Source organism: Rhipicephalus microplus, chromosome 5 (genome assembly GCF_043290135.1).
Source record: "Rhipicephalus microplus isolate Deutch F79 chromosome 5, USDA_Rmic, whole genome shotgun sequence".
In the NCBI taxonomy this organism is placed as follows: Eukaryota; Metazoa; Arthropoda; class Arachnida; order Ixodida; family Ixodidae; genus Rhipicephalus; species Rhipicephalus microplus.
The window spans coordinates 163354214-163407236 of record NC_134704.1 but is presented as its reverse complement, the minus strand read 5'-3'; the positions used below and the strand labels follow the sequence as shown (position 1 = coordinate 163407236).

At 46.5% G+C, this 53023-nt stretch overlaps 14 non-coding genes across 14 annotated transcripts; all 14 read left to right on the top strand.

Moving 5' to 3' along the window:
• Nucleotides 1-12746: 12746 nt before the first annotated feature.
• Nucleotides 12747-12818, top strand: TRNAW-CCA (transfer RNA tryptophan (anticodon CCA)). Its single transcript has one exon. It is a non-coding gene; the product is annotated as a tRNA-Trp (tRNA).
• Nucleotides 12819-13598: 780 nt separating this feature from the next.
• On the top strand, nucleotides 13599-13670 carry TRNAG-CCC (transfer RNA glycine (anticodon CCC)). Its single transcript has one exon. It is a non-coding gene; the product is annotated as a tRNA-Gly (tRNA).
• Nucleotides 13671-14451: 781 nt separating this feature from the next.
• TRNAW-CCA (transfer RNA tryptophan (anticodon CCA)) lies at nucleotides 14452-14523 on the top strand. The gene has a single exon. It is a non-coding gene; the product is annotated as a tRNA-Trp (tRNA).
• A 571-nt stretch (nucleotides 14524-15094) lies between these two features.
• Nucleotides 15095-15166, top strand: TRNAW-CCA (transfer RNA tryptophan (anticodon CCA)). The gene has a single exon. It is a non-coding gene; the product is annotated as a tRNA-Trp (tRNA).
• Nucleotides 15167-16371: 1205 nt separating this feature from the next.
• On the top strand, nucleotides 16372-16443 carry TRNAW-CCA (transfer RNA tryptophan (anticodon CCA)). Its single transcript has one exon. It is a non-coding gene; the product is annotated as a tRNA-Trp (tRNA).
• Nucleotides 16444-24486: 8043 nt separating this feature from the next.
• Nucleotides 24487-24558, top strand: TRNAW-CCA (transfer RNA tryptophan (anticodon CCA)). Its single transcript has one exon. It is a non-coding gene; the product is annotated as a tRNA-Trp (tRNA).
• Nucleotides 24559-26191: 1633 nt separating this feature from the next.
• Nucleotides 26192-26263, top strand: TRNAW-CCA (transfer RNA tryptophan (anticodon CCA)). Its single transcript has one exon. It is a non-coding gene; the product is annotated as a tRNA-Trp (tRNA).
• Nucleotides 26264-26834: 571 nt separating this feature from the next.
• Nucleotides 26835-26906, top strand: TRNAW-CCA (transfer RNA tryptophan (anticodon CCA)). The gene has a single exon. It is a non-coding gene; the product is annotated as a tRNA-Trp (tRNA).
• A 1205-nt stretch (nucleotides 26907-28111) lies between these two features.
• Nucleotides 28112-28183, top strand: TRNAW-CCA (transfer RNA tryptophan (anticodon CCA)). The gene has a single exon. It is a non-coding gene; the product is annotated as a tRNA-Trp (tRNA).
• A 1848-nt stretch (nucleotides 28184-30031) lies between these two features.
• Nucleotides 30032-30103, top strand: TRNAW-CCA (transfer RNA tryptophan (anticodon CCA)). Its single transcript has one exon. It is a non-coding gene; the product is annotated as a tRNA-Trp (tRNA).
• A 7297-nt stretch (nucleotides 30104-37400) lies between these two features.
• On the top strand, nucleotides 37401-37472 carry TRNAW-CCA (transfer RNA tryptophan (anticodon CCA)). Its single transcript has one exon. It is a non-coding gene; the product is annotated as a tRNA-Trp (tRNA).
• A 2056-nt stretch (nucleotides 37473-39528) lies between these two features.
• Nucleotides 39529-39600, top strand: TRNAW-CCA (transfer RNA tryptophan (anticodon CCA)). The gene has a single exon. It is a non-coding gene; the product is annotated as a tRNA-Trp (tRNA).
• Nucleotides 39601-41013: 1413 nt separating this feature from the next.
• Nucleotides 41014-41085, top strand: TRNAW-CCA (transfer RNA tryptophan (anticodon CCA)). The gene has a single exon. It is a non-coding gene; the product is annotated as a tRNA-Trp (tRNA).
• A 2053-nt stretch (nucleotides 41086-43138) lies between these two features.
• Nucleotides 43139-43210, top strand: TRNAW-CCA (transfer RNA tryptophan (anticodon CCA)). Its single transcript has one exon. It is a non-coding gene; the product is annotated as a tRNA-Trp (tRNA).
• Nucleotides 43211-53023: the final 9813 nt, after the last annotated feature.

Sequence of the window (53023 nt, the reverse complement as noted above, 5' to 3'; positions counted from 1 at the left end):
GTGTCAAATTCGCTTTTTATTATTTTCATCTATCTGTTTATCTACTTATTTGTCCTTCTACAATGATTTGTTCCTTTACCTGTGCTTCGTCGAGAGAAGGCCGTGCAAAGCCTGCTACCGCATGTGTGCGAACGGCCACCCTAAATGGACTCGGTGGCGCAACGGTAGCACGTCTGACTCCAGATCAGAAGGTTGCGAGTTCGAATTACGTTCGGGTCAAAATTTCCTATAATATGTTCATCTATCTGTTTATCTACCTATATGTCTGTCTACATTGACTTGTCTCTTCACGTGTGCTTCATCGACTCAAGGCCAAGCAAAACATGCTACCGCGTGTGTGCGAAGGGCTACCCTATAAACGGACTCGGTGGTGCAACGGTACCATGGCTGACTCCAGATCAGAAGGTTGTGTGTTCGAATCACGTCCGGGTCAAATTCTCCTTTTATTATTTTCATCTATCTGTCTATCTACTCTTTTGTCTGTCTACAATGACTTGTCTCTTTACCTGGGATTCATCGACAGAAGGCCGAGAAAAACATGCTACCACGTGTGTACGAATGGCTACACTAAGCGGACTCGGTGGCAAAACGGTAGCGCGTCTGACTCTAGATCAGAGGGTTAAGTGTTCGAGTCACGTCCAAGTCAAATTCTCTTTTTTATTATTTTCATCTATCTGTCTAGCTACTCTTTTGTCTGTCTAGAGTGACTTGTCTCTTTACCTTTGCTTCATCGATAGAAGGCCGACCAAAACATGCTACCGCGTGTGTGCGAAAGGCAACCCCATAAGCGGACTTGGTGGCGCAACGGTAGCGCGTCTGACTCCAGATCTGAAGGATGCGTGTTAGAATCGCGTCTGGGTCCAATCCTCTCTTTTATAATTTTCAACTATCTGTCTATCTACTTATTTGTCTGTCTACAATGACTTGTCTCTTTACCTGTGTTTTATCGACAGAAGGCCGAGCAAAACATGCTACCGCGTGTGTGCGAACGGCTACCCTAAGCGGACTCAGTGGCGCAACTTTAGCGCGTCATACTCCAGGTCAGAAGGTTGCGTGTTCGAACCATGTGCGGGTCAAATTCTCTTTTTAATATTTTCATCTATCTGGCTATCTACTTATTTGTCCTTCTACAATGATTTGTTCCTTTACCTGTGCTTCATCGTTAGAAGGCCGACCAAAATATTCTACCACGAGTGTGCGAACGGCAACCCTAAGCGGACTCTGTGGCGAACCGGTAGCGCGTCTGACACCAGATCAGAAAGTTGCGTGTTCGAATGACGTCCGGGTCAAATTTTTCCTTTTATTATTTTCATCTGTCTAGCTACTCTTTTGTCTGTCTACAATGACTTGTGTCTTTACCTGTGCTTCATCGACAGAAGGCCAAGCAAAACATGCTAAACGTGTGTGCGAACGGCTACCCTAAGCGGACTCTGAGGCGCAACGATAGCGCGTCAGACTCCAGATCAGAAGGTTGCGTGTTCGAATCACGTCTGGGTGAAATTCTTTCTTTTATACTTTTCAACTATCTGTCTATCTACTTATTCGTCTGTCGACATTGACTTGTCTCTTTACCTGTGCTTCCTCGACTGAAGGCCGTGCAAAACATGCTACCGCGTGTGTGCGAACGGCTACCCTAAACGGACTCGGTGGCGCAACAGTAGCGCATCTGACTCCAGATCGGAAGGTTGCGTCTTCGAATCACGTTCGGGTCAAATTCTCTTTTTTATTATTTTCATCTATCTGTCTATCTACTTTTTTGTCTGTCTACAACGACTTGTCCCTTTACCTGTGCTTCACCGACACAAGGCCGATCAAAACATGCTACCGCGTGTGTGAAAACGGCTACACTAAGTGGACTCGGTGGCGACACGGTAGCACGTCTGACTCCATATCAGAAGGTTGCGTGTTCGAATCACGTCCGGGTCAAGTTCTCTTCTTTATTATTTTCATCAATATGGATATCTACTTATTTGTCTGTCTACAATGACTTGTCCCTTTACTTGGGATTCATCGACAGAAGGCCGAGCAAAATATGCTACCACGTTAGTGCGAACGGCTACCCTAAGCGGACTCAGTGGCACAATGGTAGCGCGTCTGACTCCAGATCTGAAGGTTGCGTGTTCGAATCGCGTCTGGGTGAAATCCTCTTTTTTATTATTTTCAACTATCTGTCTATCTACTCATTCGTCATTCTACAATGACTTGTCTCTTTACCTGTGCTTCATCGACAGAAGGCCGAGCAAAACATGCTACCGCGTGTGTTCGAGCGGCTGCGCTAAGCGGACTCTGAGGCGCAACTTTAGCACGTCTGACTCCAGAGCAGAAGGTTGCTTGTTCTAATCACATCTGGGTCAAATTCTCTTTTTATTATTTTCATCTATCTGCCTATCTACTTATTTGTCTGTCTGCAATGACTTGTCCCTTTACCTGTGCTTCATCGACAGAAGGCCGCGCAAAACATGCTACCGCGTGTTTGCGAACGGCTACCCTAAGCGGACTCGGTGGCGCAACGTTAGCACGTCTGACTCCAGATCAGAAGGTTGCGTGTTCTCATCATATCCGTGTCAAATTCGCTTTTTATTATTTTCATCTATCTGTTTATCTACTTATTTGTCCTTCTACAATGATTTGTTCCTTTACCTGTGCTTCGTCGAGAGAAGGCCGTGCAAAGCCTGCTACCGCATGTGTGCGAACGGCCACCCTAAATGGACTCGGTGGCGCAACGGTAGCACGTCTGACTCCAGATCAGAAGGTTGCGAGTTCGAATTACGTTCGGGTCAAAATTTCCTATATTATTTTCATCTATCTGTTTATCTACCTATATGTCTGTCTACATTGACTTGTCTCTTCACGTGTGCTTCATCGACTCAAGGCCAAGCAAAACATGCTACCGCGTGTGTGCGAAGGGCTACCCTATAAACGGACTCGGTGGTGCAACGGTACCATGGCTGACTCCAGATCAGAAGGTTGTGTGTTGGAATCACGTCCGGGTCAAATTCTCCTTTTATTATTTTCATCTATCTGTCTATCTACTCTTTTGTCTGTCTACAATGACTTGTCTCTTTACCTGGGATTGATCGACAGAAGGCCGAGAAAAACATGCTACCACGTGTGTACGAATGGCTACACTAAGCGGACTCGGTGGCAAAACGGTAGCGCGTCTGACTCTAGATCAGAGGGTTAAGTGTTCGAGTCACGTCCAAGTCAAATTCTCTTTTTTATTATTTTCATCTATCTGTCTAGCTACTCTTTTGTCTGTCTAGAGTGACTTGTCTCTTTACCTTTGCTTCATCGATAGAAGGCCGACCAAAACATGCTACCGCGTGTGTGCGAAAGGCAACCCCATAAGCGGACTTGGTGGCGCAACGGTAGCGCGTCTGACTCCAGATCTGAAGGTTGCGTGTTAGAATCGCGTCTGGGTCCAATCCTCTCTTTTATAATTTTCAACTATCTGTCTATCTACTTATTTGTCTGTCTACAATGACTTGTCTCTTTACCTGTGTTTTATCGACAGAAGGCCGAGCAAAACATGCTACCGCGTGTGTGCGAACGGCTACCCTAAGCGGACTCTGAGGCGCAACGATAGCGCGTCAGACTCCAGATCAGAAGGTTGCGTGTTCGAATCACGTCTGGGTGAAATTCTTTCTTTTATACTTTTCAACTATCTGTCTATCTACTTATTCGTCTGTCGACATTGACTTGTCTCTTTACCTGTGCTTCCTCGACTGAAGGCCGTGCAAAACATGCTACCGCGTGTGTGCGAACGGCTACCCTAAACGGACTCGGTGGCGCAACAGTAGCGCATCTGACTCCAGATCGGAAGGTTGCGTCTTCCAATCACGTTCGGGTCAAATTCTCTTTTTTATTATTTTCATCTATCTGTCTATCTACTTTTTTGTCTGTCTACAACGACTTGTCCCTTTACCTGTGCTTCACCGACACAAGGCCGATCAAAACCTGCTACCGCGTGTGTGAAAACGGCTACACTAAGTGGACTCGGTGGCGACACGGTAGCACGTCTGACTCCATATCAGAAGGTTGCGAGTTTGAATCACGTCCGGGTCAAATTCGCTTTTTGATTATTTTCATCTATCTGTCTGTGTACCTATTTGTCTGTCTACAATGAATTGCCTTTTTCCTGTGCTTCATCAACAGAAGGGCGAGCAAAACATGCTACCGCGTGTGTGCGAATGGCTACTATAAGTGGAGTCGGTGGCGACCCGGTAGCACGTCTGACTCCAGTTTAGAAAGTTGCATGTTCGAATCACGTCAAGGTCGAGTTCTCTTTTCTATTATTTTCATCTATCTGTCTACCTACTTATTTGCCTGTCCACAATGACTTGTCTCTTTACCTGTGCTTCATCGACAGAAGGCCGTGCAAAACATGCTACCACGTGTGTGCGAACGTCTGCCCAAAGCACACTCGGTGGTGCAACTGTAGCGCGTCTGACTCCCGATCAGAAGGGTCCGTGTTCTAATCACGTCTGGGTCAAATTCTCTTTTTATTATTTTCATCTATCTGTCTGTCTACTTATTTGTCTGCCTACAATGACTTGTCTCTTTACCTGTGCTTCATCGACATAAGGTCGTGCAAAACATGCTACCACGTTTGTGCGAACGGCTACCCTAACCGGACTCGCTGGCGCAACTTTAGCACGTCTGACTCCAGAGCAGAAGGTTGCTTGTTCTAATCACATCTGGGTCAAATTCTCTTTTTATTATTTTCATCTATCTGCCTATCTACTTATTTGTCTGTCTGCAATGACTTGTCCCTTTACCTGTGCTTCATCGACAGAAGGCCGCGCAAAACATGCTACCGCGTGTTTGCGAACGGCTACCCTAAGCGGACTCGGTGGCGCAACGTTAGCACGTCTGACTCCAGATCAGAAGGTTGCGTGTTCTCATCATATCCGTGTCAAATTCGCTTTTTATTATTTTCATCTATCTGTTTATCTACTTATTTGTCCTTCTACAATGATTTGTTCCTTTACCTGTGCTTCGTCGAGAGAAGGCCGTGCAAAGCCTGCTACCGCATGTGTGCGAACGGCCACCCTAAATGGACTCGGTGGCGCAACGGTAGCACGTCTGACTCCAGATCAGAAGGTTGCGAGTTCGAATTACGTTCGGGTCAAAATTTCCTATATTATTTTCATCTATCTGTTTATCTACCTATATGTCTGTCTACATTGACTTGTCTCTTTACGTGTGCTTCATCGACTCAAGGCCAAGCAAAACATGCTACCGCGTGTGTGCGAAGGGCTACCCTATAAACGGACTCGGTGGTGCAACGGTACCATGGCTGACTCCAGATCAGAAGGTTGTGTGTTCGAATCACGTCCGGGTCAAATTCTCCTTTTATTATTTTCATCTATCTGTCTATCTACTCTTTTGTCTGTCTACAATGACTTGTCTCTTTACCTGGGATTCATCGACAGAAGGCCGAGAAAAACATGCTACCACGTGTGTACGAATGGCTACACTAAGCGGACTCGGTGGCAAAACGGTAGCGCGTCTGACTCTAGATCAGAGGGTTAAGTGTTCGAGTCACGTCCAAGTCAAATTCTCTTTTTTATTATTTTCATCTATCTGTCTAGCTACTCTTTTGTCTGTCTAGAGTGACTTGTCTCTTTACCTTTGCTTCATCGATAGAAGGCCGACCAAAACATGCTACCGCGTGTGTGCGAAAGGCAACCCCATAAGAGGACTTGGTGGCGCAACGGTAGCGCGTCTGACTCCAGATCTGAAGGTTGCGTGTTAGAATCGCGTCTGGGTCCAATCCTCTCTTTTATAATTTTCAACTATCTGTCTATCTACTTATTTGTCTGTCTACAATGACTTGTCTCTTTACCTGTGTTTTATCGACAGAAGGCCGAGCAAAACATGCTACCGCGTGTGTGCGAACGGCTACCCTAAGCGGACTCAGTGGCGCAACTTTAGCGCGTCATACTCCAGGTCAGAAGGTTGCGTGTTCGAACCATGTGCGGGTCAAATTCTCTTTTTAATATTTTCATCTATCTGGCTATCTACTTATTTGTCCTTCTACAATGATTTGTTCCTTTACCTGTGCTTCATCGTTAGAAGGCCGACCAAAATATTCTACCACGAGTGTGCGAACGGCAACCCTAAGCGGACTCTGTGGCGAACCGGTAGCGCGTCTGACACCAGATCAGAAAGTTGCGTGTTCGAATGACGTCCGGGTCAAATTTTTCCTTTTATTATTTTCATCTGTCTAGCTACTCTTTTGTCTGTCTACAATGACTTGTGTCTTTACCTGTGCTTCATCGACAGAAGGCCAAGCAAAACATGCTAAACGTGTGTGCGAACGGCTACCCTAAGCGGACTCTGAGGCGCAACGATAGCGCGTCAGACTCCAGATCAGAAGGTTGCGTGTTCGAATCACGTCTGGGTGAAATTCTTTCTTTTATACTATTCAACTATCTGTCTATCTACTTATTCGTCTGTCGACATTGACTTGTCTCTTTACCTGTGCTTCCTCGACTGAAGGCCGTGCAAAACATGCTACCGCGTGTGTGCGAACGGCTACCCTAAACGGACTCGGTGGCGCAACAGTAGCGCATCTGACTCCAGATCGGAAGGTTGCGTCTTCGAATCACGTTCGGGTCAAATTCTCTTTTTTATTATTTTCATCTATCTGTCTATCTACTTTTTTGTCTGTCTACAACGACTTGTCCCTTTACCTGTGCTTCACCGACACAAGGCCGATCAAAACATGCTACCGCGTGTGTGAAAACGGCTACACTAAGTGGACTCGGTGGCGACACGGTAGCACGTCTGACTCCATATCAGAAGGTTGCGTGTTCGAACCACGTCCGGGTCAAGTTCTCTTCTTTATTATTTTCATCAATATGGATATCTACTTATTTGTCTGTCTACAATGACTTGTCCCTTTACTTGGGATTCATCGACAGAAGGCCGAGCAAAATATGCTACCACGTTAGTGCGAACGGCTACCCTAAGCGGACTCAGTGGCACAATGGTAGCGCGTCTGACTCCAGATCTGAAGGTTGCGTGTTCGAATCGCGTCTGGGTGAAATCCTCTTTTTTATTATTTTCAACTATCTGTCTATCTACTCATTCGTCATTCTACAATGACTTGTCTCTTTACCTGTGCTTCATCGACAGAAGGCCGAGCAAAACATGCTACCGCGTGTGTTCGAGCGGCTGCGCTAAGCGGACTCTGAGGCGCAACTTTAGCACGTCTGACTCCAGAGCAGAAGGTTGCTTGTTCTAATCACATCTGGGTCAAATTCTCTTTTTATTATTTTCATCTATCTGCCTATCTACTTATTTGTCTGTCTGCAATGACTTGTCCCTTTACCTGTGCTTCATCGACAGAAGGCCGCGCAAAACATGCTACCGCGTGTTTGCGAACGGCTACCCTAAGCGGACTCGGTGGCGCAACGTTAGCACGTCTGACTCCAGATCAGAAGGTTGCGTGTTCTCATCATATCCGTGTCAAATTCGCTTTTTATTATTTTCATCTATCTGTTTATCTACTTATTTGTCCTTCTACAATGATTTGTTCCTTTACCTGTGCTTCGTCGAGAGAAGGCCGTGCAAAGCCTGCTACCGCATGTGTGCGAACGGCCACCCTAAATGGACTCGGTGGCGCAACGGTAGCACGTCTGACTCCAGATCAGAAGGTTGCGAGTTCGAATTACGTTCGGGTCAAAATTTCCTATATTATTTTCATCTATCTGTTTATCTACCTATATGTCTGTCTACATTGACTTGTCTCTTCACGTGTGCTTCATCGACTCAAGGCCAAGCAAAACATGCTACCGCGTGTGTGCGAAGGGCTACCCTATAAACGGACTCGGTGGTGCAACGGTACCATGGCTGACTCCAGATCAGAAGGTTGTGTGTTCGAATCACGTCCGGGTCAAATTCTCCTTTTATTATTTTCATCTATCTGTCTATCTACTCTTTTGTCTGTCTACAATGACTTGTCTCTTTACCTGGGATTGATCGACAGAAGGCCGAGAAAAACATGCTACCACGTGTGTACGAATGGCTACACTAAGCGGACTCGGTGGCAAAACGGTAGCGCGTCTGACTCTAGATCAGAGGGTTAAGTGTTCGAGTCACGTCCAAGTCAAATTCTCTTTTTTATTATTTTCATCTATCTGTCTAGCTACTCTTTTGTCTGTCTAGAGTGACTTGTCTCTTTACCTTTGCTTCATCGATAGAAGGCCGACCAAAACATGCTACCGCGTGTGTGCGAAAGGCAACCCCATAAGCGGACTTGGTGGCGCAACGGTAGCGCGTCTGACTCCAGATCTGAAGGTTGCGTGTTAGAATCGCGTCTGGGTCCAATCCTCTCTTTTATAATTTTCAACTATCTGTCTATCTACTTATTTGTCTGTCTACAATGACTTGTCTCTTTACCTGTGTTTTATCGACAGAAGGCCGAGCAAAACATGCTACCGCGTGTGTGCGAACGGCTACCCTAAGCGGACTCTGAGGCGCAACGATAGCGCGTCAGACTCCAGATCAGAAGGTTGCGTGTTCGAATCACGTCTGGGTGAAATTCTTTCTTTTATACTTTTCAACTATCTGTCTATCTACTTATTCGTCTGTCGACATTGACTTGTCTCTTTACCTGTGCTTCCTCGACTGAAGGCCGTGCAAAACATGCTACCGCGTGTGTGCGAACGGCTACCCTAAACGGACTCGGTGGCGCAACAGTAGCGCATCTGACTCCAGATCGGAAGGTTGCGTCTTCCAATCACGTTCGGGTCAAATTCTCTTTTTTATTATTTTCATCTATCTGTCTATCTACTTTTTTGTCTGTCTACAACGACTTGTCCCTTTACCTGTGCTTCACCGACACAAGGCCGATCAAAACCTGCTACCGCGTGTGTGAAAACGGCTACACTAAGTGGACTCGGTGGCGACACGGTAGCACGTCTGACTCCATATCAGAAGGTTGCGAGTTTGAATCACGTCCGGGTCAAATTCGCTTTTTGATTATTTTCATCTATCTGTCTGTGTACCTATTTGTCTGTCTACAATGAATTGCCTTTTTCCTGTGCTTCATCAACAGAAGGGCGAGCAAAACATGCTACCGCGTGTGTGCGAATGGCTACTATAAGTGGAGTCGGTGGCGACCCGGTAGCACGTCTGACTCCAGTTTAGAAAGTTGCATGTTCGAATCACGTCAAGGTCGAGTTCTCTTTTCTATTATTTTCATCTATCTGTCTACCTACTTATTTGCCTGTCCACAATGACTTGTCTCTTTACCTGTGCTTCATCGACAGAAGGCCGTGCAAAACATGCTACCACGTGTGTGCGAACGTCTGCCCAAAGCACACTCGGTGGTGCAACTGTAGCGCGTCTGACTCCCGATCAGAAGGGTCCGTGTTCTAATCACGTCTGGGTCAAATTCTCTTTTTATTATTTTCATCTATCTGTCTGTCTACTTATTTGTCTGCCTACAATGACTTGTCTCTTTACCTGTGCTTCATCGACATAAGGTCGTGCAAAACATGCTACCACGTTTGTGCGAACGGCTACCCTAACCGGACTCGCTGGCGCAACTTTAGCACGTCTGACTCCAGAGCAGAAGGTTGCTTGTTCTAATCACATCTGGGTCAAATTCTCTTTTTATTATTTTCATCTATCTGCCTATCTACTTATTTGTCTGTCTGCAATGACTTGTCCCTTTACCTGCGCTTCATCGACAGAAGGCCGCGCAAAACATGCTACCGCGTGTTTGCGAACGGCTACCCTAAGCGGACTCGGTGGCGCAACGTTAGCACGTCTGACTCCAGATCAGAAGGTTGCGTGTTCTCATCATATCCGTGTCAAATTCGCTTTTTATTATTTTCATCTATCTGTTTATCTACTTATTTGTCCTTCTACAATGATTTGTTCCTTTACCTGTGCTTCGTCGAGAGAAGGCCGTGCAAAGCCTGCTACCGCATGTGTGCGAACGGCCACCCTAAATGGACTCGGTGGCGCAACGGTAGCACGTCTGACTCCAGATCAGAAGGTTGCGAGTTCGAATTACGTTCGGGTCAAAATTTCCTATATTATTTTCATCTATCTGTTTATCTACCTATATGTCTGTCTACATTGACTTGTCTCTTTACGTGTGCTTCACCGACTCAAGGCCAAGCAAAACATGCTACCGCGTGTGTGCGAAGGGCTACCCTATAAACGGACTCGGTGGTGCAACGGTACCATGGCTGACTCCAGATCAGAAGGTTGTGTGTTCGAATCACGTCCGGGTCAAATTCTCCTTTTATTATTTTCATCTATCTGTCTATCTACTCTTTTGTCTGTCTACAATGACTTGTCTCTTTACCTGGGATTCATCGACAGAAGGCCGAGAAAAACATGCTACCACGTGTGTACGAATGGCTACACTAAGCGGACTCGGTGGCAAAACGGTAGCGCGTCTGACTCTAGATCAGAGGGCTAAGTGTTCGAGTCACGTCCAAGTCAAATTCTCTTTTTTATTATTTTCATCTATCTGTCTAGCTACTCTTTTGTCTGTCTAGAGTGACTTGTCTCTTTACCTTTGCTTCATCGATAGAAGGCCGACCAAAACATGCTACCACGTGTGTGCGAAGGGCAACCCCATAAGCGGACTTGGTGGCGCAACGCTAGCGCGTCTGACTCCAGATCTGAAGGTTGCGTGTTCGAATCGCGTCTGGGTCCAATCCTCTCTTTTATAATTTTCAACTATCTGTCTATCTACTTATTTGTCTGTCTACAATGACTTGTCTCTTTACCTGTGTTTTATCGACAAAAGGCCGAGCAAAACATGCTACCGCGTGTGTGCGAACGGCTACCCTAAGCGGACTCAGTGGCGCAACTTTAGCGCGTCATACTCCAGGTCAGAAGGTTGCGTGTTCGAACCATGTGCGGGTCAAATTCTATTTTTAATATTTTCATCTATCTGGCTATCTACTTATTTGTCCTTCTACAATGATTTGTTCCTTTACCTGTGCTTCATCGTTAGAAGGCCGACCAAAATATTCTACCACGAGTGTGCGAACGGCAACCCTAAGCGGACTCTGTGGCGAACCGGTAGCGCGTCTGACACCAGATCAGAAAGTTGCGTGTTCGAATGACGTCCGAGTCAAATTTTTTCTTTTATTATTTTCATCTGTCTAGCTACTCTTTTGTCTGTCTACAATGACGTGTGTCTTTACCTGTGCTTCATCGACAGAAGGCCAAGCAAAACATGCTAAACGTGTGTGCGAACGGCTACCCTAAGCGGACTCTGAGGCGCAACGATAGCGCGTCAGACTCCAGATCAGAAGGTTGCGTGTTCGAATCACGTCTGGGTGAAATTCTTTCTTTTATACTTTTCAACTATCTGTCTATCTACTCATTCGTCTGTCGACATTGACTTGTCTCTTTACCTGTGCTTCCTCGACTGAAGGCCGTGCAAAACATGCTACCGCGTGTGTGCGAACGGCTACCCTAAACGGACTCGGTGGCGCAACAGTAGCGCATCTGACTCCAGATCGGAAGGTTGCGTCTTCGAATCACGTTCGGGTCAAATTCTCTTTTTTATTATTTTCATCTATCTGTCTATCTACTTTTTTGTCTGTCTACAACGACTTGTCCCTTTACCTGTGCTTCACCGACACAAGGCCGATCAAAACATGCTACCGCGTGTGTGAAAACGGCTACACTAAGTGGACTCGGTGGCGACACGGTAGCACGTCTGACTCCATATCAGAAGGTTGCGTGTTCGAACCACGTCCGGGTCAAGTTCTCTTCTTTATTATTTTCATCAATATGGATATCTACTTATTTGTCTGTCTACAATGACTTGTCCCTTTACTTGGGATTCATCGACAGAAGGCCGAGCAAAATATGCTACCACGTTAGTGCGAACGGCTACCCTAAGCGGACTCAGTGGCACAATGGTAGCGCGTCTGACTCCAGATCTGAAGGTTGCGTGTTCGAATCGCGTCTGGGTGAAATCCTCTTTTTTATTATTTTCAACTATCTGTCTATCTGCTCATTCGTCATTCTACAATGACTTGTCTCTTTACCTGTGCTTCATCGACAGAAGGCCGAGCAAAACATGCTACCGCGTGTGTTCGAGCGGCTGCGCTAAGCGGACTCTGAGGCGCAACGGTAGCGCGTCAGACTCCAGATCAGAAGGTTGCGTGTTCGAATCACGTCTGGGTGAAATTCTTTCTTTTATTATTTTCCACTATCTGTCTATCTACTTTTTGTCTGTCTACAATGACTTGTCTCTTTACCTGTGCTTCCTCGACTGAAGGCCGTGCAAAACATGCTACCGCGTGTGTGTGAATGGCTACCCTAAACGGACTCGGTGGCGCAACGGTAGCGCGTCTGACTCCAGATCAGAAGGTTGCGTGTTCGAATCACGTTACGGTCAAATTCTCTTTTTTATTATTTTCATCTATCTGTCTATCTACTTATTTGTCTGTCTAAAATGACTTGTCCCTTTACCTGTGCTTCATCGACACAAGGCCGATCGAAACATGCTACCGCGTGTGTGAAAACGGTTACAATAATTGGACTCGGTGGCGACACGGTAGCACGTCTGACTCCACATCAGAAGGTTGTGTGTTCGAATCACGTTTGGGTCAAATTCTCTATTTATTATTTTTATCTATCTGGATATCTACTTATTTGTTTGTCTACAATGACTTGTCCCTTTACTTGGGATTCATCGACAGGAGGCCGAGCAAAACATGCTACCACGTTTGTGCGAACGGCTACCCTAAGCGGACTCGGTGGCGCAACGGTAGCGCGTCTGACTCCAGATCTGAAGGTTGCGTGTTCGAATCGCGTCTGGGTCAAATCCTCTTTTTTATTATTTTGAACTATCTGTCTATCTATTTATTTGTCTGTCTACAATGACTTGTCTCTTTACCTGTGTTTCATCGACAGAAGGCCGAGCAAAACATGCTACCACGTGTGTGCGAACGGCTACCCTAAGCGGACTCTGTGGCGAACCGGTAGCGCGTCTGACACCAGATCAGAAAGTTGCGTTTTCGAATGACGTCCGGGTCAAATTCTCTCTTTTATTATTTTCATCTATCTCTCTACTTACTTGTCTGTCTACAATGACTTGTCTCTTTACCTGTGCTTCATCGACAGAAGGCCGAGCAAAACATGCTCCCGCGTGTGTGCGAACGGCTACCTTAAGCGGACTCGGTGGTGCAACTTTAGCACGTCTGACTCCAAATCACAAGGTTGCGTGTTCTAATCACGTCCGGGTCAAATTCTCTTTTTATGAATTTCATTTATCTGTTTATATACTTATTTGTCCTTATACAATGACTGGTCTCTTCACCTGTGCTTCATCGGCAGATGGCCGAGCAAAACATGTTACCGCATGTGTGCGAAGGGCAACCCTATAAGCGGACTTGGTGGCGCAACGGTACCACGTCTGAGACCAGATCAGAAGTTTGTGTGTTCGAATCACGTTTGGGTCAAATTCTCTTTTTATTATTTTCATCTATCTGTCTATCTACTTATTTGTCTGTCTACAATGACTTGTCTCTTTACCTGTGCTTCATTGACAGAAGGCCAAGCAAAACATGCTAACACGTGTGTACGAACGGCTACTCTAAGCGGACTCGGTGGCACAACGGTAGCGCGTCTGACTCCCGATCTGAAGGTTGCGTGTTCAAATCGCGTCTGGGTCAAATCCTCTTTTTTATTATTTTCAACTATCTGTATATCTACTTATTTGTCTGTCTACAATGACTTGTCCCTTTACTTGGGATTCATCGACAGAAGGCCGAGCAAAACATGCTACCGCGTGTGGGCGAATGGCTACCCTAAGCGGACTCAGTGGCGCAACTTTAGCGCGTCATACTCCAGGTCAGAAGGTTGCGTGTTCGAATCATGTGCGGGTCAAGTTCTTTTTTTTGTTATTTTTATCTGCCTATCAACTCATTCGTCATTCTACAATGACTTGTCTCTTTACCTGTGCTTCATCGACAGAAGGCCGAGCAAAACATGCTTCCGCGTGTGTGCGAACGGCTACCCTAAGCGGACTCGGTGGCGCAATGGTAGCCGTCTGACTCCAGATCAGAAGGTTAAGTGTTCGAATCACGTCCAAGTCAAATGCTCTTTTTTATTATTTTCATCTATCTGTCTATCTACCTATTTGTCTGTCTACAATGACTTGTCCCTTTACCTGTGCTTCATCGACACAAGGCCGATCAAAACATGCTAGCGCGTGTGTGAAAACGGCTACACTAAGTGGACTCGGTGGCGACACAGTAGCACGTCTGACTCCACATCAGAAGGTTGCGTGTTCGAACCACGTCCGGGTCAAGTTCTCTTGTTTATTATTTTCATCTATCTGTCTATCTACTTATTTGTCTGTCTACAATGACTTGTCTCTTCACCTGTGCTTCATCGACAGAAGGCCGAGCAAAACATACTACCGCGTGTGTGCGAAGGGCAACCCTATAAGCGGACTTGGTGGCGCAACGGTAGCGCGTCTGACTCCAGATCAGAAGGTTGCGTGTTCGAATCACGTTCGGGTCAAATTCTCTTTTTTACTATTTTCATCTATCTGTCTATCTACTTATTTGTCTGTCTACAATGACTTGTCCCTTTACCTGTGCTTCATCGACACAAGGCCGATCAAAACATGCTAGCGCGTGTGTGAAAACGGCTACACTAAGTGGACTCGGTGGCGACACGGTAGCACGTCTGACTCCACATCAGAAGGTTGCGTGTTCTAACCACGTCCGGGTCAAGTTCTCTTCTTTATTATTTTCATCTGTCTGTCTATTTACTTATATGTCTGTCTACAATGACTTGTCTCTTCACCTGTGCTTCATCGACAGAAGGCCGAGCAAAACATGCTACTTTATGTGTGCGAAGGGCAACCCTATAAGCGGACTTGGTGGCGCAACGGTACCACGTCTGACTCCAGATCAGAAGGTTGTGTGTTCGAATCACGTTTGGGTCAAATTCTCTATTTATTATTTTTATCTATCTGGATATCTACTTATTTGTTTGTCTACAATGACTTGTCCCTTTACTTGGGATTCATCGACAGGAGGCCGAGCAAAACATGCTACCACGTTTGTGCGAACGGCTACCCTAAGCGGACTCGGTGGCGCAACGGTAGCGCGTCTGACTCCAGATTTGAAGGTTGCGTGTTCGAATCGCGTCTGGGTCAAATCCTCTTTTTTATTATTTTGAACTATCTGTCTATCTATTTATTTGTCTGTCTACAATGACTTGTCTCTTTACCTGTGTTTCATCGACAGAAGGCCGAGCAAAACATGCTACCACGTGTGTGCGAACGGCTACCCTAAGCGGACTCAGTGGCGCAACTTTAGCGCGTCATGCTCCAGGTCAGAAGGTTGCGTGTTCAAACCAAGTGCGGGTCAAGTTCTTTTTTTTGTTATTTTTATCTGTCTATCTACTTATTCGTCATTCTACAATGACTTGTCTCTTTACCTGTGCTTCATCGACAGAAGGCTGTGCAAAACATGCTACCGCGTGTGTGCGAACGGCTACCCTAAACGGACTCGGTGGCGCAACAGCAGCGCCTCTGACTCCAGATCGGAAGGTTGCGTCTTCGAATCATGTTCGGGTCGAATTCTCTTTTTTATTATTTTCATCTATCTGTCTATCCACTTATTTTTCTGTCTACAATGACTTGTCTCTTTACCTTTGCTTCATCGATAGAAGGCCGACCAAAACATTCTACCACGTGTGTGCGAACGGCAACCCTAAGCGGACTCTGCGGCGAACCGGTAGCGCGTCTGACACCAGATCAGAAAGTTGCGTGTTCGAATGACGTCCGGGTCAAATTCTCTCTTCTATTATTTTCATCTGTCTCTCTACTTATTTGTCTGTCTACAATGACTTGTCTCTTTACCTGTGCTTCATCGAGAGAAGGCCGAGCAAAACATGCTTCCGCGTGTGTGCGAACGGCTACCCTAAGCGGACTCGGTGGCGCAATGGTAGCCGTCTGACTCCAGATCAGAAGGTTAAGTGTTCGAATCACGTCCAAGTCAAATGCTCTTTTTTAGTATTTTCATCTATCTGTCTATCTACCTATTTGTCTGTCTACAATGACTTGTCCTTTTACCTGTGCTTCATCGACACAAGGCCGATCAAAACATGCTAGCGCGTGTGTGAAAACGGCTACACTAAGTGGACTCGGTGGCGACACAGTAGCACGTCTGACTCCACATCAGAAGGTTGCGTGTTCGAACCACGTCCGGGTCAAGTTCTCTTGTTTATTATTTTCATCTATCTGTCTATCTACTTATTTGTCTGTCTACAATGACTTGTCTCTTCACCTGTGCTTCATCGACAGAAGGCCGAGCAAAACATACTACCGCGTGTGTGCGAAGGGCAACCCTATAAGCGGACTTGGTGGCGCAACGGTAGCGCGTCTGACTCCAGATCAGAAGGTTGCGTGTTCGAATCACGTTCGGGTCAAATTCTCTTTTTTACTATTTTCATCTATCTGTCTATCTACTTATTTGTCTGTCTACAATGACTTGTCCCTTTACCTGTGCTTCATCGACACAAGGCCGATCAAAACATGCTAGCGCGTGTGTGAAAACAGCTACACTAAGTGGACTCGGTGGCGACACGGTAGCACGTCTGACTCCACATCAGAAGGTTGCGTGTTCGAACCACGTCCGGGTCAAGTTCTCTTGTTTATTATTTTCATCTATCTGTCTATCTACTTATTTGTCTGTCTACAATGACTTGTCTCTTCACCTGTGCTTCATCGACAGAAGGCCGAGCAAAACATGCTACCGCGTGTGTGCGAAGGGCAACCCTATAAGCGGACTCGGTGGTGCAACGGTACCATGGCTGACTCCAGATCAGAAGGTTGTGTGTTCGAATCACGTCCGGGTCAAATTCTCCTTTTATTATTTTCATCTATCTGTCTATCTACTCTTTTGTCTGTCTACAATGACTTGTCTCTTTACCTGGGATTGATCGACAGAAGGCCGAGAAAAACATGCTACCACGTGTGTACGAATGGCTACACTAAGCGGACTCGGTGGCAAAACGGTAGCGCGTCTGACTCTAGATCAGAGGGTTAAGTGTTCGAGTCACGTCCAAGTCAAATTCTCTTTTTTATTATTTTCATCTATCTGTCTAGCTACTCTTTTGTCTGTCTAGAGTGACTTGTCTCTTTACCTTTGCTTCATCGATAGAAGGCCGACCAAAACATGCTACCGCGTGTGTGCGAAAGGCAACCCCATAAGCGGACTTGGTGGCGCAACGGTAGCGCGTCTGACTCCAGATCTGAAGGTTGCGTGTTAGAATCGCGTCTGGGTCCAATCCTCTCTTTTATAATTTTCAACTATCTGTCTATCTACTTATTTGTCTGTCTACAATGACTTGTCTCTTTACCTGTGTTTTATCGACAGAAGGCCGAGCAAAACATGCTACCGCGTGTGTGCGAACGGCTACCCTAAGCGGACTCTGAGGCGCAACGATAGCGCGTCAGACTCCAGATCAGAAGGTTGCGTGTTCGAATCACGTCTGGGTGAAATTCTTTCTTTTATACTTTTCAACTATCTGTCTATCTACTTATTCGTCTGTCGACATTGACTTGTCTCTTTACCTGTGCTTCCTCGACTGAAGGCCGTGCAAAACATGCTACCGCGTGTGTGCGAACGGCTACCCTAAACGGACTCGGTGGCGCAACAGTAGCGCATCTGACTCCAGATCGGAAGGTTGCGTCTTCCAATCACGTTCGGGTCAAATTCTCTTTTTTATTATTTTCATCTATCTGTCTATCTAGTTTTTTGTCTGTCTACAACGACTTGTCCCTTTACCTGTGCTTCACCGACACAAGGCCGATCAAAACCTGCTACCGCGTGTGTGAAAACGGCTACACTAAGTGGACTCGGTGGCGACACGGTAGCACGTCTGACTCCATATCAGAAGGTTGCGAGTTTGAATCACGTCCGGGTCAAATTCGCTTTTTGATTATTTTCATCTATCTGTCTGTGTACCTATTTGTCTGTCTACAATGAATTGCCTTTTTCCTGTGCTTCATCGACAGAAGGGCGAGCAAAACATGCTACCGCGTGTGTGCGAATGGCTACTATAAGTGGAGTCGGTGGCGACCCGGTAGCACGTCTGACTCCAGTTTAGAAAGTTGCATGTTCGAATCACGTCAAGCTCGAGTTCTCTTTTCTATTATTTTCATCTATCTGTCTACCTACTTATTTGCCTGTCCACAATGACTTGTCTCTTTACCTGTGCTTCATCGACAGAAGGCCGTGCAAAACATGCTACCACGTGTGTGCGAACGTCTGCCCAAAGCACACTCGGTGGTGCAACTGTAGCGCGTCTGACTCCCGATCAGAAGGGTCCGTGTTCTAATCACGTCTGGGTCAAATTCTCTTTTTATTATTTTCATCTATCTGTCTGTCTACTTATTTGTCTGCCTACAATGACTTGTCTCTTTACCTGTGCTTCATCGACATAAGGTCGTGCAAAACATGCTACCACGTTTGTGCGAACGGCTACCCTAACCGGACTCGCTGGCGCAACTTTAGCACGTCTGACTCCAGAGCAGAAGGTTGCTTGTTCTAATCACATCTGGGTCAAATTCTCTTTTTATTATTTTCATCTATCTGCCTATCTACTTATTTGTCTGTCTGCAATGACTTGTCCCTTTACCTGTGCTTCATCGACAGAAGGCCGCGCAAAACATGCTACCGCGTGTTTGCGAACGGCTACCCTAAGCGGACTCGGTGGCGCAACGTTAGCACGTCTGACTCCAGATCAGAAGGTTGCGTGTTCTCATCATATCCGTGTCAAATTCGCTTTTTATTATTTTCATCTATCTGTTTATCTACTTATTTGTCCTTCTACAATGATTTGTTCCTTTACCTGTGCTTCGTCGAGAGAAGGCCGTGCAAAGCCTGCTACCGCATGTGTGCGAACGGCCACCCTAAATGGACTCGGTGGCGCAACGGTAGCACGTCTGACTCCAGATCAGAAGGTTGCGAGTTCGAATTACGTTCGGGTCAAAATTTCCTATATTATTTTCATCTATCTGTTTATCTACCTATATGTCTGTCTACATTGACTTGTCTCTTTACGTGTGCTTCATCGACTCAAGGCCAAGCAAAACATGCTACCGCGTGTGTGCGAAGGGCTACCCTATAAACGGACTCGGTGGTGCAACGGTACCATGGCTGACTCCAGATCAGAAGGTTGTGTGTTCGAATCACGTCCGGGTCAAATTCTCCTTTTATTATTTTCATCTATCTGTCTATCTACTCTTTTGTCTGTCTACAATGACTTGTCTCTTTACCTGGGATTCATCGACAGAAGGCCGAGAAAAACATGCTACCACGTGTGTACGAATGGCTACACTAAGCGGACTCGGTGGCAAAACGGTAGCGCGTCTGACTCTAGATCAGAGGGCTAAGTGTTCGAGTCACGTCCAAGTCAAATTCTCTTTTTTATTATTTTCATCTATCTGTCTAGCTACTCTTTTGTCTGTCTAGAGTGACTTGTCTCTTTACCTTTGCTTCATCGATAGAAGGCCGACCAAAACATGCTACCACGTGTGTGCGAAGGGCAACCCCATAAGCGGACTTGGTGGCGCAACGGTAGCGCGTCTGACTCCAGATCTGAATGTTGCGTGTTCGAATCGCGTCTGGGTCCAATCCTCTCTTTTATAATTTTCAACTATCTGTCTATCTACTTATTTGTCTGTCTACAATGACTTGTCTCTTTACCTGTGTTTTATCGACAAAAGGCCGAGCAAAACATGCTACCGCGTGTGTGCGAACGGCTACCCTAAGCGGACTCAGTGGCGCAACTTTAGCGCGTCATACTCCAGGTCAGAAGGTTGCGTGTTCGAACCATGTGCGGGTCAAATTCTATTTTTAATATTTTCATCTATCTGGCTATCTACCTATTTGTCCTTCTACAATGATTTGTTCCTTTACCTGTGCTTCATCGTTAGAAGGCCGACCAAAATATTCTACCACGAGTGTGCGAACGGCAACCCTAAGCGGACTCTGTGGCGAACCGGTAGCGCGTCTGACACCAGATCAGAAAGTTGCGTGTTCGAATGACGTCCGGGTCAAATTTTTTCTTTTATTATTTTCATCTGTCTAGCTGCTCTTTTGTCTGTCTACAATGACGTGTGTCTTTACCTGTGCTTCATCGACAGAAGGCCAAGCAAAACATGCTAAACGTGTGTGCGAACGGCTACCCTAAGCGGACTCTGAGGCGCAACGATAGCGCGTCAGACTCCAGATCAGAAGGTTGCGTGTTCGAATCACGTCTGTGTGAAATTCTTTCTTTTATACTTTTCAACTATCTGTCTATCTACTCATTCGTCTGTCGACATTGACTTGTCTCTTTACCTGTGCTTCCTCGACTGAAGGCCGTGCAAAACATGCTACCGCGTGTGTGCGAACGGCTACCCTAAACGGACTCGGTGGCGCAACAGTAGCGCATCTGACTCCAGATCGGAAGGTTGCGTCTTCGAATCACGTTCGGGTCAAATTCTCTTTTTTATTATTTTCATCTATCTGTCTATCTAGTTTTTTGTCTGTCTACAACGACTTGTCCCTTTACCTGTGCTTCACCGACACAAGGCCGATCAAAACCTGCTACCGCGTGTGTGAAAACGGCTACACTAAGTGGACTCGGTGGCGACACGGTAGCACGTCTGACTCCATATCAGAAGGTTGCGAGTTTGAATCACGTCCGGGTCAAATTCGCTTTTTGATTATTTTCATCTATCTGTCTGTGTACCTATTTGTCTGTCTACAATGAATTGCCTTTTTCCTGTGCTTCATCGACAGAAGGGCGAGCAAAACATGCTACCGCGTGTGTGCGAATGGCTACTATAAGTGGAGTCGGTGGCGACCCGGTAGCACGTCTGACTCCAGTTTAGAAAGTTGCATGTTCGAATCACGTCAAGCTCGAGTTCTCTTTTCTATTATTTTCATCTATCTGTCTACCTACTTATTTGCCTGTCCACAATGACTTGTCTCTTTACCTGTGCTTCATCGACAGAAGGCCGTGCAAAACATGCTACCACGTGTGTGCGAACGTCTGCCCAAAGCACACTCGGTGGTGCAACTGTAGCGCGTCTGACTCCCGATCAGAAGGGTCCGTGTTCTAATCACGTCTGGGTCAACTTCTCTTTTTATTATTTTCATCTATCTGTCTGTCTACTTATTTGTCTGCCTACAATGACTTGTCTCTTTACCTGTGCTTCATCGACATAAGGTCGTGCAAAACATGCTACCACGTTTGTGCGAACGGCTACCCTAACCGGACTCGCTGGCGCAACTTTAGCACGTCTGACTCCAGAGCAGAAGGTTGCTTGTTCTAATCACATCTGGGTCAAATTCTCTTTTTATTATTTTCATCTATCTGCCTATCTACTTATTTGTCTGTCTGCAATGACTTGTCCCTTTACCTGTGCTTCATCGACAGAAGGCCGCGCAAAACATGCTACCGCGTGTTTGCGAACGGCTACCCTAAGCGGACTCGGTGGCGCAACGTTAGCACGTCTGACTCCAGATCAGAAGGTTGCGTGTTCTCATCATATCCGTGTCAAATTCGCTTTTTATTATTTTCATCTATCTGTTTATCTACTTATTTGTCCTTCTACAATGATTTGTTCCTTTACCTGTGCTTCGTCGAGAGAAGGCCGTGCAAAGCCTGCTACCGCATGTGTGCGAACGGCCACCCTAAATGGACTCGGTGGCGCAACGGTAGCACGTCTGACTCCAGATCAGAAGGTTGCGAGTTCGAATTACGTTCGGGTCAAAATTTCCTATATTATTTTCATCTATCTGTTTATCTACCTATATGTCTGTCTACATTGACTTGTCTCTTTACGTGTGCTTCATCGACTCAAGGCCAAGCAAAACATGCTACCGCGTGTGTGCGAAGGGCTACCCTATAAACGGACTCGGTGGTGCAACGGTACCATGGCTGACTCCAGATCAGAAGGTTGTGTGTTCGAATCACGTCCGGGTCAAATTCTCCTTTTATTATTTTCATCTATCTGTCTATCTACTCTTTTGTCTGTCTACAATGACTTGTCTCTTTACCTGGGATTCATCGACAGAAGGCCGAGAAAAACATGCTACCACGTGTGTACGAATGGCTACACTAAGCGGACTCGGTGGCAAAACGGTAGCGCGTCTGACTCTAGATCAGAGGGCTAAGTGTTCGAGTCACGTCCAAGTCAAATTCTCTTTTTTATTATTTTCATCTATCTGTCTAGCTACTCTTTTGTCTGTCTAGAGTGACTTGTCTCTTTACCTTTGCTTCATCGATAGAAGGCCGACCAAAACATGCTACCACGTGTGTGCGAAGGGCAACCCCATAAGCGGACTTGGTGGCGCAACGGTAGCGCGTCTGACTCCAGATCTGAATGTTGCGTGTTCGAATCGCGTCTGGGTCCAATCCTCTCTTTTATAATTTTCAACTATCTGTCTATCTACTTATTTGTCTGTCTACAATGACTTGTCTCTTTACCTGTGTTTTATCGACAAAAGGCCGAGCAAAACATGCTACCGCGTGTGTGCGAACGGCTACCCTAAGCGGACTCAGTGGCGCAACTTTAGCGCGTCATACTCCAGGTGAGAAGGTTGCGTGTTCGAACCATGTGCGGGTCAAATTCTATTTTTAATATTTTCATCTATCTGGCTATCTACCTATTTGTCCTTCTACAATGATTTGTTCCTTTACCTGTGCTTCATCGTTAGAAGGCCGACCAAAATATTCTACCACGAGTGTGCGAACGGCAACCCTAAGCGGACTCTGTGGCGAACCGGTAGCGCGTCTGACACCAGATCAGAAAGTTGCGTGTTCGAATGACGTCCGGGTCAAATTTTTTCTTTTATTATTTTCATCTGTCTAGCTGCTCTTTTGTCTGTCTACAATGACGTGTGTCTTTACCTGTGCTTCATCGACAGAAGGCCAAGCAAAACATGCTAAACGTGTGTGCGAACGGCTACCCTAAGCGGACTCTGAGGCGCAACGATAGCGCGTCAGACTCCAGATCAGAAGGTTGCGTGTTCGAATCACGTCTGGGTGAAATTCTTTCTTTTATACTTTTCAACTATCTGTCTATCTACTCATTCGTCTGTCGACATTGACTTGTCTCTTTACCTGTGCTTCCTCGACTGAAGGCCGTGCAAAACATGCTACCGCGTGTGTGCGAACGGCTACCCTAAACGGACTCGGTGGCGCAACAGTAGCGCATCTGACTCCAGATCGGAAGGTTGCGTCTTCGAATCACGTTCGGGTCAAATTCTCTTTTTTATTATTTTCATCTATCTGTCTATCTACTTTTTTGTCTGTCTACAACGACTTGTCCCTTTACCTGTGCTTCACCGACACAAGGCCGATCAAAACATGCTACCGCGTGTGTGAAAACGGCTACACTAAGTGGACTCGGTGGCGACACGGTAGCACGTCTGACTCCATATCAGAAGGTTGCGTGTTCGAACCACGTCCGGGTCAAGTTCTCTTCTTTATTATTTTCATCAATATGGATATCTACTTATTTGTCTGTCTACAATGACTTGTCCCTTTACTTGGGATTCATCGACAGAAGGCCGAGCAAAATATGCTACCACGTTAGTGCGAACGGCTACCCTAAGCGGACTCATTGGCACAATGGTAGCGCGTCTGACTCCAGATCTGAAGGTTGCGTGTTCGAATCGCGTCTGGGTGAAATCCTCTTTTTTATTATTTTCAACTATCTGTCTATCTGCTCATTCGTCAATCTACAATGACTTGTCTCTTTACCTGTGCTTCATCGACAGAAGGCCGAGCAAAACATGCTACCGCGTGTGTTCGAGCGGCTGCGCTAAGCGGACTCTGAGGCGCAACGGTAGCGCGTCAGACTCCAGATCAGAAGGTTGCGTGTTCGAATCACGTCTGGGTGAAATTCTTTCTTTTATTATTTTCCACTATCTGTCTATCTACTTTTTGTCTGTCTACAATGACTTGTCTCTTTACCTGTGCTTCCTCGACTGAAGGCCGTGCAAAACATGCTACCGCGTGTGTGTGAATGGCTACCCTAAACGGACTCGGTGGCGCAACGGTAGCGCGTCTGACTCCAGATCAGAAGGTTGCGTGTTCGAATCACGTTACGGTCAAATTCTCTTTTTTATTATTTTCATCTATCTGTCTATCTACTTATTTGTCTGTCTAAAATGACTTGTCCCTTTACCTGTGCTTCATCGACACAAGGCCGATCGAAACATGCTACCGCGTGTGTGAAAACGGTTACAATAATTGGACTCGGTGGCGACACGGTAGCACGTCTGACTCCACATCAGAAGGTTGTGTGTTCGAATCACGTTTGGGTCAAATTCTCTATTTATTATTTTTATCTATCTGGATATCTACTTATTTGTTTGTCTACAATGACTTGTCCCTTTACTTGGGATTCATCGACAGGAGGCCGAGCAAAACATGCTACCACGTTTGTGCGAACGGCTACCCTAAGCGGACTCGGTGGCGCAACGGTAGCGCGTCTGACTCCAGATCTGAAGGTTGCGTGTTCGAATCGCGTCTGGGTCAAATCCTCTTTTTTATTATTTTGAACTATCTGTCTATCTATTTATTTGTCTGTCTACAATGACTTGTCTCTTTACCTGTGTTTCATCAACAGAAGGCCGAGCAAAACATGCTACCACGTGTGTGCGAACGGCTACCCTAAGCGGACTCTGTGGCGAACCGGTAGCGCGTCTGACACCAGATCAGAAAGTTGCGTTTTCGAATGACGTCCGGGTCAAATTCTCTCTTTTATTATTTTCATCTATCTCTCTACTTACTTGTCTGTCTACAATGACTTGTCTCTTTACCTGTGCTTCATCGACAGAAGGCCGAGCAAAACATGCTCCCGCGTGTGTGCGAACGGCTACCTTAAGCGGACTCGGTGGTGCAACTTTAGCACGTCTGACTCCAAATCACAAGGTTGCGTGTTCTAATCACGTCCGGGTCAAATTCTCTTTTTATGAATTTCATTTATCTGTTTATATACTTATTTGTCCTTATACAATGACTGGTCTCTTCACCTGTGCTTCATCGGCAGATGGCCGAGCAAAACATGTTACCGCATGTGTGCGAAGGGCAACCCTATAAGCGGACTTGGTGGCGCAACGGTACCACGTCTGAGACCAGATCAGAAGTTTGTGTGTTCGAATCACGTTTGGGTCAAATTCTCTTTTTATTATTTTCATCAATCTGTCTATCTACTTATTTGTCTGTCTACAATGACTTGTCTCTTTACCTGTGCTTCATTGACAGAAGGCCAAGCAAAACATGCTAACACGTGTGTACGAACGGCTACTCTAAGCGGACTCGGTGGCACAACGGTAGCGCGTCTGACTCCCGATCTGAAGGTTGCGTGTTCAAATCGCGTCTGGGGCAAATCCTCTTTTTTATTATTTTCAACTATCTGTATATCTACTTATTTGTCTGTCTACAATGACTTGTCCCTTTACTTGGGATTCATCGACAGAAGGCCGAGCAAAACATGCTACCGCGTGTGGGCGAATGGCTACCCTAAGCGGACTCAGTGGCGCAACTTTAGCGCGTCATACTCCAGGTCAGAAGGTTGCGTGTTCGAATCATGTGCGGGTCAAGTTCTTTTTTTTGTTATTTTTATCTGCCTATCAACTCATTCGTCATTCTACAATGACTTGTCTCTTTACCTGTGCTTCATCGACAGAAGGCCGAGCAAAACATGCTTCAGCGTGTGTGCGAACGGCTACCCTAAGCGGACTCGGTGGCGCAATGGTAGCCGTCTGACTCCAGATCAGAAGGTTAAGTGTTCGAATCACGTCCAAGTCAAATGCTCTTTTTTATTATTTTCATCTATCTGTCTATCTACCTATTTGTCTGTCTACAATGACTTGTCCCTTTACCTGTGCTTCATCGACACAAGGCCGATCAAAACATGCTAGCGCGTGTGTGAAAACGACTACACTAAGTGGACTCGGTGGCGACACAGTAGCACGTCTGACTCCACATCAGAAGGTTGCGTGTTCGAACCACGTCCGGGTCAAGTTCTCTTGTTTATTATTTTCATCTATCTGTCTATCTACTTATTTGTCTGTCTACAATGACTTGTCTCTTCACCTGTGCTTCATCGACAGAAGGCCGAGCAAAACATACTACCGCGTGTGTGCGAAGGGCAACCCTATAAGCGGACTTGGTGGCGCAACGGTAGCGCGTCTGACTCCAGATCAGAAGGTTGCGTGTTCGAATCACGTTCGGGTCAAATTCTCTTTTTTACTATTTTCATCTATCTGTCTATCTACTTATTTGTCTGTCTACAATGACTTGTCCCTTTACCTGTGCTTCATCGACACAAGGCCGATCAAAACATGCTAGCGCGTGTGTGAAAACGGCTACACTAAGTGGACTCGGTGGCGACACGGTAGCACGTCTGACTCCACATCAGAAGGTTGCGTGTTCGAACCACGTCCGGGTCAAGTTCTCTTCTTTATTATTTTCATCTGTCTGTCTATTTACTTATATGTCTGTCTACAATGACTTGTCTCTTCACCTGTGCTTCATCGACAGAAGGCCGAGCAAAACATGCTACTTTATGTGTGCGAAGGGCAACCCTATAAGCGGACTTGGTGGCGCAACGGTACCACGTCTGACTCCAGATCAGAAGGTTGTGTGTTCGAATCACGTTTGGGTCAAATTCTCTATTTATTATTTTTATCTATCTGGATATCTACTTATTTGTTTGTCTACAATGACTTGTCCCTTTACTTGGGATTCATCGACAGGAGGCCGAGCAAAACATGCTACCACGTTTGTGCGAACGGCTACCCTAAGCGGACTCGGTGGCGCAACGGTAGCGCGTCTGACTCCAGATTTGAAGGTTGCGTGTTCGAATCGCGTCTGGGTCAAATCCTCTTTTTTATTATTTTGAACTATCTGTCTATCTATTTATTTGTCTGTCTACAATGACTTGTCTCTTTACCTGTGTTTCATCGACAGAAGGCCGAGCAAAACATGCTACCACGTGTGTGCGAACGGCTACCCTAAGCGGACTCAGTGGCGCAACTTTAGCGCGTCATGCTCCAGGTCAGAAGGTTGCGTGTTCAAACCAAGTGCGGGTCAAGTTCTTTTTTTTGTTATTTTTATCTGTCTATCTACTTATTCGTCATTCTACAATGACTTGTCTCTTTACCTGTGCTTCATCGACAGAAGGCTGTGCAAAACATGCTACCGCATGTGTGCGAACGGCTACCCTAAACGGACTCGGTGGCGCAACAGCAGCGCCTCTGACTCCAGATCGGAAGGTTGCGTCTTCGAATCATGTTCGGGTCGAATTCTCTTTTTTATTATTTTCATCTATCTGTCTATCCACTTATTTTTCTGTCTACAATGACTTGTCTCTTTACCTTTGCTTCATCGATAGAAGGCCGACCAAAACATTCTACCACGTGTGTGCGAACGGCAACCCTAAGCGGACTCTGCGGCGAACCGGTAGCGCGTCTGACACCAGATCAGAAAGTTGCGTGTTCGAATGACGTCCGGGTCAAATTCTCTCTTCTATTATTTTCATCTGTCTCTCTACTTATTTGTCTGTCTACAATGACTTGTCTCTTTACCTGTGCTTCATTGAGAGAAGGCCGAGCAAAACATGCTTCCGCGTGTGTGCGAACGGCTACCCTAAGCGGACTCGGTGGCGCAATGGTAGCCGTCTGACTCCAGATCAGAAGGTTAAGTGTTCGAATCACGTCCAAGTCAAATGCTCTTTTTTAGTATTTTCATCTATCTGTCTATCTACCTATTTGTCTGTCTACAATGACTTGTCCCTTTACCTGTGCTTCATCGACACAAGGCCGATCAAAACATGCTAGCGCGTGTGTGAAAACGGCTACACTAAGTGGACTCGGTGGCGACACAGTAGCACGTCTGACTCCACATCAGAAGGTTGCGTGTTCGAACCACGTCCGGGTCAAGTTCTCTTGTTTATTATTTTCATCTATCTGTCTATCTACTTATTTGTCTGTCTACAATGACTTGTCTCTTCACCTGTGCTTCATCGACAGAAGGCCGAGCAAAACATACTACCGCGTGTGTGCGAAGGGCAACCCTATAAGCGGACTTGGTGGCGCAACGGTAGCGCGTCTGACTCCAGATCAGAAGCTTGCGTGTTCGAATCACGTTCGGGTCAAATTCTCTTTTTTACTATTTTCATCTATCTGTCTATCTACTTATTTGTCTGTCTACAATGACTTGTCCTTTACCTGTGCTTCATCGACACAAGGCCGATCAAAACATGCTAGCGCGTGTGTGAAAACGGCTACACTAAGTGGACTCGGTGGCGACACGGTAGCACGTCTGACTCCACATCAGAAGGTTGCGTGGTCGAACCACGTCCGGGTCAAGTTCTCTTGTTTATTATTTTCATCTATCTGTCTATCTACTTATTTGTCTGTCTACAATGACTTGTCTCTTCACCTGTGCTTCATCGACAGAAGGCCGAGCAAAACATGCTACCGCGTGTGTGCGAAGGGCAACCCTATAAGCGGACTTGGTGGCGCAACGGTACCACGTCTGACTCTAGATCAGAAGGTTGTGTGTTCGAATCACGTTTGGGTCAAATTCTCTTTATATTATTTTTATCTATCTGGATATCTACTTATTTGTCTCTCTACAATGACTTGTCTCTTTACTTGAGATTCATCGACAAAAGGCCGAGCAAAACATGCTACCATGTTTGTGCGAACGGCTACCCTAAGCGGACTCGGTGGTGCAACGGTAGCGCGTCTGACTCCAGATCTGAAGTTTGCGTGTTCGAATCGCGTCTGGGTCAAATCCCCTTTTTTATTATTTTGAACTATCTGTCTATCTACCTATTTGTCTGTCTATAATGACTTGTCTCTTTACCTCTGTTTCATCGACAGAAGGCCGCGCAAAATATGCTACCGCGTGTGTGCGAATGGCTACCCTAAGCGGACTCAGTGGCGCAACTTTAGCGCGTCATACTCCAGGTCAGAAGGTTGCGTGTTCGAACCATGTGCGGGTCAAGTTCTTTTTTGGTTATTTTTATCTGTCTATCTACTTATTCGTCATTCTACAATGACTTGTCTCTTTACCTGTGCTTCATCGACAGAAGGCCGAGCAAAACATGCTTCCGCGTGTGTGCGAACGGCTACCCTAAGCGGACTCGGTGGCGCAACGGTAGCCGTCTGACTCCAGATCAGAAGGTTAAGTGTTCGAATCACGTCCAAGTCAAATGCTCTTTTTTATTATTTTTATCTATCTGTCTATCTACTCTTTTGTCTGTCTACAATGACTTGTCTCTTTACCTGTGCTTCATCGACAGCAGGCAAAGCAAAACATGCTAACACGTGTGTACGAACGGCTACCCTAAGCGGACTCTGAGGCGCAACGGTAGCGCGTCAGACTCCAGATCAGAAGGTTGCGTGTTCGAATCAAGTCTGGGTGAAATTCTTTCTTTTATTATTTTCCGCTATCTGTCTATCTACTTATTTGTCTGTCTACAATGACTTGTCTCTTTACCTGTGCTTCCTCGACTGAAGGCCGTGCAAAACATGCTACCGCGTGTGTGCGAACGGCTACCCTAAATGAACTCGGTGGCGCAGCGGTAGCGCGTCTGACTCCAGATCAGAAGGTTGCGTGTTCGAATCACGTTAAGGTCAAATTCTCTTTTTTATTATATTAAGCTATCTGTCTATCTACTTATTTGTCTGTCTACACTGACTTGCCTCTTTACCTGTGCTTCATCGACAGAAGGCCGAGCAAAACATGCTACCGCGTGTGTGCGAACGCCTACACTAAGTGGAGTCGGTGGCGATAGGGTAGCACGTCTGACTCGAGATCACATGGTTGCGTGTTCGAATCACGCCTGGGACAAATTCTCTTTTTTATTATTTTCAACTATCTGTCTTACTACTTATTTGTCTGTCTACAATGACTTGTCTCTTTACCTGTGTTTCATCGACAGAAGGCCGAGCAAAACATGCTACCGCGTGTGTGCGAACGGCAACCCAAAACAGACTCGGTGGTGCAACGGTAGCACGTCTGACTCCATATCAGAAGGTTGCATGTTCGAATCACGTCCGGGTCAAGTTCTCTTTTTTTATTATTTTCAACTATCTGTCTATCTACTTATTTGTCTGTCTACAATGACTTGTCTCTTTACTTGTGCTCTATCGACAGAAGGCCGAGAAAAACATGCTACTGCGTGTGTGCGAAGGGCAACCCTATAAGCGGGCTTGGTGGCGCAACGGTACCACGTCTGACTCCAGATCAGAAGGTTGTGTGTTCGAATCATGTTTGGGTCAAATTCTCTTTTTATTATTTTCATCTATCTGAATATCTACTTATTTGTCTGTCTACAATGACTTGTCCCTTTACGTGGGATTCATCGACGGAAGGCCGAGCAAAACATGCTACCACGTTTGTGCGAACGCCTACCCTAAGCGGACTCGGTGGCGCAACGGTAGCGCGTCTGACTCAAGATCAGAAGGTTGCCTGATCGAATCACGTCGGGGTCAAATTCTCTTTTTTAATATTTTCAACTATCTGTCTATCTACTTATTTGTCTGTCTACAATGACTTGTCTCTTTACCTGTGCTTTATCGACAGAAGGCCGAGCAAAACATGCTACCGCGTGTGTGCGAACGGCTACCCTAAGCGGACTCGGTGGCGCAACTTTAGCGCGTCATACTCCAGATCAAAAGGTTACGTGTTCGAGCCATGTGCGGGTCAAATTCTCTTTTTTATTATTTTTATCTGTCTATCTACTTATTTGTCTTCCTACAATGACTTGTCTCTTTACCTGTGCTTCATCGACAGAAGGCCGAGCAAAACATGCTACCGGGTATGTGTGGAGGGCTACCCTATAGGCGGACTCGGTTTCGCAACGGTAGCACGTCTGACTCCAGATCAGAAAGTTGCGTGTTCGAATCACGTCCGGGTCAAGTTCTCTTTTCTATTATTTTCATCTTTCTGTCTATCTGTCTGTCCACAATGACTTGTCTATTTACCTGTGCTTCATCGACAGAAGGCCGTGCAAAACATGCTACCACGTGTGTGCGAACGTCTGCCCAAAGCGCACTCGGTGGCGATACGGTAGCACGTCTGACTCCAGATCACATGGTTGCGTGTTCGAATCACGTCTGGGTCAAATTCTCTTTTTTATTATTTTCAACTATCTGTCTATCTACTTATTTGTCTGTTTACAATGACTTGTCTGTTTACCTTTGCTTCATCGACAGAAGGCCGAGCAAATCATGCTACCGCGTGTGTGCGAACGGCTACCCTAAGCGGACTCGGTGGCGCAACTTAGCACGTCTGACTCTAGATCAGAAGGTTGCGTGTTCTAATCACGTCCGGGTAAAATTTTCTTTTTGTAGTGAATAAAAAAGACGTTGATACCATCAGGTCAGCTATCATCAGCACAAGAAAAAGGCACGAGATCGGCGATCAAGCACCGTCATCTGGGTTCGCCTGCCTTCTTTTAGAGCTACCACCCGCTTGCTGAGTCCTTAAATAAACCCCCTTTACATTTGGTGGATCGTGCTGGGTAACTGCATCACCTACACCCTGGAACTCCGATCCCGCACACTGCCGTCGACCATGCAAGTTGACGCTGCCCAACAGACAGCACCTCTCGCGGCTCCTACTTGACCCGGCCCGGTTCACCAGCGAGACCCCCCGATCTTTTCGGGTGCCGAAGACCAGGACGTCGAGGACTGGCTGTCGTCCTACGAAAAAGTCAGTGGACCAAACAGGTGGGATGACGCTGCTAAGTTGAGCACCGTCAACTTTTACTTGGCTAATGTGGCGAAACTGTGGTACACAAACCACGAATCAGAGTTCGAGAACTGGGCCACTTTCAAGCAGGCAATATCCTCGGTTTTCGGTCGCCCTGCCGTGCGGAAGTTGCGCGCCGAACAGCGCCTGCGCTCACGGGCACAAGAACCTGGCGAAACGTTTACCGCCTATATTGAAGATATACTCGATCTGTGCAAGCGCGTCGATGCCGCAATGAGCGAAAGTGCTAAGATCCAGCACATTATGAAAGGTGTTGATGACGACGTCTTTCAAATGCTCCTGGCGAAGTCTCCTGGCACGGTGTCTGAAGTGGTAACTCTGTGCCAGAACTACGACGAATTGCGACGGCAACGAGCTCTCACCCGTCGTCCATTTCAGTCTAACCAACCACTCGCTGCACTGGACGTCGTACCTGACCACTCCCGCCTTCTAGCACAAATGAAAGACTTTGTGCGTGAGGAGGTCGCACGTCAGCTTTCCCTCCTGCCGTTTTGTCAGCGCCAAGAGCTCCCGCAGCAGCAGCAAGAGCAACCACCGACACCGTTAGCTCCCATGCTCCGACATGCACTTCAGGACCAGATTGCCGAGGCTATGCCAGTGCCCTTTCAGCAGCAAGTTGTCGCCGCGCCTCTTACTTATGCTGACGCAGTAAAGAGGCAGCAGCCACACCAGCCCTCGCCGTTCAATGGACTGGCGCATGTCACCGCTCCTACTCAGTATTCCGTCGCATGGGCTCCTCCCCTCGCTACCGCAGCCTCGACTCAGCCGTATGCCGCGTGGGCGGCGCCTCCTGCTGCAAATGCCTGGCGAACGCGCGATAACCGGCCGATCTGTTTTGCGTGCGGCGGACCTGGCCATATCTCCCGATACTGCCGTCGTCGCGTGCCCGCCTACACAGACATCCGACCACGAAGCAACTACATGGACCGACCACCTTTTGGTTATGAAAGTTCGGATCGTCAGTCAAACACGTCTTCCCGTGACTATCCAGCAACTTCCTCTCGTCGCTCACCTTCACCCAATCGACGCTCCTTGTCACCCATGCGTCCACGACCAGCCCCTCAAAATGAGGGAAACTAGCCGTCGCAGTTCAAGGGGCAAGAACTGCGCTATCGAAATCTTCAAGTCCTCGCACCTTGCCGTCAAATATCGTCAAAGTTTTTGTAGACGGCGCCCATACATACGCTCTTGTGGATACCGGTGCCGCTGTGTCTGTTATAGACGCCAAACTTTGCCGCAAGCTCCGAAAGGTGACCACGCCGCTTGATATGTTCTTACGTGCAGCAAATGGAGAACCCGTTCGACCTATAGCCGCCTGCACTGCCCGACTCAAAATTGCGGAGGACCACTACATTGTTGAGTTTATCGTCCTTTCCTCGTGCTCTCATGACATCATACTTGGCTGGGATTTCCTATCCCGTAATCGTGCCGTTATAGATTGTGCCCGTTCCGAACTCTAACTGCTTCCGTTCTTCGACCAGCCCTACGACCACACTAATCAAGCCGCGCACAAGCTAGTTGTCAAAGAAGACACTGACATTCCACCGACAACAGCTGTTTTGCTCCCTGTGGTCTCCGATGGCATGCGTGATGAAGTAGCATTTTTCGAGCCATCAAGCCTCTTTCTAAGTCGGAAACCACTTCTGCTCCCTTATTCAGCCCTCTCAATTTCTAATGGAGCCAGTGCTCTCTGCCTTACCAATCCCTTTCCGCATACCATCAAACTGTTTAAAGGCGAGTCTCTTGGATGCGTACAGCCTATTGATAACGGACAAATTTTTACCGTGCCGCAAGAATCGTCCCAAAGTGACCTCTCCGCCGTCAGTGCTCTTAACCACTCTGTTGTACAGGCTTCGAAAGTGTTCGATTCGGTGATCGCAGACGGACTGTCACCATCTGAACGATCTCAACTCCCCCAACTGCTGTACCAGTACCGCGAATCTTTCGATGTTGTTCAACCTTCACTTGGCCGCACTTCTACCACTCTACATTACATCGATACCGGCTCTCATGCGCCACTACGACAGCGACCATATCGTGTTTCTGCGACCGAACGCCAAGTTATTACCGAACAGGTGAACGATATGCTGCAACGTGGCGTCATTCAACCTTCACAAAGTCCATGGGCCTCACCTGTAGTGCTCGGTTAAAAAAAGGATGGTTCCGTTCGCTTCTGCGTGGATTACCGGCGCCTAAATAAGGTCACTCGAAGAGACGTGTATCCTTTACCCAGGATTGATGATGCCCTTGACACTTTACAAGGTGCCGAGTTTTTTCATCATTAGATTTGCGCTCAGGGTACTGGCAGGTCCCCCTTGCAGATGCCGATCGACCAAAAACAGCCTTCGTGACACCGGACGGTTTGTATAAGTTTAATGTCATGCCCTTCGGCCTCTGCAATGCGCCTGCCACCTTCGAGCGCATGATGGACTCGGTTCTTCGGGGTTTGAAATGGCAAATCTGTCTCTGCTATCTCGACGATATAGTCGTCTTTGCGCCAGACTTTGGAACACATCTTGAGCGCCTCAAACACGTCCTCACGTGCCTGAAAAATGCTCAGCTCCAACTAAACCTCAAGAAGTGTCACTTCGCTGCTCGGCAACTTACGATTCTCGGGCACGTCGTATCAAAGGACGGTATACTTCCAGACCCGGCTAAGTTACGTGCTGTCGCCGACTTCCCCAAACCAACAACTATGAAGCAGTTACGGAGCTTCGTGGGGTTATACTCCTATTTTCGCCGGTTATTGCGCAACTTCGCCTCTATCATTGCGCCTTTGACCAAACTTATAGGCAGCACCACTGATATTTCGTCATGGTCTTCTGAGTGTGACCAAGCCTTCTGTACCCTTCGTCGTCTCCTCACTTCGCCACCAATACTGCGTCACTACGATCCTACGGCAGCAACAAAGGTCCACACCGACGCCAGTGGTGTCGGCCTCGGTGCGGTTCTCGCGCAACGCAAGCCTGGATTCGCCGAGTATGTCGTCGCCTACGCCAGCAGAACTCTTACCAAGGCTGAATCGAACTACAGCGTCACCGAGAAGGAATGCTTGGCGATCGTTTGGGCGCTTGTCAAGTTCCGCCCATACCTTTATGGCCGTGCTTTTGATGTAGTAACGGACCACCACGCATTATGCTGGTTATCTTCGCTTAAAGACCCATCGGGTCGTCTTGCCCGTGGGGCTCTTCGGCTTCAAGAATATGACATTCGCGTGGTATATCGTTCCGGCCACAAGCATGCCAATGCTGATGCACTGTCACGATCTCCCCTATCCCCGGACATCGCATCTGTTTCCTCGGACAACACGTTGTCAGCGCTTGACGAGGACACCATCTCTTCTGCACAACGCAATGACCCATGGATCGCTTCGCTTCTTGAAGCGTTATCCGAGGCACCGACACTTCCAACCACTCGAACCCTGCGCCACCAGGCTCCGCACTTTAGTATTCGGGATGGCCTTTTGTACCGGCGCAACTATTCAGCAGATGGTAGGAAATGGCTACTAGTCATTCCCCGAACGCTGCGTTCTACCATCTGCGCGTCGTTTCATTCCGACCCGCAATGTGCTCACGCCGGTGTTTTCAAGACCTACGAGCGCCTACGAAAAAGGTATTACTGGCGTGGAATGTTTACCTTCGTCCGCCAGTTCATTCGCGGCTGCCACGAATGTCAGCGGCGGAAAAGCCCGCCACATCCTGCAACAGGTTCATTGCAACCACTTCCATGCCCAGACCGCCCATTCGACCGAGTAGGAATTGACCTCTACGGACCACTACCATTAACAACGGCAGGCAACCGATGGGCTATCGTGGCAGTGGATCATCTAACACGGTACGCTGAAACTGCTGCTCTCCCCACAGCTGCAGCACAAGACGTCGCAACTTTCATACTCAATCGTTTTGTGCTTCGTCATGGTCCTCCTCGAGAACTCCTCAGTGACCGAGGGCGTGTTTTCCTCTCCGATGTAATACAAGCACTTCTTCAACAGTGCCATATTGTTCACCGGAAGAGTACAGCCTGCCACCCACAGACGAACGGCTTGACTGAGCGGTTTAATCGTACTCTGGGAGACATGCTCGCTACGCATGTCGCTTCTGATCAAACAAACTGGGACCTCGTTCTCCCATTTGTTACATACGCGTATAACACCGCTACGCAAGTCACTACCGGGTTTTCCCCATTTTTTCTCCTGTACGGTCGCGAACCATCACACACCATTGACACTTTACTGCCATACTCGCCAGATCCCTCCGAATACAAGCCTGTCTCGGAAGCCGCTCGTTACGCAGAAGAGTGCCGCAAGCTAGCCAAGCGCCTTACTACATCCGACCAACAGCGCCAGAAGGAGATCCGTGACGACGACCATCGTTCTGCACCAACGTTCGTTCCTGGAGCACTTGTATGGCTTCATGTACCGCCATGCGCCCCTGGTGTATCACCCAAGCTACTCTCCAATTATCATGGTCCCTACCGCGTGGTCGAGCGTACTTCACCCGTGAACTACGCCATTGAACCCCTCACGCCACCGAGCGACCGTCGTCGGCGTGGACGTGATATCGTTCACGTAAACCGTCTGAAGCCGTACTTTGACCCGCTTGTCCCCACGTGTTAGATCGCCAGGATGGCTTCAACTTTTTCGCCGGGGGTAATTGTAGTGAATAAGAAAGACGTTGATACCATCAGGTCAGCTATCATCAGCACAAGAAAAAGGCACGAGATCGGTGATCAAGCACCGTCATCTGGGTTCGCCTGCCTTCCTTTAGAGCTACCACCCGCTTGCTGAGTCCTTAAATAAACCCCCTTTACATTTTTAACATTTTTATCGATCTGTCTATATACTTATCTGTCTGTCTACAATGACTTGTGTTTTTACCGTTGCTTCAACGATAGAAGGCCGAACAAAACATTCTACCACGTGTGTGCGAACAGCAACTCTAAGCGACTCTGTGGCGAACCGGTAGCGCGTCTGACTCCAGATCAGAAGGTTGCGTGTTCGAATCACGTCCGGGTAAAATTCTCTTTTTTAATATTTTCATCTATCTGTCTACCTACTTATTTGTCTGTCTACAAGGACTTGTCCCTTTACCTGTGCTTCATCGACACAAGGCCGAGCAAAACATGCTACCGCGTGTCTGAAAACGGCTACACTAAGTGGACTCGGTGGCGACACGGTAGCATGTCTGACTCCATATCAGAAGGTTGCGTGTTCCAATCACGTCCGGGTCAAGTTCTCGTATTTATTATTTTCATCTATCTGTCTATCTACTTATTTGTCTACCCACAATGACTTGTCTCTTTACCCGTGCTTCATCGACAGAAGGCCGAGCAAAACATGCTACCGCGTGTGTGCGAAAGAAACCCTGTAAGCGGACTTGGTGGCGCAATGGTACCACGTCTGACTCCAGATCAGAAGGTTGTGTGTTCGAATCGCGTTTGGGTCAAATTTTCTTTTTATTATTTTCATCAATCGTAATATCTACCTATTTGTCTGTGTACAATGCCTTGTCCCTTTATTTGGGATTCATCGACAGAAGGCCGAGCAAAACATGCTACCACGTTTCTGCAAACGGCTACCCTAAGCGGACTCGGTGGCGCAACGGTAGCGCGTCTTACTCCAGATCAGAAGGTTGCGTGTTCGAATCACGTCTGGGTCAAATTTTCTTCTTTATTATTTTCAACTATCTGTCTATATACTTATTTGTTGGTCTACAATAACTTGTCTCTTTGCCTGTGCTTCATGGATAGAAGGCCGAGCAAAACATGCTACCGAGTGTGTGCGAACGGCTACACTAAGTGGAGTCGGTGGCGATAGGGTAGCACGTCTGACTCGAGATCACATGGTTGCGTGTTCGAATCACGCCTGGGTCAAATTCTCTTTTTTATTATTTTCAACTATCTGTCTATCTACTTATTTGTCTGTTTACAATGACTTGTCTGTTTACCTTTGCTTCATCGACAGAAGGCCGAGCAAATCATGCTACCGCGTGTGTGCGAACGGCTACCCTAAGCGGACTCGGTGGCGCAACTTTAGCACGTCTGACTCTAGATCAGAAAGTTGCGTGTTCTAATCACGTCCGGGTAAAATATTCTTTTTATTATTTTTATCTTTCTGTCGATATACTTATCTGTCTGTCTACAATGACTTGTCTCTTTGCCTGTGCTTCCTGGATAGAAGGCCGAGCAAAACATGCTACCGAGCGTGTGCGAACGGCTACCCTAAGCGGACTCGGTGGCGCAACTTTAGCGTGTCATACTCCAGATCAGAAGGTTGCGTGTTCAAACAATGTGCTCGTCAAATTCTCTTTTTTGTTATTTTTATCTGTCTATCTACTTATTTGTCATTCTACCATGACTTGTCTCTTTACCTGTGCTTCATGGACAGAAGGCCGAGCAAAACATGCTACGGCGTGTGTGTGAACGGCTACACTCAGTGGACTTGATGGCGAAACGGTAGCACGTCTGACTCCAGATCAGAAGGTTGCGTGTTCGAATCACGTCAGGGTCAAATTCTCTTTTTGATTATTTTCATCTATCTGTCTATCTACTTATTTGTCTGTCTACAATGACTTGTCTCTTTACCTGTGTTTCATCGACAGAAGGCCGAGCAAAACATGCTACCGCGTGTGTGCCAAGGGCAACCCTATAAGCGGACTTGGTGGCGCAACGGTACCACGTCTGACTCAAGATCAGAAGGTTGTGTGTTCGAATGACGTCCGGGTCAAGTTCTCTTTTTTATTATTTTCAACTATCTGTCTATCTACTTATTTGTCTGTCTACAATGACTTGTCTCTTTACTTGTGCTTTTTCGACAGAAGGCCGAGCAAAACATGCTACCGCGTGTGTGCGAACGGCTACCCTAAGCGGACTCGGGTGCGCAACTTTAGCGCGTCATACTCCAGATCAGAAGGTTGCGTGTTCGAGCCATGTGCGGGTCAAATTCTCTTTTTTATTATTTTTATCTGTCTATCTACTTATTTGTCTTTCTACAATGACTTGTCTCTTTACCTGAGCTTCATCGATAGAAGGCCGACCAAAACATTCTACCACGTGGGTGCGAACGGCAACCCTAAGCGGACTGTGTGGCGAACCGGTAGCGCGTCTGACACCAGATCAGAAAATTGCGTGTTCGAATGACGTCCGGGTCAAATTCTCTTTTTTATTATTTTCATCTGTCTATCTACCTATTTGTCTGTCTACAATGACTTGTCTCTTTACCTTTGCTTCATCGACAGAAGGCCGAGCAAAACATGCCACCGTGTGTGTGCGAACGCCTACAATAAATGGACTCGCTGGTGATACGATAGCACGTCTGACTCCAGATCGCATGGTTGCGTGTTCGAATCACGTCAGGGTCAAATTCTTTTTTTTATTATTTTCAACTATCTGTCTATCTACTTATTTGTCTGTCTACAATGACTTGCCTCTTTACCTGTGTTTCATTGACAGGAGGCTGAGCAAAACATGCTACCGCGTGTGTGCGAACGGCTACCTTGAGCGGACTCGGTGGTGCAACTTTAGCACGTCTGACTCCAAAACAGAAGAATGCGTGTTATAATCACATTCGGGTCAAATTCTCTTTTTAAGATTTACACCTATCTGTTTATGTACTTATTTGTCCTTCTACAATGACTTGTCCCTTTACCTGTGCTTCGTCGACAGAACGCCGTGCAAAACATGCTACCGTGTGTGTGTGAACGGCTACCCTAAGCGGACTCGGTGGCGCAACGGTAGCGCGTCTGACTCCAGATCAGAAGGTTGCATGTTCGAATCACGTCTGTGTCAAATTCCCTTTTTTATTATTTTCATCTGTCTATCTACTTATTTGTCTGTCTACAATGACTTGTCTCTTCACCTGTGCTTCATCGACAAAAGGCCGAGCAAAACATGCTACGGCGTGTGTGCGAACGGCTACCCTAAGTGGACTTGATGGCGACACGGTAGCACATCTGACCCCAGATCAGAAGTTCGCGTGTTCGAATCACGTCCGTGTTAAGTTCTTTTTTATTATTTTCATCTATCTGTCTATCTACTTATTTGTCTGTCTACAATGACTTGTCTCTTTACCTCTGTTTCATCGACAGAAGGCCGAGCAAAACATGCTACCGCGTGTGTGCGAAGGGCAACCCTATAAGCGGACTTGGTGGCGCAACAGTACCACGTCTGACTCAAGATCAGAAGGTTGTGTGTTCGAATGACGTCCGGGTCAAGTTCTCTTTTTTATTATTTTCAACTATCTGTCTATCTACTTATTTGTCTGTCTACAATGACTTGTCTCTTTACTTGTGCTTTTTCGACAGAAGGCCGAGCAAAACATGCTACCACGTGTGTGCGAACGGCTACCCTAAGCGGACTCGGGTGCGCAACTTTAGCGCGTCATACTCCAGATCAGAAGGTTGCGTGTTCGAGCCATCTACGGGTCAAATTCTCTTTTTTATTATTTTTATCTTTCTATCTACTTATTTGTCTTTCTACAATGACTTGTCTCTTTACCTGTGCTTCATCGATAGAAGGCCGACCAAAACATTCTACCACGTGGGTGTGAACGGCAACCCTAAGCGGACTCTGTGGCGAACCGGTAGCGCGTCTGACACCAGATCAGAAAATTGCGTGTTCGAATGACGTCCGGGTCAAATTCTCTTTTTTATTATTTTCATCTGTCTATCTACCTATTTGTCTGTCTACAATGACTTGTCTCTTTACCTTTGCTTCATCGACAGAAGGCCGAGCAAAACATGCCACCGCGTGTGTGCGAACGCCTACAATAAATGGACTCGCTGGTGATACGATAGCACGTCTGACTCCAGATCACATGGTTGCGTGTTCGAATCACGTCAGGGTCAAATTCTTTTTTTTATTATTTTCAACTATCTGTCTATCTACTTATTTGTCTGACTACAATGACTTGCCTCTTTAACTGTGTTTCATCGACAGGAGGCTGAGCAAAACATGCTACCGCGTGTGTGCGAACGGCTACCTTAAGCGGACTCAGTGGTGCAACTTTAGCACGTCTGCCTCCAGAACAGAAGGTTGCGTGTTCTAATCACATCCGGGTCAAATTCTCTTTTTATGATTTTCATCTATCTTTTTATCTACTTATTTGTCCTTCTACAATGACTTGTCTCTTTACCTGTGCTTCGTCGACAGAAGGCCATGCAAAACATGCTACCGCGTGTGTGCGAACGGCTACCCTAAGCGGACTCGGTGGCGCAACGGTAGCGCATCTGACTCCAGATCAGAAGGTTGCGTGTTCGAATCACGTCTGGGTCAAATTCTCTTTTTTAATATTTTCAACTATCTGTCTATCTACTTATTTGTCTGTCTACAATGACTTGTCTCTTTACCTGTGCTTCATCGACAAAAGGCCGAGCAAAACATGCTACCGCGTGTGTGCGAAGGGCTACCCTAAGCGGACTCGGTGGCGCAACTTTAGCGCGTCATACTCCAGATCAGAAGGTTGCGTGTTCGAGTCATGTTGGGGTCGAATTCTCTTTTTAGTTATTTTTATCGGTCTATCTACCCATTTGTCATTCTACAATGACTGGTCTCTTTACCTGTGCTTCATCGAAAGAAGGCCGAGCAAAACATGCTACCGCGTGGTGCGAACGGCTGCGCTCAGTGGTCTCGGTGGCGACACAGTAGCACGTCTGACTCCAGATCAGAAGTTTGCGTGTTCGAATCCCGTCCGTGTTAAGTTCTCTTTTTTATTATTTTCATCTATCTGTCTATCTACTTATTTGTCTTTCTACAATGAGTTTTCTCTTTACCCGTGCTTCATCGACAGAAGTCCGAGCAAAACATGCTACCGCGTGTGTGCGGAGGGCTACCCTATAGGCGGACTCGGTTGCGCAACGGTACCACGTCTGACTCCAGATCAGAACGTAGCGTGTTCGAATTACGTCTGGGTGAAATTCTTTCTTTTGTTATTTTCAACTATCTGTCTATCTACTTATTTGTCTGTCTACAATGACCTGTCTGTTTACCTTTGCTTCATCGACAGAAGGCCGAGCAAATCATGCTCCCACGTGTGTACGAACGGCTACACTAAGTGGACTCGGTGGTGACACGGTAGCACGTCTGACTCCAGATCAGAAGGTCTCGTGGTCGAATCACGTCCGCGTCAAATTCTCTTTTTTACTATTTTCATCTATCTGTCTATCTATTTATTGTCTGTCTACAGTGACTTCTCTTTAGCTGTGCTTCATCGACAGAAGGCCAGGCAAAACATGCTACCACGTGTGTGCAACGGCTACCCTAAGCGGACTCGGTGGCGAACTGGTAGCGCGTCCGACTCCAGATCAGAAGGTTGCGTGTTCGAGCCGCGTGCGGGTCAAATTCTCTTTTTTAATTATTTTCATCTATGTGTCTATCTACTCTTTTGTCTGTCTACAATGACTTGTCTCTTTTTCTGTGCTTCACCGAGGGAAGGCCAAGCAAAACATGCTACCACGTTTGTGCGAACGGCTACCCTAAGCAGACTCTGAGGCGCAACGGTAACGCGTCAGACTCCAGATCAGAAGGTAGCGTGTTCGAATCACGTCTGGGTGAAATTCTTTCTTTTATAATTTTCAACTATCTGTCTATCTACTTATTTGTCTTTCTACAATGACTTGTCTCTTTACCTTTGCTTCATCGACAGAAGGCCGAGCAAAACATGCTAACGCGTGTGTGCGAACGGCTACCCTAAGCGGACTCGGTGGCGCAACTTTAGCACGTCTGACTCCAGATCAGAAGGTTGCGTGTTCTAATCACGTCCGGGTAAAATTTTCTTTTTAATATTTTTATCTATCTGTCTATATACTTATCTGTCTGTCTACAATGACCTGTCTCTTTACACTTGCTTCATCGATAGAAGGCCGACCAAAACATTCTACCACGTGTGGGCGAACGGCAACCCTAAGCGGACTCTGTGGCGAACCGGTAGCGCGTCTGATTCCAGATCAGAAAGTTGCGTGTTCGAATGACGTCCGGGTCAAATTCTCTTTTTTATTATTTTCATCTGTCTATCTACCTATTTGTCTGTCTACAATGACTTGTCTTTTTACCTGAGCTTCATCGACAGAAGGCCGAGCAAAACATGCTATCGCGTGTGTGCGAACGCCTACACTATGTGGACTCGGTGGCGATACGGTAGCACGTCTGACTCCAGATCAGAAAGTTGCGTGTTCGAATGACGTCCGGGTCAAATTCTCTTTTTTATTATTTTCATCTGTCTATCTACCTATTTGTCTGTCTACAATGACTTGTCTTTTTACCTGAGCTTCGTCGACAGAAACCCGTGCAAAACATGCTACCACGTTTGTGCGAACGCCTACCCTAAGCAGACTCGGTGGCGCAACGGTAGCGCGTCTGACTCCAGATCAGAAGGTTGCGTGTTCGAGTCACGTCGGTGTTAAATTCTTTCTTTTATTATTTTCAACTATCTGTCTATCTACTTATTTGTCTGTCTACAATGACTTGTCTTTTTACCTTTGCTTCATCGACAGAAGGCCGAGCAAATCATGCTACCGCGTGTGTGCGAACGGGTACCTTATGCGGACTCGGTGGTGCAATTTTAGCACGTCTGACTCCAGAACAGAAGGTTGCATGTTCTAATCACGTCCGGGTCAAATTTTCTTTTTAATATTTTTATCTATCTGTCTATATACTTATTTGTCTGTCTACAATGGTTTGTCTCTTTACCTGTGCTTCATCGACAGAAGGCCGAGCAAAACATGCAACCACGTGTGTGCGAACGCCTGCACTAAGTGGACTCGCTGGCGATACGGTAGCACGTCTGACTCCAGATCACATGGTTGCGTGTTCGAATCACGTCTGGGTCAAATTCTTTTTTTTATTATTTTCAAATATCTGTCTATCTACTTATTTGTCTGTCTACAATGACTTGCCTCTTTACTTGTGCTTCATCGACAGAAGGCCGAGCGAAACATGCTACCGCGTGTGTGCGAAGGGCAACCCTATAAGCGGACTTGGTGGCGCAACGGTACCACGTCTGACTCCAGAACAGAAGGTTGCGTGTTCTAATCACATCCGGGTCAAATTCTCTTTTTATGATTTTCATCTATCTGTTTATCTACTTATTTGTCCTTCTACAATGACTTGTCCCTTTACCTGTGCTTCGTCGACAGAAGGCCGTGCAAAACAAGCTACCGCGTGAGTGCGAACGGCGACCCTAAACGGACTCGGTGGCGCAACGGTAGCACGTAAGACTCCATATCAGAAGGTTGCGTGTTCGAAACACGTCCGGGTCAAGTTCTCTTTTTTATTATTTCCCTCTATCTGTCTATCTACTTATTTGTCTGTCTACAATAACTTGTCTCTTTACTTGTGCTTCATCGACAGAAGGCCGAGCGAAACATGCTACCGCGTGTGTGCGAAGGGCAACCCTATAAGCGGACTTGGTGGCGCAACGGTACCACGTCTGACTCCAGATCAGAAGGTTGTGTGTTCGAATCACGTTTGGGTCAAATTCTCTTTTTGTTATTTTCATCTATCTGAATATATACTTATTTGTCTGTCTACAATGACTTGTCCCTTTACTTGGGATTCATCGACGGAAGGCCAGCAAAACATGCTACCACGTTTGTGCGAACGGCTACCCTAAGCGGACTCGGGGGCGCAACGGCGTCTGACTCCAGATCAGAAGGTTGCGTGTTCGAATCAAGTCTGGGTCAAATTCTCTTTTTTATTAATTTCAACTATCTGTGTATCTAGTTAGATGTCTGTCTACAATGACTAGTCTCTTTACCTGTGCTTAATCGACAGAAGGCCGAGCAAAACATGCTACCGCGTGTGTGCGAACGGCTACCCTAAGCGGACTCGGTGGCGCAACTTTAGCGCGTCATACTCCAGATCAGAAGGTTGCGTAATCGAGCCATGTGCGGGTCAAATTCTCTTTTTTGTTATTTTTATCTGTCTATCTACCCATTGGTCATTCTACAATGACTGGTCTCTTTACCTGTGCTTGATCGACAGAAGGCCGAGCAAAACATGCTACCGCGTGTGTGCGAACGGCTGCGCTCAGTGGACTCGGTGGCGACACAGTAGCACGTCTGACTCCAGATCAGGATTTTGCGTGTTCGAATCACGTCCGTGTTATGTTCTCTGTTTTTATTATTTCCATGTATCTGTCTATCTACTTATTTGTCTTTCTACAATGACTTGTCTCTTTACCTGTGCTTCATCGACAGAAGGCCGATCAAAACATGCTACCGCGTGTGTGCGAAGGGCTACCCTCTAGGCGGACTCGGTTGCGCAACGGTACCACGTCTGGCTCCAGATCAGAAGGTTGCGTGTTCGAATCACGTTTGGATCAAATTCTCTTTTTTTAATATTTTCATTTATCTGTTTATCTACTTATTTTTCTGTCTACAATGACTTGTCTCTTCACCTGTGCTTCATCGATAGAAGGCCGAGCAAAACATGCTACCACTTGTGTGCGAACAGCCACCCTAAGCGGACTCGGTGGCGAAATCGTAGCGTGTCCGACTCCAGATCAGAAGGTTGCGTGTTCGAGTCACGTCCGGGTCAAATTCTCATTTTTAATAATTTTATCTGTCTATCTACTTATTTGTCTGTCTACAATGACTTGTCTCTTTATCTGTGCTGCATCGACAGAAGGCCGAGCAAAACATGCTACTACGTGTGTGCGAACGGCTACACTAAGTGGACTCGGTGGCGAGGACTCCGCGTTCGGCTTCGGTGGGAGACGGACGTGTGATGGCTCGCTCCGTGCGAGGTGCTTTGGCGGCCGCTGCTGGCCGCGGTGTTAGGTTCCCTTCTGCACAATCGGATTACCGGTTTTTGTTGCCTACATTGCCGTCGGGTGACAGTATGGAAGAGTGTGTGTTTCTGCACGGGGATTTGGAAAAAAGACCATAACGGTTGGAAGACTTTCGGGCCGCGTTGGAAGAAGTGGGACTCATCAAGGCGATCACTGGCATTGGAGCCTTCCAGATGAATCACATCTGGCTGGTGAAGATGCGAAGCAAGGATGACAAAGATGCATTACTCAAAACAAGTGGACTCCGAGTGAAGGGTGGCTTCTGTGCTATCATCGACCCTATCCAACATGATGTAACCGTGAAAATCCACTGGGTTGACTTTGCGGTCTCGAATGAGAGCTTTCGACAAGCGTTAGGTGAGTTTGGTGAAGTTCTGGAGGTTTCCAACGACAACTGGACTGTCGCGGGCATCGAACACGCGATATCGACGACGAGGATGGTGACACTAAAACTGAAGGAAGGCGTGGTGCTAGAAGACTTGCCGCACCTTTTTAAGATTGGAGGGGGCACCGTCCTTTTTGTGGCCCCGGGTCGGGAACCGCTTTGCCTAAGGAGTCACATGCAAGGACATATACGACGAGACTGCCACACTCCCCGCTGTGGTGTATGCCGAGCGTTTGATCATGAAAGTCAAGATTGCGTCAAGAGTTATGCCAGAGTTACGAAGACCGTGCTGCCAACACAAGACGCCCAAGATAATCTAATGGACGCCGAAGAGGCTGAGAAGGTGGCCCCTGGCAGCAACGCTGTGGGACCCGACGCCGCGGTTCAGGCAACTGAAGAAGAGACAGCCGACGTGACAACGCAAGATGGCAAAGACTCAACGAAAGAATCCGAGGAGTTCGCCGCAACAGGCGGCCAGCAGGACATTCAAGAATCGATGGAGGAAGATATGGGTACCAGTGGCGAGATCGCTACGCCAGAAGCCAGCACAAATTCTCCGGAAGCGACCACGGGACGCAGCAAGCGTTACCGAGTGGACAGCACAGAACGCAACCTGAAACGCCCGGAGCGTCTGTGGCATCACGTCACAGGCGCTAAGAATAAAAAATATGCCCTCGAAACCCGGTCGGCGTCATCGTCGCCGCTTCGGGGACAGGATCTAGACGCGTAAGACTCCGGTTTTCCCACTGCACGGTATTCGAGACACGGTAAGCGCAGCATTGTAGTTTTCATCTTTGTCATCAACATGACTAGCATGACTGCGCCTTTACGCATTGGTACGCTGAATGTACGTGGTCTAGGAACGCGTCGCAAACAGTACCAGTTGAAAAGCTTGATGCAAGAAAAAGACCTTGACTGGCTCGTGGTCCAGGAGACTAAACTTAGTACTGAGGACGCGACTGATAGCTTGGTAGCAGGATTTTCATTGCGGTACAATGCGTGTGTGAGCTATGCAGTGGGAGCATCAGCCGGATGTATTATTTTTGTCAAGAACTCTCTTGGTATTGTAGTAGAAGAGGTGAAAAGTTGCCTACATGGGCGTTTTGTTTTGTGTGACTTTTGTTACGGGAACACTAAATTTAGAGTTATCTGTGTATACGCACCTACAAATTCGAGAGACAGATGTTTGTTTTTTCGGGAAATGCAAGCGTACTTTGAATGTCAGAAATGTGTGATTCTGTTGGGTGACTTCAATTGTGTTTTGACCCAAGAAGATTGCACGTATACTGCTAAATTAGGTGGTGAAAGCGTTGGTTTGCTTAGAGACAGCCTTAATAAGTACTTTATACATGACGTAGCTCTGTTTGCGATGGGTGGCAGTCGCCAGCACTTCACACATTTTCAAGGTTCGAGTCACGCACGACTAGATCGAGCATATGTTTGTTCTGAGATAGTACCTTTATGTCAGAACTATGAGGTTTATGCTGTTTCCTTCAGTGATCATTGCTTAGTTTTCTGTGAGATAGGTAGAAAGTGCAAAAAGAAGGTTGTATGGGAAAGATGGAAACTGAATACTAAGATAATTATGCACGAAGGGTTTGTAGATAAGACAAAGAAGGAAATCGAGAATTTTTTCAAAAACGCAGGAAGAAGTGCCACGGAAAGATGGAAATTATTTGAGCGAAAGATAAAAATGAATGCAATAGAGTGTGGTTGCTACATACAGTATCAAGCTCGAAAAGAGGAACGTGAGCTACGGGCAGAGCTAAATGATTTGGTGAATATTGAAGCAGAAAACTCGGGCTTATTCACACATCAACTGCAGGTTGTCAAAAACGAAATTGAATGTCTTGAAGAAGATAAATATAAAGGCGCAATTATACGAGCAAGAGCTGAGTGATACCTCGTGGGTGAAGCCCCGACAAAGCGAGCCTTGTCAGATGAAAAGGCATATGCTCGAGCTCACGACATACTAGAGATAGAATGGAATGGTAAAACATTGAAAGAACATAAAGATATTATGAAAGCTTTTGAGAACTATTATCAGGACGTGTTTGCTTATCGCGAAACAAAAGAGCCGGGTTTTGTAGATGAGTTCTTGATAGAAATGGCGACACCTAATGCTGAGGACACACATTTATAAGAAATGTCTATTAGTATAGAGAAATTGAGAAGGCTATCGATGATCTCGGCATGGGCAAATCACCTGGTCCAGATGGCATTATTGCCGCCTTTTACAAGGCGTTCAAGGAGGATATGTCCGCCGCATTGCATGAGGTTTTTTCAGAGTCTTTAGATCGCGGAGCTCTGCCTCCGTCGTTTAATCGAGCACACACCGTGCTGATTCCTAAAGGGAAAGAGCAACATGTTTTACGCAAAGTGACAGGATACAGGCCAATCACGCTAACAAACGTAGAATATAAGGTGTTTATGAAAGTTCTGGCTAGGAGGTTGCAAGGAGTTATATACAAGTTGGTCGGGTCACATCAGACTTGCGGCATCAAGCGTAGGAGCATAATCACGAATATTCATGTTGCCAGGAGCATTTTGGAGTATTGTGACGCTGCGCTTCTAAAAGTAGCTATGTTGCAAATTGATCTAGCCAAGGCTTTCGACATGGTTCTACACAATATACTCTTCATGCTAGCTGAGTACGTTGGTCTTGGTGCGATCATAAGTAAAGGTAATAAATTGGCATATAAAAATTCAACCACAAACTTAATTTTAAATAGAGAACTCTCACAGCGCATACAAGTACATTCCACCGTGCGCCAGGGGTGTCCTTTAAGTCCTTTGCTCTTCGCTCTATTTTTGGAACCATTGTGTCAGAAAGTGATTCACCATGCAGGGATTAATGGTTTCAGGTTGCAGTCATGTGAAGTGCGTGTTTTGGCATACGCCGACGATGTTGCCTTTTTTGCAGTTGATAGAGAGAGTGTCACTTCGTTATTAAAAATCACTCAAAGGTTTTGTAACACGAGTGGAAGTTTAATGAACAAAAAAAAGCATTGGTTTATGGCATGGTAATTAGGACCTTACGCCCAGTTCTTTTGGAAATATTCAGTGACTCACGACGCCTAGTCATTACCTAGGGGTACCATTGGACAGGTATCAAGACAGTGAAGCATTTTGGCTTGAAAAGGCCGAAGAACTGCGCGCGACCGCCGAAGAATGGGGCGGTCGTGGCTTATCAATTTTCTCTCTGTCTGCTGTATGCAACGTGTTTCTGGCTGCTAAAATTATGTACCTTTTGCAAGTACTTAGTTGTAAGCGTAAAACCATTCACAAAGTCCACAGGATATTCGCCACGTTCATCTGGAGCTCTACGTGGGAGAGAACATCTAGAACGAACTTGTTCGGTGAGTTAAGCAAGGAGGGCTGTCTCTGTGCCATCTGTTTCTTAACCAAGTAATATCACGTTTCCTGCTCACTAGAGACCAGAGAGACTCTTTTTTACGTTCTTTATTTCAAACAACGCTGTTACACCACATGCCTGACATCTTTGTATCTTCAGGCACATCGAGAACGACACACATTGTCCCCGTTCTTGCGCGAAGTTGTGTTCTCATATCGTTTCTTAAGGGCGAGGTTTTCGATAGATTACCTAACTATTGTGAAAAGAAAGCGCCTTATGAAAGACCTAATACAGAATATTTTTCCTGTGCCCATGTACCGTTCAAGGAATGAAAAATCATATGGTCAAGACGTACTAAAGCGAGTGAAAAACATGTGTATACCACCCAATGTGAAAACCTTCTTTTTTAAACTTCATACGGGAACCTTGCCAGTAAAAACGTGGCTTGAAGAGAGAGGGATGTATGTACCATGGGGAAGTAGCTGTCTCCTGTGTAACAAACCTGAGACCATTGAACATGTGTTTATTGATTGTAAGAACGCTATTTTCTTTTGGGACATTTTACAGAGGACTTTAAAAAAAGATTTACCTCTTACTTCATATGGAATTCGTTTTTTGCTTTGTGATAGTTCTGTGCAAAATTTGGATGTTATATTTGTACTTGGTCTTCATTCGGTTTGGCGTAGTATGCTATCGTACAGACACTGTGATGTGAGAGTTCTATCCGTTAATGAGTGTTTCGTGGAAACTGTTATAAAAGTGCGCGATGTGTATAAGACTACCGACTGTAATGAAGATGTAATATCTTTGTTTGACGCGTTGTCACGCATTAAACACGTGGGATAGTGATTGTCATATTAGCTTGACCTGTAGTCAAGAAGGCAATAAAGAAAAAAAAGTGGACTCAGTGGCGCCACGGTAGCACGTCTGACTCCAGATCAGAAGGTCTCGTGTTCGAATCACGTCCGGGTCAAGTTCTCTTTTTTACTATTTTCATCTATCTGTCTATCTACTTATTTGTCTGTCTACAGTGACTCTTCTCTTTAGCTGTGCTTCATCGACAGAAGGCCAGGCAAAACATGCTAGCACGTGTGTGCAACGGCTACCCTAAGCGGACTCGGTGGCGAACTGTTAGCGCCTCAGACTCCAGATAAAAGGTAGCGTGTTCGAATCACGTCTGGGTGAACTTCTTTCTTTTATTATTTTCAACTATCTGTCTATCTACTAATTTGTCTGTCTACGATGACTTGTCTCTTTACCTGTGCTTCACCGACAGAAGGCCGAGCAAAACATGCTACCGCGTGTGTGTGAACAGCTACCCTAAGCTGACTCGGTGGCGCAACTTTAGCACGTCTGACTCCAGATCAGAAGGCTGCGTGTTCTAATCACGTCCGGGTCAAATTTTCTTTTTAATATTTTTATCTATCTGTCTATCTACTTATTTGTCTGTCTACAATGACTTGTCTTTTTACCTTTGCTTCATCGATGGAAGGCCGACCAAAACATTGTACCACGTTTGTGTGAACGGCAACCCTAAGCGGACTGTGTGGCGAACCGGTAGCGCGTCTGACACCAGATCAGAAAGTTGCGTGTTCGAATGACGTCCGGGTCAAATTCTCTTTTTATTATTTTCATCTGTCTATCTACTTATTTGTCTGTCTACAATGACTTGTCTCTTTACCTGTGCTTCACCGACAGAAGGCCGAGCAAAACATGCTACCGCGTGTGTGTGAACAGCTACCCTAAGCTGACTCGGTGGCGCAACTTTAGCACGTCTGACTCCAGATCAGAAGGCTGCGTGTTCTAATCACGTCCGGGTCAAATTTTCTTTTTAATATTTTTATCTATCTGTCTATCTACTTATTTGTCTGTCTACAATGACTTGTCTTTTTACCTTTGCTTCATCGATGGAAGGCCGACCAAAACATTGTACCACGTTTGTGTGAACGGCAACCCTAAGCGGACTCTGTGGCGAACCGGTAGCGCGTCTGACACCAGATCAGAAAGTTGCGTGTTCGACTGACGTCCGGGTCAAATTCTCTTTTTAATATTTTCATCTGTCTATCTACTTATTTGTCTGTCTACAATGACTTGTCTCTTTACCTGTGCTTCATCGACAGAAGGCCGAGCAAAACATGCTACCGCGTGTGTGCGAACGGCTACCTTAAGCGGACTCGGTGGTGCAACTTTAGCACCTCTGACTCCAAATCAGAAGGTTGCGTGTTCTGATCACGTCCGGGTCGAATTCTCTTTTTATGAATTTCATCTATCTGTTTATCTACTTATTTGTCCTTCTACAATTACTTGTCCCTTTACGTTTGCTTCATCGACAGAAGGCCGTGCAAAACATGCCACTGCGTATGTGCGAACGGCTGCCCTGAGCAAACTCGGAGGCGCCACGGTAGCGCGTCTGACTCCAGTTCAGTAGGTTGCATGTTCGAATCACGTCCGGGTCAATTTCTCATTTTTATTGTTTTCAGCTATCTGTCTATCTACTTATTTGTCGGTCCACAATGACTTGTCTCTTTACCTGTGCTTCATCTACAGAAGGCCGTGCAAAACATGCTAACATGTGTGTGCGAACGTCTGCCCAAAGCGCACTCGGTGGCGCAACTGTATCGCGTCTGACTCCCGATCAGAAGGTTGCGTGTTCTAATCACGTCTGGGTCAAATTTTCTTTTTATGAATTTCATCTATCTGTCTATCTACTTATTTGTCTGTATACAATGACTTGTTCCTTTACCTGTGCTTCATCGACACAAGGCCGATCAACACATGCTACCGCGTGTGTGAAAACGGCTACACTAAGTGTACTCGGTGGCGACACGGTAGCACGTCTGACTCCAGATAAGAAGGTTGCGTGTTCTGATCACGTCTGGGTCAAATTCTCTTCTTTATTATTTTGAACTATCTGTCTATCTACTTATTTGTCAGTCTACAATAACTGGTCTCTTTACCTGTGCTTCATCGACAGAAGGCCGAGCAAAACATGCTACCGCGTGTGTGCTAATGGCTACCCTAAGTGGACTTGATGGCGACATGGTAGCACGTCTGACTCCAGATCAGAAGGTTGCGAGTTCGAATTACGTTCGGGTCAATTTTTTTTATTATTTTCATCAATCTGTTTATCTACCTATTTGTTACCAATTACCTATTACCTGTGCTACATTGACTTGTCTCTTTACCTGTGCTTCATCGACTCAAGGCCGAGCAAAACATGCTACCGCGTGTGTGCGAACGGCTTGACTAAGTGGACCCGGTGGCGACGCGGTAGCATGTCTCACTCCAGATCGGAAGGTTGCGTGTTCGAATCACGTCCGGGTCAAGTTCTCTTTGTTACTTTTTTCATCTATCTGTCTATCTACTTATTTGTCTGTCTACATTGACTTGTCTCTTTACCTGTGCTTCATCGACAGAAGGCCGAACAAAACATGCTACCGCGTGTGTGCGAAGGGCTACCCTATAAACGGACTCGGTGGTGCAACGGTACCACGGCTGACTCCAGATCAGAAGGTTGTGTGTTCGAATCACGTCGGGGTCAAGTTCTCTTTTCTATTATTTTCATCCATTTGTCTATCTACTTATTTGTCTGTCCACAATGACTTGTCTCTTTACCTGTGCTTCATCGACAGAAGGCCGTGCAAAACATGCTACCACGTGTGTGCGAACGGCTACCCTAAACGGA